This window comes from Artibeus jamaicensis, unplaced genomic scaffold, assembly GCF_021234435.1.
Source record: "Artibeus jamaicensis isolate MK-2021 breed Jamaican fruit bat unplaced genomic scaffold, CSHL_Jam_final contig_718, whole genome shotgun sequence".
Lineage (NCBI taxonomy): Eukaryota > Metazoa > Chordata > Mammalia > Chiroptera > Phyllostomidae > Artibeus > Artibeus jamaicensis.
Genome location: NW_026521936.1, coordinates 3150550 through 3211497, shown reverse-complemented (window position 1 = coordinate 3211497; position 60948 = coordinate 3150550). Strand labels below are relative to the sequence as shown.

Here is a 60948-nt window from a genome sequence, read left to right as displayed (position 1 = left end):
GGTTTGGGTCCGGGGGAGTCTTCGCCACGGCTCAGCCAATGGGAAGGACGGGCGCGCGGGGTGTGTGTAGGGGGGTGGGGAGAGGGCGGCGCTGCGGGCGCGCGGCACCGGGAGGGGGCCGGGAGGCGGGGGCCGGAGCCCGAGGGGCGCGCGCCTCGTTAACCCTTCCGCGGCCGGGCCGAGCCTCAGGCGCAGCCCGAGCCGCGGGCGCCGAGCGGCTGTCGGCGCGGCGGGTGGGAGCCGGGAGCTCCGAGCTCGGGCGAGCGGAGCGCAGCGCGGGGAGGCAGCAGAGCGGGGCCCGCGGCTCCACGGGGGCCGGCAGACAGGTGTGCGGGCGGCCTGAGCTGAGGCGGCTCCAGGCCCGGTCCGCGGTCCGAAGCCCGGAGCCGAGCGGGGACCCCGCGCCCGCAGTCCAGTCCGGGCCCCGCCCGTGCTCTGCTTGGCCGCGGGGTGCGGCGACCACGGCCGGGTAGGGCCACCCAAAGCCTAGTGTTGGGCCGGGCTGGGCCGGGGTGGGTGGGGGCCCGCCCGGCCCGCCCATGGGCTCAGGATGCCGGTGCGGAGGGGCCACGTCGCTCCGCAGAACACCTTTCTGGACACCATCATCCGCAAGTTTGAGGGCCAGAGTGAGTGGGGGAGGGGGCTGCAGGGGAGGGGGGTGGGGGGACGGTGTGGTGAGCTCTCCTGAGTGTGAATGGGGGGTGGGCGTGCCCGGGGCCGTGTGCATCTGCCTAGCGCGAGTCAGTGGGGGCTGGTGTCCTCCAGGCGTCGGCCAGGGGTCGCAGGGGCAAGGCTTGGTGCTGGTGGCTGTGGGCGTGGGGCGTGGGGTGGGAGGCTCGGCTCGGCTCAGTCCCCCGGGACTGGGGAGTGTGTGGGACACTCTGAGTGTGCAGGGCAGGGAGACAGACAGAGTATGCAGGCATCCCCAACTCTGGGTGCCTGGATGTGGAGGGGGCTGTGGGGGTGCAGCCGCAGGAGGAGGGACATGGCCCACAGCGCGGGACCCCAGCAGGACTGGGCAGGTGCCCACCTTGACTGTACCGTGACAGAGTGACACCGAGCACACAGGGTCAGTGCCTCACCTACTCTTGGACACGCGTGTCTGGGGGTGTGTGTATGTGTCACTGAAGAGCTGGACCCTGCATGGGCAGTGTGGAGGTGCCCCAGATGAGGCTACCAATGGTGCGGCCCAGGGTGAGAGGGTGTCACGGGCCGGAGCCCAGCTTTGAGGGCCTGACAGCCTCTGTGCAGTGCCACCCTGTTGTGGATTTTCCCCGTCCCTACGCCCCTTTGCGGGGACTACAGCCCCTCTGTACCGGCCTGGCAGGAGAGGCTTCCAGCAAGGTCCCAGGCCAGGTGAATGCTCTGGGCATGGGCTTTGCACCCACCCAGAGGGCATGTGCCTGTCCCCAATGCTGCATGTGCCACGGTGGGTGTGACTGCCAAGGGCCCCGGGAGTGGGGAGCTGGTGACATTCCTTGCCCATGACCCTGCGAGCAGGGGACAATGTGTACTTATAACAGTGGTGGGTGGAGGGAGGGTCGGTTGGATGGACAGCGCTGTCTGATCGAGGAACAAGATGATCCTCGGGGTACGTGGGGGGAGGGAGGGGGGAGGAGGACCGACTCGGTGGAGGGCCACCCGCAAGGCTTTCCTTCCCACAAGCTCCAGGAGGCTGGCTGTTGGGGGGGGGGGGCTGGCTTCTGGGCCCACTTCTGCCCCTGACTGCCCTGTGACCTTGAGTGACTGACTCTTTTTCCCCAGCCTCAGTTTCCACATCTGGGAAGAAGGATGGGACTGAAGGAGCCTTTCAGATCCCTTTCTGCTCCGTATCCAGGAGCTCCGTGAGGGGGTGGGGGTGGGGGTGGGGCCTGCCTTCGAAGAAACTTGTTCTTCTCTGCGGGCCTGGCAGTGGGGGCCAAGAGGTTTCTTCCTCCTCCAAAGCTGGTGCCTTGGGCTCAGGTGGTTATAGAGGCTGAGTCAGGGGTGTTTAAGTGTGACTGAGAGCTCCGACTCCTAGGGTTGACCGCTGCCTGGCAGTTTTAGGGGGCCTGGGGAACTGACCTAAAGATGACTCAACTTCAGAAAGTAACTTCCTGACGGCCGGGGTAAGGGATGGCTGGGGAAGGCAGAAGGAGCCTGCCTTGCTGCAGTGCACTAGGCCTGGTCCCTGAGATGGCCTAGGGCTGTACCCTGAGGCCAGTGCTCACTGGAGAGGGAGGGGGCAGAGTTCCGACTCTTACCGAAAGCCCCGGCATTAAAGGCCATAGTGGCCGGAAACTTCTGTGTTTATAAAAAGCTCTCATCCCAGGAGCGTCTTCCCTGGCACAAGCTTCTGCTGCCTGTCTGCTGCGCACCGGCCAGCCTGGCTCTCAGGGTAGGCACGGAGCGGGTGAGCGGAGTCTAGCTGGAACGGGTCCTTCAGGCACGTCTTCCTTGATGGGGCAAGCCTGAGGCAGCCCTCACATCCTTGGGGGAGGTCCCCTTCCCGGGTCTGCCTTCTTACAAGTGGGCTACTGTCTCAGGCCTGCCCCTCGATCCAGGTATTTCCAGGATTGGAGCTGTAGGTCCCTTTCTTTGATCCTTGTGACCTTGGGCTTCTGTCTGTAGCCCTTGGGGTATTCCTTTCACCTTGTGCCAGAACTGAGTTCAAAAGCTGGCTCTGTCATTTACATGTTGCAGTCTGTGGGCATGGCTCTGAACTTCTCTGGAGCCCCACTTTCTTCGTCGAGAATACGAGGATGACTACTTTCAGGGGTTGTCAGTATTACATGAGATAAAGCATAGCAGGTGCTCACGTGGTACTTTTCTCATCCTCTTTGGCGCGCCCACTCCCCAGCCTTTGATTGCACTTCTGGGAAGTGCTGATATTTGTGGGGAGTGATTCCCTGGGGATCCTCAGAGTAAAGCGTGGCCAGAGAGCGCCCCCAATCTAGAGGGGGGCGCGTCAGGAAGAGAAGCCGAAGGAGCGGGTGCAAAGGGAAGGCTGGCCGCCATCTCTGGCCCTTCCCAGTCTCTCTCTCCAGGCCCAGTGTTTATCCCTCCGCCGCGGCTGCTGACACGCGTTGCTGACACCCGCCCAGGCTGGCCTCGGCCCCAGGCGCGGAGGGGGCGGCAGGCCTCTGGCCGCCAGCCCGGGGGAAGCCACGCAGTCAGTCCGCCGGCCGGGTGAGGGAGGGGGCTCGAGGTCTTCCAGGCCAGCCGAGGCACCTGTGTCGGCACAGCTGCGTTCGCCCCCTGCTGGGGACCCCAGTCCCCGCTGTGCTCCCTGGGGCGGGGAGTCCCGGGGCGGGCGGCACTGTGTGACAAGAGAATGTGAGGAAGGGCTGGGAGCCCTCGACGCAGGGTTCTGTGCTCACGTGCCCACTTATCCCTGCACCCCCCTCCCCAGGCCGCAAGTTCATCATCGCCAACGCTCGGGTGGAGAACTGTGCCGTCATCTACTGCAACGACGGCTTCTGCGAGCTGTGCGGCTACTCGCGGGCGGAGGTGATGCAGCGGCCCTGCACCTGCGACTTCCTGCACGGGCCGCGTACTCAGCGCCGCGCCGCCGCGCAGATCGCGCAGGCACTGCTGGGCGCGGAAGAGCGCAAAGTGGAGATTGCTTTCTACCGGAAGGATGGTAGGCGGGGCCGTGATGGGGGCGGGGCAACGCGGGGCGGGGCCAACTGTGAGGGCGGGGCCCAGAAGACCCGGAGTGGGGACGGAGAAAGTGGGGTGGGGGTCGGCTGGAGCACTGCTGGAGCCCGGGCGGGTTCTGTAGTGCCATGACCCGAGCTGGGGCCATTGCAATGGGCCAGGTGGGAGGCGAGGGCTGGGCAGTGGAGCTGCAGGCGGTCAGAGTCCCTTCACCTCCTTCATTCTGGTGGGATGGTTTTTCGGGGTAGCCGAGGGGCTGCTTGGCGGTGAGCCTGGCACCTCTGGTTTCTTCCGCCCTGGGCAGATGTGGGCATGTTGAGCTAGGTAGGCTGGAGTTTGGCACGGCTGCGTTGGCAGATGTGTGTGTGCATGGACATAAGTAATGGTCAGGCTGGTGGCTGGGCACTCACCTCTGGTCCCAGGCCTCTCGCTAACCGAGGGCAGACCCCGCCTCGTGACTGACTGTGGTCTGGGGAAGTCACCGAGGTGGGGAGGGCCACAGGACTCTGGCGTGCTCTCCGCTGCCCCTCCCCTGTCCCTTTCTCTTCTGCACTTCAGCTGCACCTGGTATGAGGTGTGTGCCTCTCCCCAACCTCTGTTCCTTTGTCTCATGTGTAGAGGGCCCCGCCTGCTGCCATCCCTTCCTGCGCCAGGTGTCTTGGCTCAGCCGCAGCCGCCCAGCCCAGCTGCTCTGGGCTTCCGGAGATGGAGATCAGAGACCACATAAACAGAGCTCTGGGCGAGGCTGTTCCCCCAACGTGTCTGTCACTGCGGAGTGGGCTTTGCTCTGGATGGAGGTTCAGCATAGCAGGCCTTTGGGAGGTCTGCAGAGGGCCGGGCAGGCAGCCGCCCATGGTGTCTGATCTTGCAGCTCCCCAGGGTGTATCCGATGAGCATTTACCGAACCTAGGGTCTCACAGGTGGACCAGTGAACTGTACGGCGGGGGGGGGGGTTCTGCCCCCAGGGAGCTTACCTGCTGTAGACAACATGTTCTGCCTCCCCCTGGGGTAAGCAAAGGGAGCCAGCAGCCCCATGCCCCTCGCCTTGCCTCTTGGGACCTCCCCTGTATGCTCAGGGTTGCCTGCCACTGCCCAGTTCAAGCTGGTGTCCGCCGATGGCCCTGCTTTTGTAGGGGTGCCTGGCCTGTTGCATCACTGCACAGCATTAGATGGTCACTGTCACTGGAACCCTGTGGAAGAAGATTTGCTCACGGCCTGTGGGAGTTCTGGCCCTGAGGCAGGGGCTGCGGCCTGGATGGAAACTCTGAGAGCAGGCCCTTCTGTCTGCCTTCTCACTGATACCTCCCAGAACCTCACTCAGAGCGGACTTGCTCTGCTATCTGCCTGGCCATCGAGTCCCAGCCGCTGTCGGTGGGCGGCTCCAATGTGCTGGACGCCGTGCTAAGTGTTTCGCTTGCGTTATCTTCTGGGATCTTCACAACAACCCTGGGAGGTAGATACATTTTTTTCCCCTTCCATTTATGGATGAGGAAACAAGGTCAGAGAAATTAAGAAACTTTTCCAAAGCAATACAGCTAGCAAGTGGCCAAGCTGGGAATGGAACCATGCCTGCCGATCGGAGCCCTAACCCATTCTGCACTGTTGCCACCATATATTAAAGTGGCGTCAGCTAGTTGCAGGGGTGCCTACAGATGCGCTTTACGTACGATTTTATTCTGCAAGTTGCAGACTGTTGGTGTAACGAATGGGATGGGAGTACATTAAGTCCTGGGTTCGGGTCTAACACTGGCAGTGGAGGGCGATAGGGTGAGTGGGTTCCTGCCCTGAGACTGCTCCTCCTTCCAGGACAATGTGCCTGCCCGGCTCCGGGGCATCAGGGGCCTGAGTGCTTTATCTGCGCTGTACGGCCTGGGAAACCGGCCTGCCTCCCGCTCCAGGCTGGCTCCTGTGGGGGAGGATGGCCAAGGGACCCCTCCTGCAGAGGCACTATTATGGAATCTTGGTGGCCTTGAGGATCACTTAATCTCACCCACTCGAGTTACAGTTGGAGACACTGAGAAGCAGAGGTCCAGTTACCGGTGGATCAGCGGAGGGAGTGGGACTAGAACCCAGGCCCCTCGTCCAGGTTCAACCTCTTTTGCCCCCTTCAGGTTACGACTCCAAATGGGGCCATGACCCAGAAAGTCCTGTGCCGGCCATCTCTGCCTGCCCCCTTCCCTGCCCTCACATAGTTTCCATGGGATCAGGTATCTCCTGTTGGCCAGCAGGCCAGCCTGGGCCCTCGGGTCCTGTGGGTCCCCTCTTCTCCTGGCGCTGGAGGCCGAGCATGCGGACAGATGTCCTCGGCCTCTGCTCCCCCTGCGCTGAGACACTCAGTCCCACACGTATGCTCCAGGACACACTAGGGAGGTGTAGGATGGCCAGCTTGTTTCTGTCTAGGCCATTCTCAGGGTCTCTGTCTGGGCCAGTCACGAGGGCAGGGGTCCCTGGGCTCCAGCCCCAGGGAGGTGGGCGGCTGGGCAGGAGGCGGGGCCTTTAGCTGGCAGGCGCTGGTGTGGACAGCTGTGCCGTCTCGGTGCCTCCGGCCTAGCTCTGTGCAGTGTCAGGGCCTGGAGCCAGACAGCTCCGTTGCAGACTTGCTGGGACGGCTGGGAGGCAGGGGGGCTCAACTGGGGGGTACCGGGGGCCGCTCGCCGCTGACTCTGAGTCTGTGCCCCTTAGCCGTAGGCCCAGGATTAAGGAGCCTTTGGGAGCAGAGCCTCGGGGCAGTGTGGGGCTGGCAGGCGGTGGCTGGCGGCCGGGGCCTGGGGCTGTGGCTGGGCAGCAGGCTGCTGGTGTGCACCTGCAGCCCCACATGGCCGTGGGGATGGCCTTGGGTCCCTTTGAGCAAGGCTCCTCCTTTGCCAGGCCTGGCGGAGGACCCTGCTCTCTGTCCCTTGCGGTCTCTCTGCTCTTTGTTTCCGACATCTCTCTGCACACCGCCTCCCACAGCGGGGGGCCTGTCTGCCTGTGCCCGCGGTCTCCGCTGGTTCCCTCGTCCCCAGGGCTAGCCCCGCGGCTGACTCCCTGACCCCTCTGTCTTTGTCTCCTTCCTGCCTCTGTCTCTCTCCTTCTTCCACCGGCACCCCCGAGCCTTCCTCCCTCCGGGCTCTGTCTAGCTCCCGGCACCTCCGCTTGCACTGGCCTGATCTCCATTTCCCTCTGTCCCCAGGAGCCCGTGCGTGGGTGGAGATGGGGGTGTCTCTAGAGAAGAGTCTGTCTGCTTCTCTGCTCCAGCTGCAGGCTGGTTGCCATGGTAACAGGGTCAGAGGGCCCCCACTGCCACAGCTGAGCTGCAGGCTGGGGGAGGGGTGGAGACCATCCTGCTGGCCTGCGCCCTGGGGCCCCCGTGCCCACGGGGAGCCTGAGCCCCAGAGGTGGCCCCAGATCCACTGCTTTACGGTCCCCAGACTCAGACCCCAGCCTCCAGGTGCCTGCGGAAGCAGTTCTGGCACCAGTGCCACTTCTATGGGCCTTCTGTGACCCTCCACACACCGGGGCCATTTCCCCAGCTCCTCCCTGTCCCCTAGAATCGGACTCCTGCTTGTGACTCTTCCACACCCCTCCTTCTCCAGCATGGCTGACCCCTCTGCACACTCAGACGCTCGCTGCCCTCCACCCTCTCCAAGCCCTGGCCCTCAGGCCCCAGACCCCCCCCCCCCCCCCCCCCCCCCCAGGCAGTGTACTGCATTGCCGGTGCCAGGTACGGGCACCAGGTTCAGGTGAAGTGGCCCCAGGGTGGATGCTGCTGGGCAGGCCGGGTGGATGGGAGCTGGTGCCTAGGTGTGTCCTTGGCTTGGGAGCAGCCCGGAGGACAAGGTTAGTCAAAGAGATCACTTGTGGAAGCCATCGGGGACTTCCTCCGCCTTGGGCCTTCTGAGTCAGAGCAGGGGAGGGCGCCTGCAGGTGCCCAGGCCTCTCCCACCCAGCACCTTTCCTCGGAGGTTCCAGGAGGAGGCATTCCGAAATGGGAGCACGGTGCCCTGGCCTGCGTGGGGGCTTCCTGTCCCTGGAGGCAGAAGTGAGGCAGGCTCTCCAGGACAGCAGGGTGGGGCTGCTCCTGGCCCCCTCTGGGGTCTGGAGACTGTCAGGAGGGCGGCTCCTCTGTGTTGTGTCTGCTGTGAGTCCCGGAGAGGCGCTATGTAAATATTTGTACGGGCCGCTGTGCTGGGAGCAGAGTTTGACGGTGGCCCTGGACTCTGGGGAGGGGGGCTGTGGGCATCAGCAGGGCCAGCGTAGGGGCAGGGGTGAGACCCTGGGGACCCAGCCTCTTTTCTGCCCACAGGTGGCTTCCAGGGGGGTGTGTCTTGACAGGTTCCAAGAAAGCCCTTTCATGCTTAAACTCCCTCTCCGAGTGTGTCTGACATACCTCTGTTAGAGAACCTTTCGCTTGGGTGGAGAATGATCATTTCTCTTTACAAACACATTTTCTCCCATCACCTCGCCCGCTGTGTGCAGGGAGGAAGAGGAGTTATCTAGCCCCTAATGTGTGTGTGTCGGGGAGTTTAACAGAAACTTTCCCTCCTGCCCTGGAAGGAGAGCCCTGGGGTCAGGGCCAGAGCGTGGGGTGCGGAGGGACACCTGGGACAGGTGACTCATATGGGAGCAGCCCCCCACCTGTCTTGAGTGCAGGGCCCATAAACAAAGATCCCTGTGCTGTGCACTGAGCTTGGCCTCAAATGAGCCTCTCTCTTACTTAGGTGACACCGGGCATGAGGAGGGCTGGGCAGAGACGTCTCCTGGGCCCACCAGGTCCCTTTGCTCACAGTTCTGCCCGAGGTCACCATGTCCGAATTCGCCCACTGGACTGTGAACCCCGTGGGCGCAGACAGCAGTCTGCTGTGTTCTCTGTGAGTCTCTGTCTGGTGCATAGTGGGAGCTCAGCACATGCTTGTGTGCCGAATGAATGAATGAAGGAACTCGGGAGTCAGTGAATGAATGAACGAGGTGGACGCTGTGCTGGCGCAGAAGCCTATGCGGGTGTCAGTGACTCTGTTACTTCTGTCTGTTGGTTGGGAGCGGGTTCTGGCTCCGTGACCCTGCTGCTGTGTGACCTCGAGCAGATCGCTTTCCCCCTCTGGGCCTCTCCATTCCCTCCCTGAAGAGCCTCAGCCTCACAGAACACAGGGGCCGAGGGGGCTGGGGTTTGAGGCTGGCGGGGCTGTCTGGGCCAGAGGGAGGTGGGCTGGGGAAAGGTGGTCAGAGGGGCCTGAAAGTCCTCCAGTCCTGCTGTGTGGGGGGGTGTTTTGGGGTGCAGGGAAGGCATCTGGGATTCGTAGCCCACTGCCCCCTCCCCCACTTGGAGTCAGACCAAGGCGGCTTGGTGGCGGTGGCAGCTATGTGGGCTGTGCTCACAGGCACGGTTCACAGTGGCTGCTTTCCAGTTTGCAGGCTGGGATGCATGCTCTCAGGCAGGTGGGGACACCATTGCTGGGAAAGGCAAGGGGACTTGCCCGTGGTGACCCTGGGTGCCTGAGTGGGAACTCGAACGCAGCTTTCCTATTTCTGCCCTGGAGCCCTGCCCACCTCGGAGAACCGAGACTCGGGCTATCTTGCCCCAGAGGGCCCCGGTGGGGCGTGGTGGGCTCTAGGCCTCCGGTAATGCAGGTTCCAGCTCGGTTCCAGGGCCGCAGTTCCTCACTGGCTGAGTGGGAGCAAACGCCTGCTCTCCCAGGTGCTGCTGGGAGAGGTGCTGAAAATCAGATGGTAGATGCCAGCGAGACCCAGTCCAGTGTGAAGGCTCATTTTGTTTGCCTGCAGGCAGGTGTCCCCCCCGCCCCCCGGGGGCCGCAGGTCCTGGCCAACCCTGGGGAGTGTCTCAGCGTCCCCGGGTCCCATGGCACTCCGCCCTGCCCTGTGTCCTGGGCACGCCCTCCTCCTGCCCCTCCCTGGCGCCCGCTGGCCCCAGCTCCTGCCTCTCCCTGAAATCATGGAAATGACGATATCTGTGTCATTGTTTCTGCTTTCTCTTTCACTTGATTTTTGCCTTCTTTTTCTCTCACTCCACAGTCCCACTACCCTCCCCTTAGGCAACCATTCATACTTAACTTCCTGCGAATACTCTGCTTGCATATGTTCTTGCAAGATTCGTATTTTGTCTGGATGCATAGAGGCTTAATTTATGTAAATGGTATGTGCTGGCTATTGTATTCTGGTGCTCACTTTTCTCTCCCAGGAGAATGCCTTTGAGTCCCTCGAGGCTGCTACTTGGCATCTAGTCTGTAGCTGCATCTTCTGTGGGGCGTACCCACCTCCTGTTCGCCCGAGCAGGGGCGACGCTCCAGACCGAGCGTCTCCCTAAATAATGCTGCAGTCACCACACTCATGCACGGCCCCCTGGGACTCACGGGAGGGTGTGTGTTCGAGCTACATCCCCAGAAGTGGAGTTGCTGGGTCACCGGGTCCGTGGGCACTTCATTCAACTAAGTCCCGCCGGACCATGCCTGAGGATGGCTGCGGCCACTGTCACCCACCTGTGCAGAGCTGGAGACCCCCCTGCCCCAGTCCCCCAGATCTCTGCCACAGCTGGCCTCAGCTACCTGTGTAATCTTTGCCAGTCCAGTCGGTGAAAGTGATATCTTGCTGCTTGAATTGGCATCTCTCTGCCTTCGCCCGCGTCCACCTCTTTGTTGGGGGTGCCTCTCGGGTTTACGTGCCTGTCAGTCACCCGCCCATGTCCTGTGCTCACTCCTCCATGGAAAAAAGCCACCGTCTTTTGTTCCCGTTGGTTTTCTCGAGTCACTGTGCGAGTGGAAACACACACATACACACACACACACACACATACACAGAGTTAAATATTCAACATGTAAGTTCTGGATATCAGTTCCTGCTGAACCAAGATACGGCAAATCTCTTCTCGCGTTCCGTTGCCTGTTAAATTCCTCCGACAAAGAGACTTAGTTTTGACACCGATTTAGTGAGTGTCGGCCTCGTTTGCACCTCTGAAGTTTTGTGGGAGAAATTCTTCACCATACAGAGGCTGCGAAGGTCTACTTTTTCTTCTAGTTACTTCACTGTTTCACCTTTCCCAGCTGGGCCTTCGATCCACCCTGAGCCTACCTCTGTGTGCTATGTCGAGGAGGGATCAGGTTGTATCTTTTTCCGTGTAGTGAGCCAATTTTCCCAGTGCCTCTCGTACACGGTCTGTTCTTTTCCATCGATTTGTGGGGCCACCTGTATCCACTGGCTATTGACCCAGGGATATCTGTGGGTCTCTCTTTGACCTCTCTGTTCTGTTCCAAATATTTATGTATCTTTCCTTGCATCAAAACGGCATTGAAGAAAGAAAAGCCGTGACCTTTAGTGTATCTTAGCGCCTGGGAAAGCAAACCTTTTCTCTTTATTCTTCATTCAAAAGGTTGCCGTAGGTAACTGAGGGCCTCTCTTTTTCTTTACAAACTTCAGAGAAACTTCATGGAGTTCTCGGAAAGAAAAACCCTGTTAGCATCTTGACTGGGACTAGATTGCTTTTATAGATGAATTTGGGGAGAACAGACATTGTTATGATATTTGTCTCACCCAAGAGCCTGGGCTGTCCCTCTAAGTATCACATTTCTGTAACCTTTCTTTATTTAAAGTTTTGTTTGTTTTGTTCCCCCCCTTAAATAAAGGCTGTGTGCATTCTCACTCAATGCCTGGCTGTGTTATGGTTCTGCTGCTGTTACAAAAGAGGTCTTTGCTCTGGCCGCGGCCCTAACGGCTCCGCGCTGGTGGAAGGAAGCGCCATCTCTCATCTGGGCTGGTCCCGCCCCAGGCAGCCTTGCTGAACCCTGTCGCTGGTTCTGCAAGTCGATCTGTTGATTTGGTTGCTTTTTCGGGGAGAGGACCCTGTCACCTGCACACAGTACAGGATTTCTCTCTTTGTGGCTGGGTCCCCATCACGTGTTTTGATGCTTGAATGTTCCCTCGGACTTTTCGGGAGGCTTTCCCGTGTGCCTGTCTCTGGTGGCATGTCCCGGTGTCCCAAAGGCGGGCGCATCCTGGAGGGATGACCAACTGAATGACAGAGGCGCTCTGGCTGACTGAGAGCTGGAGTTAGGGTGGGCTGTCTTTAAGGCACCCCCAGGCTTCCTGGGGCACGCTGCACTCGAAGATGGGGTGCACTTCCAGAAGGTTGTGGAGCCGTGGGGGAGGGCACGGCCCACAGGCTGTCTCCTGCTGGACATGGCCGAGTGGGTGCGGGGGTCATGGGGAAGCAGGCTGGGCGGGGTCCAAGCCTCAGAAATGCCACACCTGTGAGCCTCCTAGGTTCCTGAGCCTCCAGCCTCCATGTGCCAAGCTCTCGGCTGGCCAGCTTTCATGGCACTTCAGCGAAAGACCACCTTAGTTCCCATGGTGGTGCTGAGCCCGGGGTAGGGGGGCAGGTTCTGGTGTGAAAGGACAGCTGGTAGTCTTGCATCTGAAAGGGAGCTCAGAGGGTGGGGAGGTGGCCCTGTTTGCACACACGTGTTAGCCCAGGTCACTGCCCGAGTCCACGGTCAGTCCTCAGACACCTGCTTACCTACCCAGTGCCTCCCCCGAAACTGCCTTGACCCTAGCCTCAGGGCTCTGACTCTGGGGGGCAGGGTGGGGAGCTCACCCCAGAAGCCAGCATGCAAGTATCTCCCGAATTAGGGACATGGCTTTAGAAGCGTTCTCACTGCGAAACCTCCGTGTGGGCTGGATGGAGCCGTGCGGGAGATCTCTCTAGTGGGGTCATGCAGCGCGAGAGAGGAAGAGAGCTGAGGGCTCAGGGATCTCTGTGGGGAGTGGAGCAGAGGCCGGGAGAAGCTGGGGTGCACGGAGGGCTGGCCTCCTCGGGACTCAGCCTGCCAGCCTGTGTGGGGGTGGAGGCCCAGCTGGGAGGGCAGGTGAAGGTGAAGGGCCTGATGTGACCGGGAACGGTGGATCCCAGAGGTGTCTTGGGGGACAGATTCCAGGAAGCCGGGGAGGGAGGTGGAATGTGCAGGCCTCGGGTCGGGAGGAGACGGGGCCACGAGAGCAGCTTTCCCTGCCTGGGCACGGCCTTGCTTCACCTCCCAGGGCTTCTGGGGCTCAGGGCCGGTGACTCCACTTGACAGACCAGAAGGCTGTGTCCCTGAGGAGTTGAGTGGCACCCAGCAGCTGGCACAGGGCAAGGCCAGGCCCCCAGTTTTTCCAGAACAAGCTCTTCTCTGGAGGCCATTGCTGCAGTTGGGGAAGGGGGACGATGCAGGCAGGCCACAGGCAGTGCGTTTGGGGGTCCAGATACCCATGCGCAGGCCCTTGAGACCCTCTGCATGGCCCTCTGGCCCCTGGGAAGGTGTCAGATTGGGAGGGTGGTGGGGGGTCTCTCTGGGGACCTGCTTTTTGTGGTAGTCAGGGTCTGGACGGGGGATTCCAGCTCCTGCCCTGCAGTGTATCCTCCGGGAGTGTCTGCTTCACTCAGTCCCTGAAGCCAGGCCGGGAAGTTGGCCTCTCTGTGTTACACACACACACACACACACACACACACACACACACACACACCCTCTCTCTCTCTCCCCCCCCCCCCCCCCCCCCGGCACATGTACTCATTCACTGACTGGCGTCCCCAGCTCCCCACTCTGTGCCCTGGGCCTGCAATGTCCCTGCCTTTCCTAGGCCCCTGGCTGCCCATGAGAGCCGTGTTAGTGACACGGTGGCCCCCTTCCAGGAGCTGCTCCTGCTGCATCTTCCTGTCACCGCCACAGGGCTAAATATAACCTGACACTGCACAGCCCCAGGCTGCACGGAGACAGCCTCTCTGCCTGGGGGCGGACGGGACGGCTGGGGCCCCAGCCTCCTGCCCTCGGTGTGACTTTGGGCTCAGCTCCTCCTGCGGGGTGCGGGGCAGGGAGGGGACCAGGGCTGCCTCTCCGAGGTCACCTTCCCTGCAGGGCCTCAGCACCCTGTCTCGTTAGGGCTCTGGATGCTTCCACTCAGCCATCTGTCATCTCATCCGGCACTCCGGGCGGGAATCACTACTCAGCCCTGTGGCTCCCCCCCCCCCCCAGGGAGTGTGATGCTCAGAGAGGTGAATGACCTGCTCACGGTCACATAGCAGTTGTCCAGGTTTTCTGGTGGCGGGGCAGATCAGCCCTGCTCCCCAGGGTCTGTCCGTCTGTCTGGGTTCTTCTCTCTTCCTCTCTGTCTTGCCCAGGCTCCAACTTAGGTCCAGCTGACTCCCCTCAGCAGCGAGAGCAGTGCCGGCCTCACGTGGGTGCCCTCAGTGAATGCTCATGGGGGAAGAGGAGCCACCCCTGAGGAGCCGCGATGTCACCTAGCTTGCAGACCGAGATCTGACCTGGGGGCTTGCGGAAGGACGCCCAGCATCCCAGCTGGCCCCCACCCCAGCATCCCAGCTGGCCCCCACCCCAGCATCCCAGCTGGCCCCCACCCCAGCATCCCAGCTGGCCCCCACCCCAGCATCCCAGCTGGCCCCCACCCCAGCATCCCAGCTGGCCCCCACCCCAGCATCCCAGCTGGCCCCCACCCCAGCACACGCTGCCCTGATTAATGAGGCCTGCCCACGATACAGCCGAGGCCAGGGGTTCCAGGGGTGGGAAATCTGGCTTGGGACTGCAGGTGGGGCCCGAGGCTGGGTTGAGATGCTGGGCAGAGATGATGCCCCAGGGTGGGCACCAGATGAAAGTCCTCCAGGGCTGTGTTCCGATGAATGACGGAGCCCTTCCCCAGGGTCAGGAGGAGCTTACACCTGCTGCACCTGGAATGTGTCCAGGCCGGGTTCTCCCCAGGGTCTCTCCCGCTGTCCCCTCACCCTCCCTCCTCAGTGACCTGCATTTAGCTGCATGATTGTGTCTACCTTCCTCATCTCCATCCCTGCAGGGCCCAGGGCATCCTGAGCCCCAGGAGGCAGGCAAAGGTTGGGCACCCGGCCTCCTCACCGGGAGCTGAGGGGTGTGAGGTGTTCTTGGCATCAGCCACGTGAGCCAGGGGTCCCGGGGCCTCTCCATCGCTGATTCCCATCCACCTGTCTCTCCCTCCCCGCTTCTCCCACTGTCAGGACCACCTGCGAGTCCTGTTCCTACTTCACACACAACATGTCATTCATCCTCCAGCCTCGTGGGGTGGGCTCGCCCTCCGGGTGCTGCAGACAGGCTCAGGGATCGGAGGTGACTTGCCCAAGGCCATTCTCATGCAATGAGCAAAGGCCACCTGACTCCACTGCCCCGACCTCTCCACCCCACCCTACCTCCCTGAACGCTGGATCGAGCGCTGGCGCCCCGGGACCGCGCGCCGCGCCTGCCACTGTGTGGCCGCCCGCGGAACTGCAGCCTCACTCTACTCCGCCGGGCGGGCCAGCCTCCGCTCCTAGGGGAGCCTCCTTCGGGGCAGGGCAAAGGCGGAGGCAGAAGAGGCCGGAGTGACGGGCAAGGGGGGCGCTGCTGGGGGGCGAGGCACTGCTGTGTGTGCAAGCGCCGGCGCAGGGCTCCCGGGAGCACCTCAGCTCGGACTAACATCCCCGCTGTGTGCGGGTTAGAGACCCGCAAGCTGGGATTTGCTCCAGCTGTCCCTGTGCCTCACCCTGGCCTGGCTGACTCTCAGGGACCCCCCCATACTTCCAGCCAGAATGGAATGGGGTCCGCCGGCAGGTCTGGCTGGAGGTGGGCGACGCGCAGCTCACAGAGAACCCAACCAACCGGCAGAGCCTCACACAGCCCTGGCTGACTCCGCCAGCCGCTCTCCTTCCTCCCATTTCCCCTTGAAAGTAGCAGCTGGCGCCGCCCCTCCTCCCGCCACTTCCCGCAGCCATCAGGCAGGACTCCAGGCCACATTTTTTTTGGAATAAGCTGGGCTCCGACAGGGTTATTTGAAAAGAAAAATTCCTTGAATGTCACTAAGGGAGAGAGGGGCCGAGGCGGCCCCCGTGTGCCAGTGTGTGGATGGGCAGGGGTGAGCCTGGGCCCCAGCAGGGCTTCCGCTTGGAGTTTCTGCAGCTGCGCAGGGGCTGGGCTGGCAATTTGGGGTGCCAGGGTCCTGGGCTGTCCGGGCTGAAGAATGCAGCTCTGGCCCTTCTTGTTGAGAAGTTTGAATGGAGTGGGCCCCGGTGCCGAGGCCCCAAGGCCAGAACCCCTAGGCCATCCTGAAAGGTTGGCTCCTCCGGGTTCCACACTCTAGACTTTACTGGGCCAAGTTTCCTGGTGAGGAGTGGGGGTCAGGGGCCTGGGTCACTGGGGCTGCGGGGGTCTCCAGGGCTAAGGTTTCCTGTCTCTGGCCTCTCCGAGTCCGGATGAGGGCCAGTCCCTGTCCAGGCCGCTGCTGGCCATCACCATATTAGGGCATAAACCCTAGGCGAGCCATCTGGGTGCCAAGCGGTCTCCAGCTGGGACCGGCCCCCTTCAGTGCAGGGGGGACAGCTGTGCTTCAGTTGGGCCATGTCAGAGGCCAGAGGTCAGGGGACAGGAGAGGCTGCTGGTGGGAGGTCCAGACAGAAACCACGGCTCAGGTTCGGAGGGTGGAGCCATAGGGACCTCAGTGCGGTGCAGAATTCCAGGCCAGCCCCTCCCCTGGCTCAGCCCCCCTCATTTCCATAGCACCATGTTTCAGAGGCTCTCCTCCCGCGAGAGGAATTCCACAGCTGTTAGAATTGCTGGTCTGCAGCAACCAGGCCCTTCACGCCTGGTTTGCTCAGGCCATTGCCCTACACTCCCCAAGGCTCAGCCCACAGGGCCCCCTGGCCTGCACCAAACACTGTGCAGAGCCCCTCCAGCTTGCTGGCCATGCCCTCTCCATCCTCGGCCCCCTCCCTCACCATCAGCACTGCCCCATCACTAAACCCGAGGGGCAGTACCCACTCCCTGCTGCGTTGTTCTAGGCTCCAGGCCCAGCAGAGGGGACGCAGACACTGGCAAGTCAGGTCCCTGCAGTTCAGAGAAGACAGGTGGGCAGGGGGAGCGAGACAAGGAAAGAAGCCTCTGTCCCCCACCCCGAGGAGAAAGGGAGATAAGGGACAAGCCTGGTGGCCACAGAGCCCACGGAGAAGGAGGAACAGCAGGCGTATAGTGTGTCAAGGTCTTCCTCAGAAATCAGCAGAGAGGGGGCAAGGGGCTGTGGGCCAGACTGGGAGCAGAGGTAGGTGGAGCCCATCTGGCCTGGTGGGCTGGCCTCACCTGGTGGCCAGACAGAGAGAGAGAGAGAGAGAGAGAGGAAAGGGAGACAAGGAGAGACAGATCCGAGATCCAGGAGCAGCTCACTTCGAGACTCTGTGGTGAAGGGTCACGTATCGTCATTTGTAACACGTCACAGACCCACACCTTTGTGAAAGGCAATATCCCGCACTTGGACGGTCTCACAATGTCGAATTGCCGTCATGGCTCTGAACCTCTTGCTTTCCACTTCTGAACATATCTTGCTGTGGACCGACACAGCAGCTGGGGGGTAATGTGGAGACAGACAGCCCGGGTGGGGACAGAGAGGAGTCACTGACCAAGGGGTGGGGTCCAGAGCACACCAGGCACGGCCCTAGGGGCTCAGCGTACACTGATGTAATCTTTACAACTCAGGACAAAGGGACTATCGTCGCTCCCATTTTACAGATGAGGAAAATGAGGCACGGGAAGGGACTATCACGTAAGCATGATGCATAGATGACTAAGCAGCAGAGGTGGGATCTGAACCCAGGCACCCTGGCCCTGTGAGTCTGGGGGCTTCACTGCTGCCTTACACTAGCGAGGAAATTGAGGGTAAATTGAGAGGAGAGGGAAATGGAGATGAACAGGTGGGGGCAGGAGGGAGCTGGAGACAGGGTGAGGGACAGGCACACAGGGAGAGGTGGCCTAGAGGGACAGAGAAGCCAGAGAAGCGGAGGGCAGTGAGCTGGGGGGCAGCAGCACCGCCTCGCAGGCGCAGGGCCGGAGGGCGGGGCAGGAGACCCTGGCGCGGGGGCGGTGGGGGGGCGGATGTGGACGGGCCCCTTCGGGTTTCTGCTCTGCCCACCCAGGGGCCTTGGTGCCACAGTGGCCGTGTTCCCCACCCCGCAGGGAGCTGCTTCCTGTGCCTGGTGGACGTGGTGCCTGTGAAGAACGAGGATGGGGCCGTCATCATGTTCATCCTCAACTTCGAGGTGGTGATGGAGAAGGACCTGGTGGGGTCCCCTACCCGAGACACCAATCACCGTGGGCCCCCCACCAGCTGGCTGGCTCCAGGTGAGGGCGGCCGCACTCAGACTGGTGCGGGAATACCAGATCCCCCTTCTCTGGGGCCCTGAGGCCACCAAGGCCATTGCCCTGAGGGAAGGAATGGGTGTGCGGGGTCCCTTCAGAGGTTGCGGAGGATGCGGTCTGGTCCCATCAGGCTCCAGAGGAACGGACAGAGATGGAGTGACAGATTGAGTCCCTATTCAAACAGGTCCTCCGGGAAGGATCGCAGCTGGTGTCCTAGGCACACCTGCTTGGGCTTCCTCCGAAGCACCTCCCCACGGCCCTGGCCACCTCGGAGCAGCCCCCTTTGCTGGTCAGAAGGCCCCATCTGTTAGAAACTCAAATGTCTGTCTGAGGAACTTCTGCCTCTGGTCCTTGTTCCTGGACTGGCCAGCTCCCTGCTGTGGCCTGGGTTAACCGAGAAGAGGATTTTGGGGGAGAGTTCACCATGGCTGCAGACACAGGGGCCTCACCTCTTCCCCCGGGGACTCCAGCCCAGACACCCCTCCTCCCCATGGGTTTAACTCTCATTGGTTTTTCAGAGTCACGGCAAAGGAGTCCACCCCATGGATTCTCACGCTCTAAAACGGCAGTCTGGCCTTTGTGGCTCCCTGGGTTGGGTGGTGTGAGGCAAAGCAAAAGGTTATTGGTTCGATTCCCAGTCAGGGCATCGAACCTGGGTTCAGGTTCATCCTTGGTCAGGGGGCTTTGGGGGGCAGCCAACGGATGTTTCTCTCCCTCTCTTTCTCCCTCCCTTCCCCGCTCCCTAAAAATAAGTAAATAAAATCTGTACAAAAATGAAAATAAAATGTCATTGTTCATACCACTGAGGCCATGTGGCAGGAAGGCCAGCACCGCGCCCCCAGGTACTGTGTGGCTTCCGGCAGCTCACACAGCTCGTTGGTGCCTGTCATTCCCGGCCCCCTGCCTGGAGTGGGGACAGTGTTGTCCACGGGGGCAGTTTGGAGTCACCCATCATTTGCGTACAGCCCACGGTGGTATGTGGCTCAAGAAATAGTTTATTATTTTCAGAGCCTTAGATAAGATTGTATTCTAGAATTCTTTTTTTTTTTTTTCTGAGACTTGAGTTCTGTGCAGTGAAGGTGGGGGGTGGGGGGGCAGGCATCCCCTCTTCCCCACCGTCCTCTTCTGGGTGTCAGGGCGCCCAGGCCCTGGGCCTGCTCACCTGGGGCTGCTGGCCCCCACTCCTCCCCCGCCACACAACTCCCCTCTCCCCGCAGGTCGCGCCAAGACCTTCCGCCTGAAGCTGCCTGCGATGCTGGCTTTGACGGCCCGGGAGTCGTCCGTGCGACCGGGTGGTGCGGGTAGCGCGGGCGACGCAGAAGGTGCTGGTGCCCCGGGTGCCCCAGGTGCCCCGGGTGCCGTGGTGGTGGACGTGGACCTGACCCCTGCGGCTCCCAGTAGCGAGTCGCTGGCCCTGGACGAGGTGGCTGCCATGGACAACCACGTGGAGGGGCTCGGGCCCGCGGAGGAGCGACGCGCGTTGGTGGGCCCCAGCTCCCCGCTTGCCTGCGCGCAGCGTCCGCAACCATCGCCCCAAGCGCCAAGTCTCAACCCTGACGCCTCCGGCTCCAGCTGCAGCCTGGCCCGGACTCGCTCCAGAGAGAGCTGCGCCAGCGTGCGCCGGGCTTCGTCTGCGGACGACATCGAGGCCATGCGCGCAGGGGCGCTGCCGGCGCCACCACGCCACGCCAGCACCGGTGAGGGCGCCCTTCCCCACCCTGCAGGCCCGTCCTGTTCCAGGACCCGCGCTGCTTTCCGGCCCTGTCCTAGGTGCCTGGGAGATGGAAATCCCATTAAGCACTTATTTAATCCCACTAAGTGGCCTTTTACTCCATTAAATGGCCATTCATCCCGTTAGGTGCTTGCACTCCCAGAGCCCTTGCGCCTTGTGGAGCTGGCTCCCTGGGGACGCCCTGGAGCAGGGAGGGCCAGGGGGCGTCTGAGGGGCAGGAAAGGCATTTTGGGCTCTGGCCGGACCTGGCCCTCTCTACCTGGTCTCCCTGCCTTTGAGCAGACCCTTAGGGAGGCTGTTCCTCCTTCCCTGTCTCCTTGTTGCATCCTGGCACGCTTCCTTCAAGCGGGGAGAAGGCTGGCCTCGTTTCTCAGCGGCTCTGCCCCTTTCCCCTGAGCTGGAATCCATGGCACAGCGACCCCAGTGGCCTAGCTGTGCAGGGGGCCTGCTCTCCCCCTCAGCTTTATGTTAACTCCTGCCTGCCACCCTGACCCCACTGCCCCTCTACCAGGGGCCATGCACCCCCTGCCTGCTATCCTGACCCCACTACCCCCCTACCAGGGGCCGTGCACCCCCTGCCTCCTATCCTAACCCCACTTCCCTCCCCACCCCAGGGGCCATGCACCCCCTGCGCAGCGGCCTGCTTAATTCCACATCAGATTCGGACCTCGTGCGCTACCGCACCATTAGCAAGATCCCCCAAATCACCCTCAACTTTGTGGACCTCAAGGGCGACCCCTTCCTGGCTTCGCCCACCAGTGACCGGGAGATCATAGCACCCAAGATAAAGGAGCGGACACACAATGTCACTGAGAAGGTCACCCAGGTAAGTGCCCAGTCCCTGGCTCTCCCCTCGGCTTGGAGGAGCCGGGAAGGGGTGGTTGTGGGTGGGCAGCCCTGCTGGCTGGGGGTAGCAGTGGGGGTTTCAGAGGTGGGGTGAGAGGACAGCCTGGGAGGCCCTGGAGAAGGGGGGACTGGAGAGGAAGCGGCCTGGGGACAGGGCAGACACAGCAAACAGGTTGACGGGGCACAGGGAGGGGAGCGGGGTACGCTGGGGTACAGTGGGGGCCGGGCCCCTGCGAGGGCTGGGGTGGGTGGGAAAGGCAGCCACAGACAGGGGCGTGACAGTGTCTGGCTCTAGGTGTGGTAGGGGCTGCTGGGGGGCAACCCACAGGAGGCCCTGAATTAGAAGGAGCCACAGAGGTTCAGGCTGGGGGTCTTGATTCTTCAACGTGATGAGTCAGGAAGAGGGTGGGGGCCCAGCACTGCACCAGGGTGGCCTGGCAGTGCCCACCCGTGTTCCCCAACCACATTGGGAGGGGAGGGTATGGTGGTGTGTGCACAGATATGGAGGGATCAGGCCCCTGGATCCAGAGAAGACCACTGGCCTCTGGGGCAATGCCCAGCACTGCCTGGTGGCAGGGTGAGCCTGTCTCCTGCCCCTGTGGCGGCAAGATCTCCTACAGGCCCCCACCATACCCCAGTCCAGCCCAGCCCCTTCCTCAAGCCCTGGCAGAGGGTGACATGCCCAGGACAGTGGGGGCTCCTGTCCCTTGCCTGCCACTCCTCAGTCCCTGGTGCTGCCTCTAGCTCCTTCCAAGGCAGCCCCCCCAGTGGTGGGCCCACGGGAGAGGGCCGCCTGCACCGGCCTCCTCAGCCCTCCTCCTGGCCCTGCTCCCACTGCCTCTGGCTCTCTGGGTCCCTGCCAGATGTCCAGCCCCTTGGCCCGGAGTCCACAATGTTCCCCCACAGCCCAGGCCCGGTATCTGGCTGCCTCTCCCCCTCCCGCCTGGCCCTGGCTGTTGATCCCACCTGGAGCCCGGGCGTCTGCCTTGCTGCTGTGCCCACAGCAGTGTGCTTCTGTGTGCTTGTGGCCTGCGTGTGTGTTTGTGTGTGCGGCTCTGTGTCAGTGCAAGGGTGTGTTTGGGCTCTGCCGGTCCCCGGGCAGTCTCTCCATCTCTGGGTGTCTGTCTGACGCTGGCTGGCTGGGCACTGGACCGGCGGGGCGGGGGTGTTGGGGAGACCATTAATCTGTGGTGACAGGCCAGGCTGCCCGGGGACGGGGGAGGGTGTGCGGGCTGCAGGAGCGGCTGCAGCAGGAGCCCGGAGCAGCTGCGGGGGAGGGGGCCTGCTGGCCAGGCTGGCCGGTGGGGGTGGGGACCTGGGAGGAGGAGGGGCGGGCCGGAGAAGCGGAGGTTCCGACCGCGCCGCTGCCGCCGGGCTGGCGAGGGCAAAGCGCAGCACCCTGGCAGCCGGGCGGTACCAGGAGGCCATGGGCAGCCTGAGCCAGGCGGGCCGCTGTCCACGCTCACTGCCAGGGTGACCCCAGCCCTGGGGCTCAGCCCCAGCGACCCTGGCTTCACGCCAGAGGCTGCCCCGGGAGCCAGGCCACCAGTCCCTTGGGCACAGCCTCCGCTGGGACTGCAGCTGGAGCGCAGGTGAGGCACTGGCTGGCCCTCGGGCCCCGGGGCAGGCAGGCTGGGGGGAGCCAAGTCCTCCATGGCGGCCCCCGCCAGGAAGGCAAGCGGAACAGGGGCTCTGCGGCCCAGGGTCCAGAAAGGCCGAGTAAGGCGGGCCGTGCGCATCTCCAGCCTGGTGGCCCAGGAGGTAGGTGACTCCCGGCCCCTCCCTCTCCCTTCCAGGGCTGGGACACTGATTCAGGACTCGGCCCAGAGGTCTCTGGCTGACTCTGGCTCCAGGCCAGAGAGGGCTTCTGAGAGGCTGGATGGTTTGGGGAACCAGAGGGCCCGTAGCCCTGCTCATCCCGCTCCTGGCTCCAAATGGCTCCTCCCCAGGCCACCAGGGCTGGGTGGCCTTTCTGGCCAGGACTTCCCTCTCCCCGGGCTCCGTGGCCCACAGTCTCCCAACTCAGTATGCTGAGGGAGGGGAAGAAGGACAGGAATGAACCAGGTGCCCAGAGAGGATGGCAGGAGACGCGGGAGGAGAGGAACACGCCTCCCCACACCGAATCGCTCCTGGTGGGCATCCGCCAGGCCTGGCCTGGGCCTTGGGCCCCACCACTCGGGTTCTTCACGAGCTGGGTGTGGACCCGAGGTGGCTGCTTCAGAGGGCCAGGTTTAGGGGCTAGAGTGCAAGGAGGGTGGGGTCAGAGGCCACTGGCTGGTGGTGGGGGCAGCCGATCTGGGACACCTGGTTCGCCTCTTCTGGGACAGCCTGAGGTGCTGGTGGCTGCTCCGTGGTCCCCTAGGCTGATGACTCTGTAGGCACCTCCTGGGAGCCACCTCTCCACCCCCAGGTCAGAGAGCCTGCAGCAGGCAGAGCAGGGGGTGCTGGAGGTGGCTCAGGGGTGCGTCTGAGCATCGCGCCGCTGCCGCCAGCACCTGGCACCTGAGTTCTCTGCCTTGGCTCATAATCTTCTCCCAGCGGGGGAACACATATGCGGAAGATCCTTCCCACCCACAAGTGAGGACCCGAGATTTGACTTAAATGAGCTTCAGTATTCTGTGGGTACTAGGTCAAGGGCAGTGAGACACTCGGCCCGAGACCACGCAGTAGTAAGCTGGGGGTGGGAGAGCTGGGGATGGCTGTGGTGGGAGCTGGGCCCAGGTCTGCCCCGCCTGCGGGTGGCGTGTGTGTCTCGGCGGTGCTGGCCTGTTGTGGGCAGAGCCAGGGGCCAGGTCACTGCCACCAGGTATGGTTCAACCTCTCGGGCACTGGAAGAAGACCCACCCAGGGGCAGTTACCTTCCTTGTCCCCTGTCTGCAGGGGCAGGGGGCGGCCACAGGGGACAGACAGAGGCTCCTGGGGCAGTGGGAAGCTGGCCGCGGCTCTTTCTAGTTTGGCTTGGGGAGGAAGAGTAGCGTGCCTGCTGCCACCCGCTCCGGGTGGCGAGCTTGCCTCTGCCTGCCTGTTGAGGGGCAGGATGTGAAGGGGAGCCTGTGCTGGGTGTGTCACTTCCGGACATCTGCCTGTGTGTCTGTCCCTCTGTGTCCAGGGAGGCACGTCTGTGGCTGGGTTGGGTTCTCTGTGTGCCTTGTTAGGAGTGAGGGAGGGCGGCCCTGAGCCAGGCGGCAAAGGGGCTGCAGGAGCAGCGGGAACAGGGGCTTGAGTGTGGATGGCTGGCGGCCTTGGGCCAGTGGCTTGGGCTGAGGCCATGGGGTATATGTGTGGTGGGGGTGGGGACCGTGGGTGATATGCAGCAGGGGAGTCATTCCCTGAGGTTGGGGTCCACCCTGGTGACGGGTGGCAGTGCTGATAACGTCCTGGACTGGGAGCCCACCGGGAAGCCCCTGCGCTGTGTGGGGCACTGCGGCGCCAGGAGTGAGGGGTGGTCATCGGCTGTGGCTGCTTGGCTGAGGGGTGGGCATTCTGAGCAAAACGTTTTGGCCTCCCTGACCCCGTGCTCTGCTCACCCCCTCACCTCCGCGTCCCCTGCCTGTCCAGGTCCTGTCCCTGGGTGCGGATGTGCTGCCGGAGTACAAGCTGCAGGCGCCCCGCATCCACCGCTGGACCATCCTGCACTACAGCCCCTTCAAGGCCGTGTGGGACTGGCTCATCCTGCTGCTGGTCATCTACACAGCCGTCTTCACGCCCTACTCGGCCGCCTTCCTGCTGAAGGAGACGGAGGAGGGCCCCGCGGCCCCCGACTGCGGCTATGCCTGCCAGCCCCTGGCAGTGGTGGACCTCATTGTGGACATCATGTTCATCGTGGACATCCTCATCAACTTCCGTACCACCTACGTCAATGCCAACGAGGAGGTGGTCAGCCACCCTGGCCGCATCGCCGTCCACTACTTCAAGGGCTGGTTCCTCATTGACATGGTGGCCGCCATTCCCTTTGACCTGCTCATCTTTGGCTCCGGCTCCGAGGAGGTAGGTTGGTAGGAGAGGAGGGCAGAGGCCTGGGGGATCCCAGTGGAAGGGTGAGAATTGGTGGGAGGTGGTGGAGCAAAGTGGTGGCTAGAGAGAGAGGGCGGCAGGGGCCTGGAGGCTGCTGCAGCTGACCAGGCCAGTCAGTCCCCTGACCACCTAGCGACTCACCAGGTACAGAGCTACTGAGGGGGCGTGTCTCATTTGTCTCTCCAGAGGCCACTGTCTTCCAGTTGGCGCAAAAGTGCCCCAGAAGCTAGTAGGACCTCTGGCCAGGCAGCTTAGGGTGGGGGGTGCACCTTTCTGAGCTCCAGTTTCCTCATTCTCACCGCGGAGGCCACGTGCCCTTAGTCACAAAGCAAGCGCAAAGAGTGATGGGGCTCTGCGCTGCGATCGGGGCGCGGGAGGCGCTTCCGTGACTAGGAGGTGGTCCTGGGAGGAGTCTTTGGGGACCTTTCCTCCGATGCCCACCCCCTCCCCCCAGGGCTGCAGGACTATAGTGCCTCCACGTTTCATTTGCCCCCCGTGGACTGTCTCCTCCCACCCCAGCTGATTGGGCTGCTGAAGACGGCGCGGCTGCTGCGGCTGGTGCGCGTGGCGCGGAAGCTGGACCGCTACTCGGAGTACGGGGCGGCGGTGCTCTTCCTGCTCATGTGCACCTTCGCGCTCATCGCGCACTGGCTGGCCTGCATCTGGTACGCCATCGGCAACATGGAGCAGCCGCACATGAGCTCCCGCATCGGCTGGCTGCACAATCTGGGCGACCAGATCGGCAAGCCGTATAACAGCAGCGGCTTGGGCGGCCCCTCCATCAAGGACAAGTACGTCACGGCCCTCTACTTCACCTTCAGCAGCCTCACCAGCGTGGGCTTCGGCAACGTCTCCCCCAACACCAACTCAGAGAAGATCTTCTCCATCTGCGTCATGCTGATTGGCTGTGAGTGTGCGCTGGGTGTGGGTGGGGCGGTGGGAGGAGCCCCAGGTGGAGCGTGGGCGGGGTGCATGCTAGAGGGACCAAGTGGGGCCCCGGGACTCCTAGACTCCAGGGCCACCATCACGCTGTGTTTGGGGGCAGGGAGACCAGGGTAGGGGCACAGGCAAGTCCCAAGGGCGTGTGTGCCTGGGCTTCTGTGTCTGAGACTAGTGTGTGTATTCACACGGAGACGTGACTGCGTGTGTTTTTGACTGGTGCAGGGGCGGGCGGGTCCCTCGGACGCTGACGGCCCCACTCACCCCCGCCCCCAGCCCTCATGTACGCCAGCATCTTTGGCAACGTGTCGGCCATCATCCAGCGGCTGTACTCGGGCACAGCCCGCTACCACACGCAGATGCTCCGAGTGCGTGAGTTCATCCGCTTCCACCAGATCCCCAACCCGCTGCGCCAGCGCCTGGAGGAGTACTTTCAGCACGCCTGGTCCTACACCAACGGCATCGACATGAACGCGGTGAGGCCGCCAGGCTTTCTGCCCGCCGGAGGTGGGCTGGAGGGAGCGAGGGGCGGCGGGGACGCCTCTAGCTGCCGTGAGCACCTAGTCTCATACTCTGTAGTTCAGATGGTCACAGGGAGTGCTTACAAGGACCCTGAGAAGTGTGTCGCCCTCTTCTTGCCCTCGGAGCTCATTTACTCGGAGAGCCTTCATTTTGGGGAAGGTGGTGACCAGGCCCTTGTATGTAGGCCATTGTGGTTAGTCCTCTCAGCCACAGCCCCGCCAGGAACTGATCTCTACACCTGACACATAAGCAAATGGTGGCCCAGGGCAAGGAGGTGGCATCCCCAAGGTAGCCCAGCTAGAAGGGGTGGAGTGGAATAGGTCCCCAGGTCCTCCCCACCCCAGTGGGCCTCGCACTGGACTCAGGCTTCTCCCTGGATCTTGGGTGGGGTGGGGCCCAGGGAGTGGTAAGCTGAGCCGGCCCCGCCCCCGCCCCGCCCCCAGGTGCTGAAGGGCTTCCCCGAGTGCCTGCAGGCCGACATCTGCCTGCACCTGAACCGCTCGCTGCTGCAGCACTGCAAGCCCTTCCGAGGGGCCACCAAGGGCTGCCTGCGAGCCCTGGCCATGAAGTTCAAGACGACGCATGCGCCGCCAGGGGACACGCTGGTGCACGCGGGGGACCTGCTCACTGCCCTCTATTTCATCTCCCGGGGCTCCATCGAGATCCTGCGGGGTGACATCGTGGTGGCCATCCTGGGTACGCTGGGACTGGGCCGCAATGCGCACAAAGGCTTGGGGCAGCCCCGGCCCTTGGAGGACACCTTTGTGGAGCCTGCGGGCCAGGAACTGCTTATGGGGACCGTGGGCTCCTTTCATTCACCCCGGCTCAGGGTGGGGCAGCAGAGAGAAGCCCCACGGGGGCCTGGGTTGCTGGACTCTGAGGGTTCCCAGGTTTGGTTTCCCTTGGGGATCGCCCCACAGGCAGGGAGGCAGCGGTGCCTGCCTTGAGCAGCACCGAACCCTGCTCCATGGGGGGCAGTGGAGCAGGGTGGGCTACACGTTTGATTTTACCGAGGGAACTTACTAAAATCCCTGCAGCCTCACACACTACAACCAAGACCAGCAAAGCAAAGGGAGTCCCGCCCCTCTTTCCCTCTGGCCCCTTCCTTTCCACCCTACCTGTACACCTGGGCAGGTGTGCCTGGGCAGGGGACCTGCTTCCCTCTTCCTGTTCTTCCTTTGTCACGGGGGGGGGGGCACTTGAGATTTCTGTTTCTCGGTGCACCAACACCCCCAAACACCGCGAACCCAGCTTCTCAACGTAATGCTCAGCCTTACCAGGTGGTTTCTGTCTGTGCCAAGCTATGCCGGCTTATTTTTTTTTTTCAGTAAACCAAATGTTGGTCTTGAGTCCCTAATGTGTTCTGATCTGTAGTTGGGAAAACACGGTTATGAGGGTGCAGTCATTGGCCAGGGAGGAGGCGTTTGGGACATGGATTCCCAGGGTGGGGAGCGGTGTGAAGTGAAGTTGGAACCTTAGGAATTTCGGGCCACGGGCAGAGCCGGGTGCGTGTGGGGGTCCTGCTGGCTGCCCTTTCCCCCCCAGGCACTGCTGGCCACACTGCACGCCTGCCTTTGGGAGCTGAGTGGGGATGGGCCGGCTGGGGGCCAAGTGTGAAAATTCAGGAAGATGGGTTCTTGCTGCTGCCCCTAGGGGCTGAGCCACCCTCTCTGTGCGTGGCCTCCAGGGAAAAATGACATTTTCGGAGAGCCTCTGAACCTTTATGCGCGGCCTGGCAAGTCCAACGGGGACGTGCGGGCCCTCACCTACTGTGACCTGCACAAGATCCATCGCGACGACCTGCTGGAGGTGCTGGACATGTACCCCGAGTTCTCCGACCACTTCTGGTCCAGCCTGGAGATCACGTTCAACCTGCGAGACGTGAGTGGGCTGCCCCTGCCAGCCGCACCCAGGTTGGCTGCCCTCCGGCTGTGTGACCTTCTGGGCTTGCTCCCCTGCCTGTCAAATGGTATGGAAGCCCAGCCTCAGCCCGAGTCCCGGGACGGGGGCGAGGGGGATGGTGGTGCAGAGCTCACGTCTCCGCGGGGAGCCTTTCCCCAGGGCCGAGCCCCCTGCCTCATCATCTCAGTTAACGAAGGGGGTTGGAGCTTGAGCCCGGCGGGCGGATGGCGCTGAAGGGCCCTGACGGCTCCCTTGGTTGCAGACCAACATGATCCCCGGCTCTCCCGGCAGCGCGGAGCTGGAGGGTGGCTTTAGCCGGCAGCGCAAGCGCAAGCTGTCCTTCCGCAGGCGCACAGACCAGGGTGAGGCGGGGGAGGGGCGGGGGCGGGGTCCGCGGGAGGCCAACCCCGGGAGGAGGGCGGGGTCCAGGTGACCAGGAGGGCGGAGCTCCGGGGTCGGAGACCTTCCTGCTCGTACTTACCTTCAGCGGTCCTCGCTCCTCACCCCACTGTCCAAACGCAGCCCATCTTTTCAGGCCCATTGAACTGGCACCTCCTCCAGGAAGCCTTCTTTTGCCCTCCACGGCAGGGGCGTGCCTGAGCTGCTTTGGCCCTCCCGGGGCCGGCTTCTGGGTGGGCACTGCCTCCAACTGATGAGGGGAGAAGGGACAGGACAGAGGAGAACAAGGGAGGGGGGGGACCACGGCCGAGGGCCCAGGAACCCAGAGAGCCCGCCCCGCAGTGCCACTGCCCGAGGCTGGGCAGCCGGCGGGGTCGCCCTGAGTTCTCAGTCCACTTGGCGGGTGGTGAACAGAAGACACCCCAGGGCACCCTGCCACATTCCGCCTGTTCTGGTCCCCTCCTCTCCCCACCCGCCCCTCTGCCTTGTCCCCTCCGAAAGCCCTGCCCTCTTTGAGGCCCGTTCTCTGTTTCCCACAGACCCGGAACAGCCAGGGGAGGTGTCGGCCTTGGGGTCTGGCCGGGCGGGGGCAGGGCCGAGTGGCCAGGGCCGGCCAGGGGGGCCGTGGGGGGAGACCCCGTCCAGTGGCCCCTCCAGCCCAGAGAGCAGTGACGATGAGGGCACAGGCCGCGGCTCCAGCCCCCTCCGCCTGGTGCCCTTCTCCAGCCCCAGGCCCCCCGGAGAGCCGCCCGGTGGGGAGCCCCTGACGGAGGACTGTGAGAAGAGCAGCGACACTTGTAACCCACTGTCAGGTAGGGTGCAGCCTGGAGGGGAGGGGCTGGGGGGCTGGCGTGGGTCCCAGTCTCCCTCACCCAGCTGTCTGGCTCCAGGTGCCTTCTCAGGGGTGTCCAACATCTTCAGCTTCTGGGGGGACAGCCGGGGCCGCCAGTACCAGGAGCTGCCTCGATGCCCCGCCCCCACCCCAAGCCTCCTCAACATCCCTCTTTCCAGCCCCGGCCGGCGGTCCCGGGGCGACGTGGAGAGCAGGCTGGATGCCCTCCAGAGGCAGCTCAACAGGTGAGGGCAGCCCCTGAGGTCCCGTCTAGCTCCATCGGTGTGGGTAGGAGGGTCTGCGGGTCGTGGTGTACCATGGCATCATCTCTGGGCCCCTGGCAGTGCTGTAGAGAGAATAGAGAGCGTCCTGTGTCTAGGTCTGCCCGAGTGCCGGGCAGTGGACTCCTTCCACTCAGAGTCCACCCACATCTCGGCTGAAGAATGGGCCTGGGGTTGACCAGCTGGCCCATCCGCAGAGTCTCCTACAGTCACTGTTACCAGTGTCTCCACTTCCCTGAGACCCAGAGCGTCCTCCTCCTTGTTGACCCAGGCTGGAGACCCGGCTCAGTGCAGACATGGCCACCATCCTGCAGCTGCTACAGAGGCAGATGACGCTGGTCCCACCTGCCTACAGTGCTGTGACCACCCCGGGGCCCGGCCCCACCTCTACCTGTCCTCTGCTGCCCGTCAGCCCCATCCCCCCCCTCACCCTGGACTCGCTTTCTCAGGTGAGGTCCGAAGCCCCCTTCCCGCCCTGGCCCTGCCCTTTCGGAGCCAGTTCCACCCAATGCTCCTCTGCTGCCCTTTCTGCTCAGCCCTGGGCCCCAGCCACCTCCCCGACTTTGCTGGAGGAGGGCTGCCTCGGGATCTGTGGGCACAGGCAAGGCAGGAGGACCCCCAAACCCAAGCCCCAGACAGCTGGGCAGAGGCACGGGCAGGCTGAGTGGCGTGGGCACCCCTTTGTCACTGGCACAGCCAGGTCTGCTCATGGTGCCTGGGTCCTGACCACGAGTGGTCTGTCTGCAAGGGGGCACTGATGGAGCCCAAGGCCTGGTAGCCAGTGCTGTGCGCTGGTGAGTCCTTGGGACTCGGTCCTAGGTTTCTGGTAGCAATGGCACCACAGATTTGACTGTGGCAGCCAATGGCTGTCATGCTGGCCACCTTACAGGGCTTTGACTAGTTCCTAAGGTGGCACATCCGGTCCACATCATTCCCCTTCTGCTAGACATGGGCCTCTGCTGCCCTTGTCCTCTCCTGAGTGGCCTCCTGGCAGGACAGCTGTGTCTGGGCCCTGAGAAGGGGCTCTTCTGGCGACAGAAGGCGTCCTGGGATCTGTCCTCTGGCCTCTGGCGCCGGCTCCCCCTCCCGCGTGCCGCCTGCTCCTGTTTGCAGACACGGAGCCCACGTCCCCGAATGTGCCAGTCTCCCTTCACAGCCTCCCACGCACAGCTCACAGCAGGCCCGTCAGCCCCGCACACCCTGCCACCTGCCCTGGCACGCTCCCTGGCCTGCCGGAGCCCGGCTGCCAGCCTGCCTCTGCATTTGGTCCCCGAGTTCGTTCTAGGTCGGAGGAAAGAACTTTGTTTCTCTTTCCGTCCCAGCTCAGGGCCCCTAGCTCTGGGTTGGTTTGGATTCAGTTGCTACGGCCCCTGGGGAGGAAGGGGCGTGGCCTTGAGTAAAGCCACGCCCCCTCACCCTGGACAGTGCGCTAATTTACTTTCATTGTCAGCGCCTGCTTTGGTGGTTGGTGTCCTGCTCTGTCTGCCTTGGCCCTTCAGTGTGCCCTCTGCAGCCCCTTCCTGTCCTGTGCTCCGTCACCAGATTCTCTTGACCCTCTCTGAACTCTGACCCTGCTCTCTGGCCACTTGATTGCCCCTCCACCCCCTGCCTTTTCCTCTGAGGGCTCCTTGCCTCTTACACTCTCCGTTCTTCACAGGTTTCCCAGTTCATGGTGTGTGAAGAGCTCCCCCCGGGGACCCCGGAGCTCCCCCAAGACGGCCCTACTCGACGCCTCTCCCTGCCGGGCCAGCTGGGCACCCTCACCTCCCAGCCCCTGCACAGACATGGCTCAGACCCAGGCAGTTAGTGGGACGGCCCCGTGTGGGCACGTGGCCCACGCAGGGTTCAGCGCACCGCCCGGGCCCCTCCCCTCAGAGGCACCGCCCCGGAGGCCCTGGCCACGAAGGGGAGAGGAACTCGAAGGCACAGCCCCAGACCCAGCCCTTGGGACCATCTCCTCCTGCAGTCCCCTGGGCCCCAGCGGGAGGGGCAGGGGCAGGGCTGGGAAGTGGCAGGGGTCTGGGGTCCCCCCACTGCCCTGGGGGCAGTAGCTGGTCTAGCTGCCCGGAGGCACCCGGCCCTGGGCCTTAGGCACCTCAAGGACTTTTCTGCTATTTACTGCTCTTATTGTTAAGGATAATAATTAAGGATCATATGAATAATTAATGAAGATGCTGATGACTATGAATAATAAATAATTATCCTGAGGAGACTCCGGTGGTGCCAGGAGGGTGCAGCCCCAGCTCGCTGCTTCCTGTGTTCCAGTTCACGTGTGTGCGCGTGTGCTCTGGCCTCTGCAGGAATCCACACGAAGGGCCCACGGTCCCTGCCTCCGTGTCTGAGTGTGGGGCACCTGTGGTGGAGGGTGCTCCCTGGGGGCTGGGGCCGGTCATAGCTTCCTGGGCCCAGGACAGCCAAGAGCCACCTGGACGGTTTTGAAGGGGGAGGCATCCAAAGGCAGTGCAGGCCGGGACCCAGCCCCTCAGGGTCGGGTTGCTTTGCTGGCTGGTACTGGCTCCCAGGCCAGCCCTGCCTGGACCACTAACCCAGCCACGCTCTTGTCCACTACACACTTTGTGAGCCCTGCCCGCACCGGCTGCAACTTGCTGCTGTGTGTGGCCTAAATCCAGGCCCAGACCCCCAAACTCCTGACTTGGCCTTATCTTGACCTTCATCCAGACTGGCACGGACCCTGTATAGTTGGGCCCCCACACACTCGGGGCACCCTGGTTCCCTAGATGTGCCCAGAGCTCCCCTGAGGTCTGGCTGCAGGTGGGCCTCACCTCGATCACCCGTGATCCCCTATCACAGAGGAGCTGCCTAAAGAGGGGGGCCATTCCTGTTACTGGGGTAACAAGTCAGAACACATCCTGGGTGGGTGTGTCCAGTGAAGGGTGGTGCCCTCGTTCATGTGCAGGTGTGGGTGGGCACCCTGCCCCCCGAGGAGCACATGCAGTGGCTGACTTTTTGGGTGGGTGAGGCTGCCTCCAAAGGCCTCCAGAGCCTCCCACCTGGAGTCCCACAACCCCTGACCCTGGGAAGTGAGTTTGCTAACCTCGCCGTAAAGCCAAACGTGGCCACTCTCATTGCCCCAGATGGGCAGGTAGGGGAGGAGGGGCCTGGCCCTCTGAGCAGCCTGGAGGGGTCTTCGCTGTGCCCAGGACAGGTAGGAGAGAGGAACAGAGTCTCCCCTGTTCATACAGTTGTGCGCCAGGGCATGGAGGGGGGGGAAGGGTGAGACCCTGGATTGGGGGTCCGGAGGGGCGACAGAAAGAGGCAGGCCAGGCAGAAGGGGCGACAGTGACCTGTGAGCCTGGGACAGGGGATGCCTAAGGGGCACCTCATGCTGGGGCCTCAGGAAGAGAGGACAGAAGGAGGTGTGGGGCCCACCCTGTGAGGCCCACCCTGCAGCCGCTGTGCATCCTGGGACAGTCCCTGAGCAGGCAAATGGGCTGTGTCCTCTACTGGCCTGAAGGCAGTAAGATACAGAGCCATAGAGGCTGGGGCTCGGCGATCCCGCAGGGCCCAGAACAGTGCCTGCTGCTGGAATATGCGCCATGTTGAATGAATGAATGAAGGAATGAATGCAAGCAGAGCCTGCCTCCCCGGGTTGGAGACCCTTGGGCTGGACAGGCAGGGCTGGGGGCCGTAGGGAGCAGAGGGGAGTCTTCCCAGGACTCTGGTCCCTCACCCTGGTGACCACCTTCTTTGTGTCTGTCCTCACGCCTGCACCAGACCTGCTCCCTGCCCACCACTGTGACCTGGGCTCACAGAGGGAGAAGGACTTTGGTGGTGGGCAGGGCAGGGTGGTGCTGTAGGCCCCTCCTCTTCTGCAGGGCCAGGCTGCAAACTGCTGCAGGGTCAACAAACTGGGCTGTTGTCCAGAGCTGCCGAGGCTTCTCCCAGACCAAGGGGGCCAGAGAGGCGGGGTGGGAGCTGGGGGTGCTGTTTTGGTCAAGGAAAGGGCCCCATGGGGTTGCTGGCACCCAGGAAAGACCTGCAGCTGCCCTGTGGGCCGGGGGTGTGGTCTGGAACCAAAGGAGCAAGGCCAGGTGGCCTCCCCCACCTCCACCTGCACACCAAGGGCCCGGGAGCTGGGTTAGGCCCTCGTGGGGTGTTCTGGCCTGGTGACTCAACCGCCACCCAAGTCCAGGTGCAAGCTCGCGTCCGCACCTGCGCTCCCCTGGACTCCCGCCCCCCCTCAGCCCAGGAAGTCCAGCTGCACATTTCACTGGCAAATAGGAGGGACGGATGCTCACCGAACATGTCCTTTGTGCCCAGCCTGGTTCCTACTGCCAGAAACTGGGGCCCGAGGCTGCAGCGCCCTGCCTGAGCCGCAGCTTCTGACAGGCTGGGGTGTCCTGAGCCACCACCTGCTGCTTGATTAACCCTTACTTGCGCACATGGCCTCCCTTGCTCAAGGGACAGTGATTAGGTCTTTGCAAGGGTCTGGTGTTTCTAGAACCTTCTCTCCTCTGCAGATTTTTGTACTGCCTGCTCCTCTGCCTGGAGCCCCCTCTGCTTAGTGAACTCCTGCTGGTCCTCAGGGGCCTCTTCTAGGAAAGGCTTGGAGCTCCCCTCCCTGGGGCTGGGAGCCCTGTTGACTGACAGCCCCACCCTCTGCTGTCCCCATGTTCTCTTAGTACCCTAGACATTGCCTCTGTGCTGCAGTCTGTCCCCCCTCCCACGCCAAGCACAGTGGCTCCTTGACAGCAGGTACTCAGCAACTTACAAAATGTTGCCGAAACCTCGCGAGGTTTCAGTAGTGATTAGTAGTAAGATCCTTAACATCATAAAGGCCTGCGTGCTTGACTTTGTGTGTGTGTGTGTGGAGGGGGGTCTGTGTCTTCCTATGTAGCCAGGGTGGGGTGTAAGAGCTGAGGAAGGGTCTCTGTGGATAGGCAGGCGTGGGGTCTGATACCCCAGGGGGAAGATTCACGCCCCGTCCATCATCCGCCTGGTTCTGCTGCTCGGCTCAGTGTGGGGGCTGGGCCTTGCTCTGAAGTACAATTAGGGACCAGGTCTGGTGCCCTCTGGGGCTGGAATCCTCTCAGGACACAGCTGGACAAGCTGTGGTGGCCAGTGCTCACCTGAGCTCGTCACGCTCTCAGGGGCTGTGTCACTAGCCTATTGTCCCTCCAGGGGCAGCCCCTGCGGCCTGCCCGACTTCGGGGGTCTGTTCTGCCACCAGAGGAAGAGTGTGGGGGAGGAGGTCTGTGTCCGGCCCTGCCTGCCACCGACCTGCTGGTGTTGCACAGCAGATGGACCCAAGTGGCCCAGGCCCTGAAGGGACAGGTGGACTCCTCTTTGCCCACAGGACGAAGCCCTCCGTGGCACAAGAGTGCCCCTCTTCCTTTCCAGTCACCCCTTTCTCCCGCCGCGTGCCAGATCCCCTGCCGCCCGGGGCCACGTCCTGCTAACTGCTCTCTCTGCATCGGCCTTCTCTTCCCTCTTCTTGTCCCACAAACTCTGTCCTTCGTGGTCTAGAGAAGCCCTTCTGGCCTTCGAGTCCCGGCTCAGTGTCCCCGCCTCCAGGAGGGGACTCCTCAGTTGAAGCTGAAACTCTTGGAACACCCAGCTCGGACCCTTGTTAGAGCTCCGCCCACCATCTCCCTGGCCCCTCCCTCCTCCGTCTTCAGATGCCCAGGAGAAGAGAGAAGCGGGCCTGCTGCTGGGACGTCTTCCTCTGTGTCTCCAGTTCCCATCTCCTGCTCCTGGTGACAGGAGCTGGCGGGGACCTCCAGCTCACCGCCCCGTGTGGCTGCTCGTTTGCCAAGGCTGAGAAGTTCCTCCCAGGGCTTTTCTGTTCCACCTTCAGGTCCGAGGGACACACCTTTCCCCCATGGGGTGGACAGTCCCCGGGAACAGGAAGGGGCTGGGCCTGCCGTTCAGGTGGGACCTCACAGTGACAGGCGGGGGAGGCGTTTCCCTGGTAGGCGTCCTGGTGACCTGATGACAGGGGACCCAGGGAAGGACACACGTAACGGGCTGGTCTGCCTCCAGTGCTCGAAAATCTTGAAAGGCATTTGAAGCCCAGGGTCTTCCAAGGCGACTATTTTGAGACATTTTTAGGTAATCGAAGACCACAAAAGTGGGGTTGGTATAAAGATGAGTGAGGATGCCGTTAAACATGGGATCGTAATAGATTTGTTCAACCTGTGTAGGTGCATGATATTAAACCCTGTAAAAACTCCCATTATCTTGATCACCATTTCGATCAGCATTTCCATAAAGTGATTCTTGAGAGTCCAAGTACAGTTCAAATTTTTTTTTAGTTAACACTGGGTTCCAAAAAAAAATGTATTCCAAAGCAGTTGTTTAAATAATCAGCTTTATTATTTCATAATCATACCTTATAAGTGAGTTGGAAGTCTGCAAGAGCCATTGCTAAGGAACCAGAGCAGGAGAATGTAGCAGGATGTTCTACCATTATTTTAAAATTAGCCGTAGCATAAGGTCTGGCTGCAAAAGACTCCGACGCTAACTGGCAGGCGAATCAGTCCTTCGGGAAACGGCCTGTAGAGGCTCCGCGCCAGGCGGTGGCTGTGGGAGTCGGCCATGCTTCTTCTTTGTGCCCCGCCAGGGGACAGCAGCCGGAGACTGGGAGGGAGCTTGGTGATGAGACACACGGGCAGGGTCAGACGAGGCTGTTCTCATGGTCTCCAGTGGCCTCCGTGCAATGAAGCTCTGAGCAGATGGGAAAATGACCAAGAGCTTTATATCATGTCAAGCCGCCCTCCGGGCTCCGGAACTGTGACCTCCCTGCTGGCAGGGTTGGCTCTCTGTGGGGTTCTCTTCCCAGGGCTGGTGACAGGAGCGTGGGGGGACTGGGTTAAAAAGTGACTGGCACGTGGCCCAGACGCCTTCTGCCCTCCAGCCCCGGCTCGGGGGGTTTCCCTTTGGACGCTGGGAATCGGCTGGAGCCCATCCCGTGCGGAGTAAGGCCCAGTGCACACCCCGCCCCCCCTCTGTCTTGGATGATGAGGCTTCTGTTCTGGGTCAGCTCCCCTGTGACTGTGTCTTTGCAGGCCCCTGTCCCCTAAGCATGCTGTGGCTTCTGCCACCTCTCTCCCATGCTACCTGACTCAGGCGGGAGGGACACTCCCCGGCCCCCTTCGTATCCCATGACTCCACTAACCACAGGCTGCGGCCTGTAGCAGTTGACCCATGAAGATTTCGGTGGCTCTCGTGAGCGCTGGGGAAGTGACCTCCCAGCACAGTCCAGAAGAGGGCCATAAAGAGACTCTCAGGCCTCCAGCCTGAAACGCTTGGCCGCCGCCCTGTGCCTTGGGCTCCTTCGTCGTCCTTCCAAGACCTTCCCAGTTGGTTCCTGTCTTTCGAGAAGCCCTTCTCCGTCTGCACCCCTTCCCTTGCCTGCCTGGCCCCCTGACCCTCTGCTCTCCCTCTTGCTGGATGGACAGACCCTCTCAAGTTTCTCCAGGATGCTCTCAGATGACCTTGCCCAGCACTCTACCCTTCTTCTTCTTGGTGGCCCTGCCAGGCTCTGGGGACACTAACCAGACATGCAGTACCTTGGATGGACCCAGCATGCACCGAGCCCCTGGAAGGGAGCAATGCCCCAGGCCAAATTTTCTCCCTCCCTCCCTCTTCTCTTTCTTCTGACTAGTGACCACTTTCCCCAGTATGAGAAGTCGTGATTCCTAATGAGTCAGGAGACGGTGGAGCATGGCGGTGGTCTCAGGATGGCTGGGCTGCGTCCAGCGGCTCTTGTCACTGTCCTTGCGCACAGGTGGTCCTGACGGGTGCGGGAGGGGGTGCTTGATTTTAGGCAGAGCTGCTCAGCCCAGGTCTTAGGCAGAGCCCTTCAGGAGCCGCCAAGCTTCTCTCCTGCAGAGGCAGAGACTGGAGTCCAGCCCGGGCTGCCCTCTTGTGACCTCGGGCGCTCGGCGGAGGAACAGGGTCTGGAAGGCACTGCCAGTGCTTATTAGAGACACAGCCCCCACCGAACAAGGCCCTGGGGACGGAGGGGCTGGGCAGAGCCCTGCTGGCTGAGGACGAACGCCTCATTTCCTGCTCCTTTTTTTTTTTTTTTTTGCCAACGGTCAGACAAGCATTGAATGTTCTGGGTAAATGTCAAATTTGTGGTTTGGATATGAATAAAATGCAGAAGAGCTGCCAGTGACTTTGGGGAGGAGACAGCTCCTTAGACCAGATGCTTGGTGAGCTGCGGGGGCCAATAGGACGAGGTCCGCCCTGTTTAGGGGAAACACCTCGCGGATGTGCCTGAGACGCTCTCCTCGGTGAAGACAAGGCCACTCCCCCCAGACTTCTTGCCCCTCTGCGGGCAGGCAAAGCCTTTCAGCCCTCCTGCATGGAGGGTGTTTGGGGGAGGTCCCTGGAGGGGCGGGGAACCAACCGTGATCGGCCGGTGTCCCCTCATTCGGCCTGTCCACACGTAGCTATTCCCACTCCCCTCAGTTCCCCATTCGCCCTCTGGATGCAGAATGCCTTCTGACTGGTGGGGAAAGGCAGGGCGTGGGTGCTTTCTCTCTCTCTGGCTCCCTGTTGGTCAAGTACAGCTTGCAATTTGGCCTGGGGGGATGTCTGCTTTTTCTTCATTAGCAGAGGCTCGCCCTAGCTGTGATGTCTCTGGTTCCAGCCCTTGGGATCCCTTCTCCCCACCAGAAAGCTGGAAGCTGCCCCCCAGAGGACCAGGGGTGTGTGTGCCAAAAGCAGGGGGCCTCTCCTGTGGCTCATGCTTGCCCACCCAGGTGCTGGGCCCCAGGTGGCCCCTGCAAGGACTGAACCTCCATTTCTCACTGCGGTGGGAGTGGGGAGAGCAAAGGTGTCTGGGACCAAACCCGTATTCTCTTTGTTCCAAAGGAGGGCTTCAGCAGCCACACCAACAGCTCCATGCTTTCATTTAAACAATGGAAACACAGAACCTTTTCAACACCAAGTTGTCCCTCATAGAGGAGGAATGTACAGCCTGGAATTTGAGCCTGGCAGGGTCTCACGTGTCCTCACTCCTCAGACAAGGCCATCTGATGACAACCCAGCTTAAGTCACACACCCCACACATGACGGGAACCTGTGCAGTTGTGAGTGGGGTGTTGTTGCTAGAAAGTGTGGTAGTGGCACGGCTCTGAGGGCCTCTGAAATGAGAGTACAGCCCCAGGGAGTATGAGGTGCCCCAGAGAGGCTTAGCCCCTGTGGGCTGCTATAACAAAACATCACAGACTGGATGTATTATGAACCACAGGTATTTATTTCTCATCATCTGCAGCCCGAGAAGTCCAGGGTCAAGACACCAGCAGATTCAGATGAGATCCCACTTCTTGGTTCATGGATGGCCACATCCCCATGTGGCCGAAACGGTGAGAGAGTTCTGTAGGGTGCTAATCCCATCCATGGGGGCTCCACCCTCGTGACCCAATCACCCAAAAGCCTCACCTCCTAATAATCACTTTGGACATTAGATTTCAACAAATGACTTTGGGGGGCGGAGACACAAATATCCAGTTCACAGCAGGATGGACCAACCACAGCAGGACGGTGACCATTGGACCAACCGACATGCCCTTATTTGGACCCACTGGCCATGTTTTCCTCAGCCAGCCGGAGAAGGAAGAGCACTGGGAAGGAACTATAAATGATGGATTTGTTCTTTTGGTATTTTAAAGTAGAATTTAAAAGCTCGTGTCAAGGGTTATAAATTATGAAACAGACCTGGAATAAACCAAAGTTATTTTGGGGCTACATTTTACTGGCTGCTGTTGTGGCATTTGTTTCACCTTTGGCAAAACAAAACAGAAATGCAAGCTCGTCTCGAATTCTCAACACAGGCGCTAAGTGCTCCAAGGCAGGGCTGAGGCAGGAGTTGAGATGAAGTGAGGGGCCGTTGGAGAAAGTCTCTCACCGAAGGAGCACGAGAAAGGCACGGAGCAACGTTACCTGTCTTGTCCAAGGACAGGCGTGGCTTTCTCTAGCCCACGGTTCTCCAGTCACAGGGCAGCCGCCCATGACCAAGTCAGCCAGCCCCAAATGATCATAGTGCCAACACTGAGAGATGCTGGCCTCGCCTCCCCCCGACCATGTGCTGGGAAGAAGGATCTCACAGCCTTCTCTCTCCCACTCCGTGTGGCTAGTCACCGTTGTGCCTAATTTGACTCCTGCTGCGAGTTTTTCTCATTAAAGGTAGAGACAGCCTTCCTATCCTCCTTATGTAACGGAAAACCTATTTTAAAAAGATGGCTGTAGTTTGAGCTGAACATCCTGGGAGGGAGGCAGAATATTCCTGTTAGGACGAAAATGGCTCCCTCAGTATATAAATACCTCCTTGGGCCCTTTCGGTTCATAGAGATGAGGTCCCTAGGGAGTGACCTGGCTGAGGGAGTGTGAGGCAGTCATGGAATGATGGGGTAACTTACTGGCAGCCAGGGAGGGAGGATCCAGGACCCAGAGGTGAGAAAGAGAAGGATCCAGAAGACAGCCAGGGCCTAGGAAGGCACGGGCAGAAGAAATTATTTTGGAGCAGTCAAAGGCCAATGAATTTTTCAGAAGATCGATGCTTGGCCTACAGTGCTGTAATATTTCTCACTTGTAATACAATTCGTCTCTGTTGCTGCACAGGCCCTCAGTAAAAGTCTGCTACGCACATCACAGCGTGAGAGAGGGGCTTTGGGGAAGGGAGGAAGGGGGCGTTTCCGGTAGGTCCCAGAGGCAGGTGGGCGGGGCAGAGAGAAGGGAGGTGGCTGGGAGCCAGGCCACGCCCCTTCTCCCCTCCAGCGTTCTCCTGTCCTTGGTTCTCAGGGAGGGAACCTAACCAGAAGCCAGCTAGTGAGGAGTCAGAGGGATGTGGTTTCCACACCCCCAGCCCTCACAACACAAAAGCAAGCGTGGGTCTGGGACCAGCAGACAAATAAGTGGCTCATGGCGGAAAGCGATTAAAAAAAAAGATTTTATTTATTTATTTTAGACTGAGGGAGAGAAATAGCAATGTGTGGTTGCCTCTTGCGCGCCCCCTACTGGGGGCCTGACCCGCAACCCGGGCATGCGCCCTAGAGTGGGAATCGAAGTGGCGACCAGGGCAGAAAGTGACGTTTCCAGTGCTTAACTTTCCAGATAGATGACTGTCGCTCCGAGAATCTTTTTTGTTTCTTTTGAAATTAAAGTTTATTTTGAATATAAAAACTTTTAAACGTTACAATATACAAAAAAAGGCTAAGAACATTTATGTATCTACCGTGTAAATTCAACGATTAGTTCATGTCTCATTTATACCATTCACTCCCCTGATGTCACTTTGACACAAATCCCAGAGACCATAGAATTTCATTTGCAAGTATTTCAGTATTTGTAAAAGATAAGGACTCTTAAGAGGAACCTCAAAAGTAAATAACCACAATAACATTACCACACTTAAACTATAATAATTTCTTGCTTTCATCAAATCTCCAGTTGGTGATTAAAGTTCAGTTGGTTTACACATTTTTGAAAACAATTTTTCTTTAAAAAAAAGATTGTATTTATTTATTTTTAGAGAGGGGAAGGGAGGGAGAAAGAGAGGGAGAGAAACGTCAATGTGTGGTTGCCTCTCACGCGCCCCCTACTGGGGACCTGGCCTGTAACCCAGGCATGTGCCCTGGCGGGGAACCGAACCAGTGACCCTTAGGTTTGCAGGCTTGTACCCAATCTACTGAGCCACACCAGCCAGGGCTCACTCTTTCTTTCTTTTTTTTTTTTCACTCTTTCTTTTTTTAAGACTTATTGATTTGACAGAGAGAGAGAGAGAGAGAGAGAGGAAAATGGTGTGTTGTTCCACTTATTTACGTATTTATTGGTTGTTTCTTGTATGTGCTCTGACTGGAGATCAAACCTGCAACCTCTCTGTCTCTGAATGATGCTCTAACCAACTGAACTACCCAACTAGAGCAAAAAACCACATATTTATTTGAATTAGAAACCAAATAAGGCCCATACATTGCAACTGGCAGGTAGAACTCTTACACACCTTTAAATCTGTGGGGTTCTTCTCCATATACTTTCCTTGCTTTTTTGGCTTTCATTGAAGGTTTGAGGCGGTTCCTCTTTTAGGGTTTTCTCCAATTCTGCTGATTTCATCTGGTGATGTAGCCTAACTAATGCTATGGTGACCAACCAACCCAGTTCTTAACCCGGGCAAGTCCTAAACACACCAGGACGGTCCCTCATCCTACATTCGTCTCTGTCACTTATTTTTCTCGTAAGTTGGTAATTAAATCTAGAAACTTTGTCAGGCTCGGGTTTAGTTTTCTGGCAGGATTACTCCCTAGTTGGTGGTGCGTTATTCCAATGGGGGGCACAAAAAATAGCTGGCTGCCTTTCTTTTTTTGTGTGGAATTAGCTGCTATTCATGACCATCACTTACATCCATTCATTGGTTAGGGGTTTTAAAACAGTGGTGTTCTAATTCTCCCTTCCTTTCCTATTTGTTATCTGGACTTCTTTCTAAGATTCCTTTTTATTGGGATATAATTGACGTATAACACTATATTAGCCTCAGGTGTACAACATAATGATTCTACGAGAGTGTACATTGTGAATAACCGCTAAGTTCGGTTTACATTCATCATCACACCGTCACTAAATTTTTTGTCTCGTGGTAAGAACTTTTAAAATCGGCCCTCGGCAACTTTCAAGTACACCATCCGGTACTGTTAACAATAGCCCCCAGGCTGCACTCCCTCACGGGACTTACTTATTTTATAAGTGGAAGTTTATAAGTGGCGAGCCACACCAACCAGGGCAAAACACGTATTCCTTTTACGAGAAGAACATTTCGTGGGTTCCCACTGATACTGCTCATTCAGATTCAGAACTACAGAGTTGTCACTGAACCTCATTGATCTGCCGTTTCCTCTTTCCCGCCCTGAAAATCGGACTCCTAACGAGACCAACACACTCATTGGCTTCATCACACCGCAAACACGCGCACCGCAGTCTCGGAGTAACAATCCCACCCACTACAGCGAACAGTGTGATTACAGGAAACAGCTCGCGACATTTCTGAAGTTCTTTTTTGGCCGAGAGTGAATCTCACTAAAGTCAAATTACTGTGTTGAAGTTGCTGGAAACGATTCCTGTTTGGGCGGTTGGTTATATTACCAACTGGTGGTTCTGTTACATAATTATGGTTTGTTTGTATAATTTCCCTTTTCATTTTTAGGGCTTAGTTTTTTTTTTAATAAAAAGGACTTTATTTATTTTTTAGAGAGAGGAGAAGAGAGGGAGAGAAACATCAATGTGAGAGAGAAACATCAGTGGGTTGCCTCTTGTACATGCCCCGACTGGGGACCATGGATATACTGAGTTACCTTAACTAGTCCCTTAGCCAATGTCCTTTGCTATTATAACAAAGTTGTGGTACAATAAGTAGCCTTGGCTGTACGTCTTTTCATACATTTGCTTGTCTATCTTTGGGATAAATTCTCAGGTTTGCTGGGTCAAAAGTTTATTGCACATATGATTTAAAAAAAAGATTTTATTTATTTATTTTTAGAGAAAGGGGACTGGAGGGAGAGAAACATCAATGTGTGGAAGAATCATTGATCAGTTGCCTCTTGCACACCCCCAGTGAGGGACCTGGCCCACAACCCAGGCTTGTGCCCCAACCAGGAATTGAACCGGTGACCCTTTTGGTTTGCGAGACAATGCCCAGCCCACTGAGCCACACCAGTCAGGGCTGCCTGTGTAATTTTTTAAGATATAACTAACGTTCCCATAACGCAGGAATACTTCCTTCCCTAACCTCGCCTGCAGAGTATGTGCTCATAGGGTTGGCTTCGTGTCCAGTTTGGTAGGTGAGAAATCACATCTCAGTGTATTTTTAGTTTGCATGTTTCTGTCGCAGATTGAAGTCCCTGGACCCAGATTCTGAGACAGGGACTACCACGCAGGGCATGTGTTAAAGAATGGTTTTGGATGGACCCCTGTGGAAGGGATGGGAAGGAGGCAGGGTCAGGCGGCGGAAGAAGTTGAATAATCTCAACAAAGGACCAGCCCATAGGGGGCGCTGGAGAGGGGGAGGCCGCTCTGAGTTGGTTCAACTGCTCCCACTTTAACCTACGCTTGGCAGCGTGGGCCGCTCTGGAATGAGAGCTGGCCTTGGACTAGGCGCTTTTCTTAAGCTGAGGGCCATCTTCTGGGGGCACTTGCTGGAGATGGAGGGTCAATTCTTTCATTTATGAAGGAAAACAGGTGTCACGCCGCCACAGCCACCTGTGTCTCTTAATTTTGTCTTTCTTAGATGTACCCGAATGACTTTGCTTTGCAAGTTTTCTACAGGAAGCCTTGTTCTCATCTCTTTTATCTACTGTTTTTGTCTGTCTGTCTATCCAGTAGATATGTCTTGGCTTGAGATAGATACGCTAAATCAACTTGTTGTTTTAAAAATGTCTTTCTGTGTATTTCTCCTGCCACATCCTCCCATCCCTGCCTCATGAAAGCCGTTGCTAAGTCATTGTGTGCGTAAATAGTGTTACGGTTAATTCTTTATCAGGAGCTGCGGGCTTCAGAACTGCACCGTGTCCTACCTTATCTCGCCCTGTGCTCATTGGCCCGAATTCCACCTCTCTGCTTAGCGAGATGGCAACTCCTGGTTCCTTTTACTGGCATATGCCTGCAGTATCTTTTCATTCCTTTAATTTCTTTCCTATCCTTTAATTTTTTAACCTTTCTGTCTCTCTTTGTATAAGGAGTGTCTCTGATAGATAGCCTAGGATTAGATTTTTGCCTTTAAAGCCCATCTGAATTTTCCCTTTTGTTAGTGGAGTTAAGCCCAGTTACATTTATTGGCATGAAGGATGGGTTGGACCTCACGGTGTCAGTCACTTTGTCTGGTATTTAGGGAGGTTTGAGTGACTGTCCTAATGAGTGCATTTATTCGAATACCTTTCCACGCTGCCTTTCCTTCCTTGCTTTTCCTTATTTTCTATTAGTTCCCTGCTAGGAGCAATATTCAAATGAATTAGTAACCTCTTCTCATTCCTCACTCCCCTCTGTCTCCCCCAGCGTATAGTCCAAAATAACATGCCTTTGTTTCCTGTTTCCACTTACCAGGCAGCCGGCGAGCTGCGTCTGTGCTGCGCATCCTTCCCGCTCTCTCCCTCCACCTGTATTTACACTTGTGTTGTATCTACAGCGTCAGGAAGAGCCAGAACCTCTCTGCGGTCTCTCACGGTTATCATTTAGCCTTGGCACCGAGCCTGCTGCCCGTCCTTCTCCTGATGTCTTCCAAGTCCCTTCTGTTGTCTGGGGCTTGTTCTCTGGAGAGTCTTTAGTAAGAGCTCAGGAGACAGGCAGTCCCCAGGTTCTTGAATGTTCATGACAGCTTGCCCGGGGCCATTCTGCTTCAACATCGGCTGGGCTCACATTTGCTTTCCTTGAGCATCTTAACTATTTTTCTCTGCTGTCTTCTGGCGTGCAGTGTGACACGGAAGAGTCTAATGCAATCTGGTATTCTTTCCTTTATTAGTGACGTGGACTGTGTAAGCCACGTCCAGAGACATTTTTCTTCCATGATGTCCGTTTGTCTAGTGTGTGTCAGCCGTGCGGGGGTGATTTTCCTAAGGGGTACAGTGTGCCCATTAAATACAGTTTTAAGTATTTTTAGTCCAGAAAAACTTTCCAAGTTTTAGTTCTGAGTATTATTCTGTTTTATAAATTTGGTGTTCTTCTGGGAGATTCTATTCTATGAATATTTATTTGATCTTCTTCATCTATCTCCTGTTACTTTCTTTGGAATTCTTTTTATTTTCTAACTTGTTTCTTTTAACTAAAACTTTTTCCTTCATCATCTTTTATTTCACTTAAAGCATTCTCCAGTGTGTTTATTTGCATTTGTGATTCTTCTACCTTGGTCTTCATTTCTTTAAAAATGTTTTCTTTAAAGGTATTTATTTGAGAGAGAGAGAGAGAGAAAGAAACATCAATTTGTTGTTCTACTTATTGATGCATTCATTGGTTGCCTCTTTTTTTTTTAAAAGATTTTTAAAATTTATTTTTAGAGAGGAAGGGAAGGAGAGAAGGAGAGAAACATCAATGTATGGTTGCCTCTCATGAGTCCCCTGCTGGGAACTGGCTTGCAACCCAGGCATATGCCCTGACTGGGAATCGAACCGTATCATGTGGTTTGCAGGCCCGTGCTCAATCCACTGAGCTACACCAGCCAGGGCCCCATTGGTTGCCTCTTGAATGTGCCCCAACAGGGGATGGAACCGGCAACCTTGGCGTATCAGGACAATGCTCCACCCAACTGAGCTACCTGGCCAGGGCTTGGTCTTCATTTCTAAAATAATTTTTATGTCCTATATAATTCTCCCCTCTCTTTTTATACCTTCCTTTTCTTCAGTCACCTCCTTTCCGAGCTGCTCCGATTCCTGGTGTTCTTTCCTAGCTTCCGTCATTTTACTTATTTTAGCTCATTTTGGAATGTTAGGTGACCAGCTCTCCTTTGTGCTGGTCTGCCCTCGCTGGCTGTGGGCATCTCATACCGCCCCTCACCTCTTGTCTCTCCAAGTAACTTAGGGTGATAGTTCAGTGAAAGTCTTCCTGCCGCTCATGTTTAAGTAAAATGCATTTTCTGTTCTTCTAGAGAAGGTCGGGCCAAGAAGGCGCCTTTAACCGTCTTTACGGGAGAGCTGTGGTTTGTTCTTTTCACAGGGTTTATTTATAAAACAAGCACCCCACCCTCCTTGAGTCTTCTCTGACGCTTTCCCACTTTCCCCCCCTCGCCTCTCCCCTCTCCCCACCCCTCCCGAAGTGCCTCTCTGCTGGGGATCTGATCAGTTTTGAGAATTCATAGGGCCTGGGTCACTCTTCACAGTCCTATCGTCTGGATGCCCCTGTGACTCGGAGCTGTGGACACCCCCGCTCGGGTTAGGCTGCTGTCCTCAGCGGTGATCTTTAGACACGACCAGGTGAATTGGGGTTGCAGGATCCCCTGACCATCAGAGAGCCACTTTCCTTATCCGCCTCCCAAAACTTGGGGCACCGGTATCTGTCAGCAGTTTGCCCTCACACCCTCACATTTTGGGTTGGTGCGCTACCTTGTCATCTTTTTCTTTTTCTTTCTTTTTGAAAAGAAGATTTTATTTATTTATTTTTAGAGAGGGGAAGGGAGGGAGGAAGTGAGGGAGAGGAAACATCAATGTGTGGTTGCCTCTCGCTCGCCCCCTACTGGGGACCTGGCCGGCAGCCCAGGCATGTGCCGTGACTGGGAATCGAACCCACGAACTTTTGGTTCACGGGCAGGCACTCATTCCACTGAGCTACACCAGCCAGGGCACCTTTTTTCTTGCAGATGTTGTCCATGAGGTTTCACTCTTCTACTCTGTTCTTCTACTTCTGTTCACTTTATGTTTATGTGTAGATTTGGGTTGTTAAAAAACCCCCAACTGTGGGCCGTTAATATTAATCTTCTGTGTATTTTGTTAATTAAAATTATTAAGGAACTTTGACTGGAAAGGTTACAGGACAGGGACCTGGCCTGAGGTGGGCCTGCCTCAGGCCAGCCTGCAGTATCCTGACTGTTGGAAATGCCGTATCCAGGGCAGAGGGCCCAGAGGCCAGGCCCTGGGCAAGCATTACAGAGGTTTTGGGGTTGCATTCACCTCTAGGGCTGCCATAATGAAGTTCCACACCCCTGGTGACCTCCACACTCTGCTCTGCCCCATCTTACGTGGTGGGCTCCCCGTGAGGGGGGGCAGTGTCCCCCTGTCCCTATGAAGACACCAGTCTCGGGATTAGGTCCAAGTGCAGTGTGACCTTGTCTTAAGTTGATCACGTACGTGAAGACTCTTTCCAAAAAAAGCCACACTCACATGGGTTTTTGGGGATGCTGTTCAACCCAGGATGAGAGTGTTAGGCTAGATTCATGCATAATGGACAGGGGTCCCAGATAAAGAGGAAGAAAAATGTCTCCACAAGAAGAGAGACTGAGGATTTCAGCCCAGTTCTTCCTGTCTTGGTCATCAAGCATGAGGCATGTGCCCTGTGAGTCAGCCAGGGCTGCGGTGACAAGCGCTCTCCAGCCAGCTTCGGGCTCCCCCCGAGGTCCAGGGTGTCCTTGGCTGTGCCCTGTGGGCTAATGTCCACACATACCTTGCCCCAGGCCGGGCGTAGGGGTCGCTTTGGTTCAGAGAGCCCTTAATTGCCTGCCACCCACCCGTCAGGAGGCGCACAGCCTGAGAAGCTGTCAGAGACCGGCGCTCTCTCTCCAGACCCTGTGGGTGGGAGCGGCAAAGGGCCTCCTCTCCGGGCTCCCTCTCCTGACCATTGAATTCAGATAAATGAGCTTCTCTTTGAAGTCCCGAAACCCTCGCAGTGATAGAAGAGGAAACAAGGAGTCAGAATAGGTGCCAAGAGCTATAAATCTTCTCTGTCTGGGGCCATTATTTCCTGGCTGCAGGCGCTCTTGTGGCTGCTCAGAGCAGCTCAGCCGCATCCGCCAGTCCGGGTGGGTGCCCTGATTAGTTAACTAATAGGATGTGCAGAGTTTGGGGTCCCAGCTCTCCGCTACGGGGCCTCCTCAAATTCTCAGTCGTCTAGAACAATCCCAAGGAACTTTTCCGACTTACGAATGGAATCGTTGTGATCATGCCTCTGTTGTTCTTCCTCAAAGCCGGCTTCTCATCGGTCTGTTCTAACAGATGCTGATGCTTCAACAACACCAACAGCACCAAGTGACTTCATTTCAACTTCCCATTCCTGGACGCGGTGTTATATATCTTGGCATTTGTGGCTGCTTTACAATGACGCGTAGCTCAGGGGTAGCCTTGTAGCTCGTTGACGTGGTCTTCTGCCTGATTAATGTGCCTTTCACCTTCCTGTAGCATTATTAAGAGGATTCAAGGAGCCTTTGTGGGAACTTAAACTCCATTGGAAATCAACTATGTGTTATCTTTGCAACCTTTTCTGTACCTCTGAAATCATTCCCAAATAAAAGGTTTATTAAAAAAAAATACGTCTTCGAGAGAGGAAAAAAGCTAAGCCACAGAGGCGCAGAAGATATTTGCAATGCACGGAACCTGCAGAGGACTCTCCTTTCGAGTTTGCAGAGAATCCCTATAAACCACTAAGAAGAGGCAGATGAACCAAGAGGAAAATGGGCCAAAGGAGAGAACAAGCACATTGCAAGACAGGGATGCCGAGGAAGCCACTAAGGAGAAAAAAGTGCTGTATCTCGTTGGGGACAGACAAACGGACCACCTCTGAAATACTTGCTGTTCCTTTGTCTTTCCTTTCTGGCCACTCCAGTCACCTGTGAGCTGGAGCCTTCGCGCCTTCTCTCCCCTTCTCCCTGCGTTTGCCATTTGTTTCGCTTGCCTTTCTGATTTGTGTCCTTGTGTCTTGCTGTACTCAGAGGCGTTTGTCCCCTCTCGTGCTGTTTCCAGTGTTCTCTTCATTTCCGGGACGATTTTATCTCCGATTCGCCTCTTTCCTGAGTTTTGACAACTTGCCTCTTCAGCCCCTTCTGTTTTCTCACCCTCTCTGTCTGGAGCTGTGGCTTCACGGTGTTTCGCAAACTCATGGCAAAATATTTGGATACAATTTTTGAATGCGTGTTGTGCGTCTGCCATTTTTTCTTTTGTTTTTATGCTGCCGTGTTTGCATGGACATTTTGTGTCGAGGTAAGTAATTACCCACAATGCAAAGCAGGCGAGTTTTTCCTGAGCCAGCTCTGCTCAGAAGGGGCACGAGGATTTGGGTCCAGGGCCACTCCAGGCTAGCAAACGCTAACCATCTAAAATCTCAGAATCTCAGTTACTGCCTCTGTGAAATGGGAGTGATGTTACTCCCCCACATGGGGCTATGAAAATTTAAAGGGCGCATGAAAAAGCCAATCATCAGTTAGGTTGAGCCATGCTCTCTGCCAGGGCAGGCGGACTCCTGAATCTCAGAGGCTTGACCCCACCAAGGCTTGTTTCTCGTTAGTGCGAAGTCCAGGCTGCTGTGCCCCATGTGGTGACAGGGCTGGACTTGCTGGCGTCTGTGACTCTGTCCTCTCACCATGCAGTCTGTACAGTTGCTACCAAGCATCACTGAAAGGGGCGCATCTGCTCTTTGTGCCTCGGGTGGGGCTGGCTGCATGGCCCCACCTGGTTGCAAGGGAGGCTGGGAAATCCAGGCAGCACAAGGGGGTTTGGGAGTCCCTAACATTTACTCATACAACTCAGTGCCTTTCCCTTTGGTTTCTCATCTCCCCAACAATCCCTTTGGTGTCTCCCGATGTCCCCTCGCCTATCACAGCAGGAAGGGGATTTTCGGAGGCTTGGGCCAGGACTGGGGACAGACCAGGGGTCGTCCAGGAGATGTGGCAGCCAGGCTGGGGGCAGGAAAAGACATTTCTAAAAAGAAATTGTAAAACTATCTCCGAAAAGCAAAGGAAACAAGAACCAGGCTGTGTTTTTAGGAGAGCAGGAGAAGACCAGAGCTGGTGGTAAATATAAGTTGCTTCCTCTTGGAATGGTCCACTGAATTCACGCAAAACGGACACCTCGTCACCGCGTCCCAGATGCGTGGAGCTCTGAGCAGGAGTGAGCATGCTCTTCTTTGTTGGACTATGTCTGTTTCTTTAAAAAAAATATTTTATTCACTTATTTTTAGAGAGGGGAAGGAAGGAAGAGAGAGAAACATCAATGTGTGGTTCCCTCTTGAGCACCCCCTACTGGGGACCTGGCCCACAACCCAGGCATGTGCCCTGACTGGGAATCAAACCCACGAACTTTTGGTTCACGGGCCAGCGCTCAATCCACTGAGCCACACCAGCCACGGTGGAACAATGTCTGTTTTTACGACAAATCGTTGTAGCTTCCATCCATTTGTCATGTTTCTTCTTTTGGCAGCCCCAGCAGCCCAACCCTGTGACAATGACCTGAGGGGTCAGGCAGGTGTTCTGCTCCCTGAAGCCTTTTCCTCTCCAGGAAGAGCGACCCCCAACATCTCGGCCTCTGCTTGTGGGAAGCGAGGTGGACCTGGCGACCACAAACAACACCTCGGCCCTTGCCGGTGGTGGCCTGAGGGTGCCTGGCTTCATTAGCCAGAGAGCTTCAGCCCTGGCTGCCCCCGTGGCGGGGAAGTACGAGCCCCCCCAGACTATGATAGCTTGATTGATAAAAGCAACGGGGCACCTTGGGCCAAATATGAGCCAAACAGATGTCGTTATCAGAGCTAAAGAAATGATGGGACAGGCCAAAGGGAGATTCCGGGAATCTATGCATCACCAAGTGGGGAGCCAGAGACGGCCTGGTGAGGGCTTCATCGCAGCCTTTTTGTGGCGAGCCCAGGCCCCACAACAGCTGGTCTAGCGTTCACACGTCTTAAGCTCCTACCTCATGCCTTAGGCTGAGCTGTGTCTCCCCTGAAGTTCATGCAGTGACGTCCCAGCCACCCCCGTGCTGCAGAGTGTGACTGTATTTGGACACAGGGCTTTTCAAGACGTAATTAAGACAGAATGAGGTCACAGGGGTGGCCCTGATCCAAAAGGACTGGTGTCCTTATAAGAAGAACTCAGGACACAGACACGCGCAGATGGGGGACCACGTGAGGACACAGGGAACAGCTGGCTTCGTCTCTCTAAGCTGGGGAGAGAAGCGTCAGAAGAAATCAACCTTGCTGACACCTTGAACTCAGACTCGGAGGTGCCAGGACGTGAGAGAATAAAAACATGCTGTACGAGGACCCAGTCTGGAACTGCGTTGTAGAAGCTTGAGGAAGGCAATAGAGACGTCCCCCACCCTCACTTCTGGAACCACACTGAGGGGACAGTCCCTCCTCTGCAGACCCAAATCAGGCTTGATTTGGTTGCTGGGTTTATAAGGTGGTGTAAAACCTTCAGCTCTCAGGGAAACAACAGAATAGACTTCCTTAGCAAAGCCCCTTTATTTTCCAATGAAGAGGACATTGAGAAAAGCTTTTGCTGGTACTGGAGTAGGTTCTCAGGAGCGAACGGGCTGCGGGGGAGCTCAGGGGTCCCAATTGTGGCTCTTTCATCGGCTTTCATCACAAACTCAGGAGGAGTCGCCAAGCCCAACCGCCCCAATTTCCTTTAGTCAACGAAGACAACATTGTTACCCTTCTATCCTACAGGGGATTTTAAAAGACTGGGATAAAATAAATGAATAAATAGAAAGGAGAACTCTTGAAAAAAATCCAAACAAGCCAGTATCCTTGTTTATAAGCAACATGTACTTCAAAATAGGGCATGACAACTGTTCCCCTCTTTTGGGATTTCTAGGTGCGTTGTATCGGTTAAGTGGGTAGTTCCTCCATCTTGAAAAGTTAAAAAAAAAAGTGTGTTGAGTAGCGATCGGGTACCACCCACCCTCTGCAGTGTGTAAGCCTCCGTCTCAAAGAGGTCTCTCTCTCTGCACTGTTACGTAGTCTACCTCCCTCATGCCCCCTCTGAGGACAGATGGGCCAGAAGGGGTTCATCTGCAGGCCCCCCCAGGGCTTCTCTCCAGTGAGACTTGCTTTGCTCTGTCCAAGTTGATGGGCAGTGAGGACAATGGGTTTCAGTGCTTTGTGCTCACCAGGAGGCTGGAGAAGAGGGTTTCCTTTCCTCTCGCACACAGGGGTTGCAAAGTGCCAGTGGGCTGAGTTTTCTTTTCTTTTCTTTCCTTTTTTCTTTTCTTTTCTCTTCAAGGTTTTATTTATTTATTTTTAGAGAGAGGGGAAGGGAGGGAGAAAGAGAGGAAGAGAACATCAATGTGTGGTTGTTTCTTGCGCCCCCTACTGGAGACCTGGCCTGCAACCCAGGCATGTGCCCCGACTGGGAATCGAACTGGCAATCCTGTGGTTCTCAGGCCGGCACTCAGTCCACCAAGCCACACCAGCCAGGCCCAAGTTTTCTAATCAAATGACGTAAGACAAGGGGACTAAACACCGGGGCCCTGCTCTATTTATCCACTTGTTGTCGTCCAACTTGTGTGTCTCATGGAGCCAGGATGTCCAGTCTCTCCTAGCGACGGTTTTCAAATTCAAACATGCACAGGTGAAGGTAACAGTGTGGTTGACAAACAGCCAAGGGCCATCCCCTGACCGATCTGTCACTTGCGGAGGTTCGTCCTCCTGTCCCCAGCACATCCACTCTCCTGTCTCCTCCTGGGTAAGAAGAAAGGGAGATTTTTCTTTGCTTTTTTTTTTCTGTTTATTTAAAAACGGTAGTAAAATACACAGGACATAAAATCGACCACCACACCTGTTCCTGAGTGCACAGTTTAATAGAATTAACTACAGTCACACTGCTGTGTAACCGTCACCTCCGTCCATGTGTCCATGTTCACGACTCTTCATTTCCTGAAAACGGAAACTCGACACCATTAAATAATAACTCCCTGTTCCCCTCTTCTGTAGCCCCTGGCAACTGCCTTTCCGCCTTCTGTGTTTATGATTTGGACTACTGTGGTACCTCCTATGAATGGATCCTACAGTGCATGTCCTTTTGGATCTGACGTATGTCCCTTAGCGGACTGTCTGCAAGGGTCACCCACGCTGTAGCCTGCGCCAGAATTTCCTTCCTTTTTAAGGCTCGATGGTGTCCCAGTTCATGTGTTTGACACATTGTTGCTTACCTTTCCCCCCCACTAATGGACACGTGGGGTGCTGGCCGGCTCGTAGCAATAATGTTGCTAGGAACACGGGTGCACAAGTATCTCTTCCAGACGTTTTTTCCAGTTCTTCTGGGTGGGATCGCTCCATCACATGGTGAGTCTATTTTTAACTTTTTAAAGAAACACTGTGTCATTTTTCATAGCGGCTGTACTTTTTACAGCCCCACCAACACCGTGCAGGTTTCCAGTCTCTCCGTGTCCTCGCTCACACTTTTTTTCTCTTTTATTTCCAGGCGGAAGGTTGTGGTGTCTCGTCGTTTTGCTTTTCATTTCCCCAGTGATTATGGATCTCGACCACCTTTTCATGTACTAATTCGTGCATCTTCTTTGGAGAAGCTTCTATTCAAACCTGTGGCTCACTTTTGAAGTGGGTTGTTATTTGTTTTTTGGTTGTTGAGATTTAGGAATTCTGGATATTGATTGCTTATCAGATATATGATTTACAGATATTTTTCTCCCATTATTTGGGTTGCCTTTTTAGCCTGTTGATAGTGTCTTTTGATGCCCCCAAATTACAAAAAAAATTCCCACCCTGGCTGGTGTAGCTCAGTGGATTGAGTGTGGGCCTGCAAACCAAAGGATTGTGGTTCAATTCCCAGTCAGGACACATGCCTGGGTTGCAGGCCAGTTCCCAGCAGGGGACACACGAGAGACAACCACACATTGATATTTCTCCCCCTCTCTCCTTTCCTTCCCCTCTGAAGATAAATAAATAAAATCTTTAAAAAAATTCTCAAGTCCCATTTGTCTATTTTTCCTTTGTTACCTGTGCCTTAGTTGTCCAAGAAGTCATTGCCAAAGCCAATGTTGTGAAGTGTTCGCATTTCGTTCCCCTGTGGCTTTCTGGACTTTCTCCACACCCTCCCGTGGTTCTTTGAGCAGCTCTCAGATGATTGCTTTAAAGACTTTGCCTAGTATATTGGCAACTAGGTCTTTTTCAGGGACAGTTTATGTTGAATTCTTTTCACCCTTTGAATAGATTATACTTTCCTCTTTCCTTGCATGCCCTGTGATTATTTTGTTGCTGCTGAACACTGGACATTTGAATTTAATAATGTAACTTTGGCCATTTCCCCCTTCCCCAGGGTTTGCTGTTTTCCATGATGTTATTGTTGGTTTTTTTTTATTGCTGTAGGTGGCCTGTGTACCAAGGGTCAGCTTGAGGTGCAAACCTAGTGTCCCCTCAGGCCTTTTCTGAGCCTTTTTCCTGGGGCACACGTGGCTGCTTTCTAGGTCTCTGCATTTGCAATTGCTTTTTCTGTCCTAGTCTTTTGCGCTGGGCTCCTGAAGGGGGAGAAAGTCTTACCTATGAAATCGTCCCTGAGTTCAACCTCACGTACCACACATATTATTGTATATTTTTTTCTCTCAGTTTTATAGTTACATCTTCTCTGTCTTAATCTTTAATTCACCTGGAACCCACCTTTGCCTATGGTATACAGTAGGAATCCAGCTCTCCCTCATATAAAGAAGTAGTTTGCTCAACAATTATTTGCTAACCAAGTTCTTTCTACAGTGACTTACGGTAGCTTCTCTCTCATGAACCAAGTTCTTGTACATACAGGGGTCTATATCTCAGTTCTCCATCTTGGCTGATGGTGCCAGAACTCTACTGTTTTATTACTATGGCCTTGGGGTGTGTCTTTATATCAGATAAGATCAATTTCTGTTTTCCCTGAAGTTCTAAAATTACCTTAGTAATTTGAGAATTTTTATTCTGTCTTAGGAATTTTAGAATAAGTTTAAGTTCCTAAAAAAGTTGGAGTTGATTAATATTATGGTTATGATAATACTTGGGTGGCAGTGACATTTTTCTATGAAGTTGTCCCACCCAATAATATAGATTATTCCATTTACTTAGATCTTCTTTTGTCTCATTTAAGAAATGTAAAAATTTTCTCCATTGACGATGATGTTCTTTTGCCATAACTTTAGATATTTTTTGGGTTTTGTTGCTATTGTGAATGGTATCCTATTTTTTTGTTATATATCCTGGGGGGTTATAGTGGTCTAGAGAAAGTGCTATTGATTTTTGTAAGTTGATCTTACATCCATCCAACAATTCTTCCATTCGTTCTTAAAATTTGTCTGTTCAAATTTCTACACAGATCATCATATTGTCTGCAAATAATGTCATTTTTATCTCTTTCCTCCCAGTTCCTATGCCTCTGATTTCTTTTTCTTGTTTTATAGCATTGGCCAGGATTGCCGGTTCTTTGTTACATAATAGCAGTGCTAATAGGCCTTTTTATGTTGTTGCTTATCTTAATCGTTTCTTAAGTTTCTTCATTAGTTATATTTGCTGTGGGTTTTGATACAGAACCTTCAAAAGTTGAGGTGGTTCCATTCAAATTCTCGTTTTTAGAATTTCTAAGTGACTCTGTGCTGTGAAGGGCTGTCTGTCCCTATGTCCCCAGCCCCGACGGCATGGCCTCACTTTCGCCTTTGGCTCCACTCTGCAACTTCATGACTTAAGGGCTTTTTAGAGTAAAATGGTGTCTTACCTATAGGATGTCCCTACTCATGAGAAGCATCCTCCATCATTGTCCTGGAGGGACATAGCTCAGCCCAGGTGGAGAGTGGTGACATCTTCCTGTTATGCACACATGTCACCTGGGCCACTCCTGGTGTGCAGATGAGAAGGTATCATGGAGAGAACACTGGCCATGAATCAGGTTGTCTTGGGTTTAAAACTGGGACCTGCCACTGATTACTGGTGTGACAATCACAAGCTAGAGCTTTAACCTCTCTAACCCTGGGCTTCCTCATTTGCAAAATTGGGGAAATAATTGTACCTATTTCCCTGGGGAAGCCACACAGAGGCTGTCAAATAAAACCATCCAGAAGAGCATGTAGCCAAGAGTTGTATTAGTAACTCATCCAAGGCATATCACTGAGACATGAAAAGTCTCACAGAACTTTTAATGACACACAAAATGCCTTTGATAGATGATTAAGTGAGAGCTATAAACAGACTTAGTTGACACTTGTTTAAAAATCTTTTAAAATCTGCGTAAAGAAAAGATGGAAGAGAAATACATTGGAATGAGGGATTACAGGTGATTTTTAAGTGATCTTTCTATTTTTTCCTGTGTGTTCCAATTTCTCTCTCACAGGCGTGACTGCTGTAATCTGGAAGACGTGTTTTATGGAAACAAAGTACTCAGTGACTCAGGTCAGACAAGGCTGCCGAGAAAGCCAGTGCCATCTCCGGCCCCCTCGGGGAATCGGAATGCCCGGGATGGGAGGGAGTAGCCCACACTGCTTGGCATCAGCCCAGTCATGCCTGGATCAGCGTTTTGTTTAGCTCTGAGCCTAGGTAACCATGGGGACCTTGAATGTCACGGAGGAACAAACATGTGGCCAGCGTGTGAAGGCCTCGGAATCTATGGGGGAAACAGGGAGAGAGTGAGACCCGATGGGGAGGAGCCGAGGAGTCCCCAGCTGGGGTGTGGGGGCCAAGATGCCACATGGGGGTGGGGTCAGGGGGGAGAGAGGGATAGAGACAGGCAGAGACAGAGGGAGAGGGGGACGAAGGGGAGAGAGAGAGAAATATCATTGTGGGGAGAGGAGCCCGTCTGACCCAGGGCCCGCCCACTGCTTTGCTCCTACCCGGTGCCTGGACATTCTTCAGAGCACTGACCTGCCCGGTCCCAACCAAGTGTTTCCAGACCCTGTCCACTGCCCGGTGGTCCATGGGTCCTGGCCACAGGATGGTCTCCCCACTCTGGGGCGAGGATGAACTCACCCTGGAGGACTCGAGCACCAGGCTGGACACTGACCCCTGGCGGTGGACCATCTCCTTCCTGGGCCTGGTCCCTTAACCCGCCTGTGTGGGGTTCTCAGGGCAGGTTTCTTTTCCCTACACCTTGTTCAGGTTGGGTTTTGTCACTTGAAACCAGAAAGGTCTCGAGGAGCACAACGTGACAGATGTCAGTGGCACAGAGGAGCTAAAAGGAGAGGCTCTGAGGAGAAGGTGGCAAGTGAGAGACTCGGTGAAAGACACGTCACCTGCTGGCTCCAGGGCCTGCGCTCTCCCTGTCTCTCTGTCCCTGCCTCTCCCTGTCTCTCTGTCCCTCTCTGTCCCTGTCTCTCTGTCTACGACAGGCTCCCCCGCACCCCTTGTCCGTCTCTGGGTGCTGGAGCCGTCCCCACACCCAGCCGTGACCCCCCGCAAGCTCCTGCCTCTCCTTCCTTCTCTCCCCTCCCCGCCCGCCCTGTGCACCCCGGTGCCTGGCCTCCTGGATTGTCCCGGAATCTCCCTCTGTGCTCTAACCCTCCCCCCTTCTTGCCCTGATTAAGTGCCTTATCGTCTCTCTCGTTACTGTTTCCAGGGTTTTAAATGGTCTCTCTGCCTGCACTCTTGTTCCTCCCAAATCCACCCTCCTGGCAGTCACCAGGGCAAGCTCACGCAGTCACAGATGGCGCAGCGCCCCACTCCGCCCCGCGGAGGCCCCATCCCGGGGAGTACATCTCAAGGTCACCGCTCCAGCCCAGCCTGCACCAGCAACTCCCTGCCCTCTGCGTCCTGCTTCGGTCCCGGCCCCACTGCGGGGCTGGGGCTCCCTACTCTGAGCAAGACGCCTCTCTTTGCATCTCTGCTCAACAGGCCACCCTCGTCTGAGCCCTTCCTTCCCTGCCTGGACCCCTTTTTAGGCTCAGGTTTCTGTCCACTGGTGGTAACCGGACACCATCATACAGGTGCGCCCAGGGCGCGGAATTTCCAGCGATGCCTTCGGAGGTCTGTGTTTCCTGCCGAGCGGGCGCACCGAGGGCCTGGCCTCTCACCACGCCTCGCTGGAGTGTGGTCCAGAGCCAAATGTCAAAGGAACCCATGGGGTCGGGCCCTGTGGGTGAGGCTGTCCACATCAATGCCATTAACACTGCGCGGGCTGCGCTGCCCCAGACCTGGCCTGAAGGGCTTGACAAATCAGGTTTGAGGAAGTCAGATTCCCCTCCAGAGGCCAGTGGGCAGCTGCTGAGGTGGTTGGGAGGACGGAAGACTAGGGGGCACCTCGGGCCTGCAGTGACCAGCAGGAAGTCACTGTGGGAAAGGGGAGGTGGGACACATCCAGGAAATGTCGAGAAGGGGGATAGACGGGGTAAAGAGGCTTGTGGAGGGGCAGCGGGTACCCAGGTTGGCTTCCGGTTCTTGGCATAGGTGGCAGGGACACGATGGTGGGATCCTCCAACTGAGGGCTGGGTGAGGGGGAGCTGGCTCAGAGGTGTGGGCTGTGAGTCCCCTCAGGCACTCAGGCCTCGGCTGGAGTTCAGGAGAATCTGGACATGGACGCACACTGGGAAGCCACGCCAACTAGAGGGGGTGCAGCAGCGAGGGTGGCCTCTGTCAGCCCTGTTTCCAGGGGTCGGACAATACGCTGAGTGGGTGCAAAGGAGTTTCTGGTGGCGTGTAGTGACATGTGGCTGACATTGCTAATTGCTTTTCACTTTTTTCTTCACATTCTTCTTCCAAATGAAACCCTGAAATTATCTGGGGTAGCAATGCACCAGTAAAAGTCTCTGGTCCCCAGCCTCCCTATCTGGCCAATGACTTGTGAGTAGAAGTGATTCTCCGAGTTCTGGGAAAGTTCTTCAGAGTGAGGTGCCAGTTCTCTACCTTCCTCTAGCCTACCTACAGCCTGGCACTCAGATGTGATGGCTGGAGCTCCGGCAGTCACTTTGGACCAGGAAGCTGAGGGCCACATCCTAGGTGGCTCTGGTGAAGAGGGAGTGGCTTGGACACCTTCACGGAGCTCCTATACCACCGGCCCCAGGCTGCTGTTCACATAAAACAAAGCTGTTTTGCTGAAGCTACTGTCTTTCTTTTTCTGTTAAATTCAGCTTAATTTGGTCCAAACGAAACATCACAATTCTGCAATATTTGGTCAAGCTACAGCCTGTCTCCTGGGGGCATTTTTAGGCTCTGTTGTGTTTTATCTCTGGGGTGGGTACCAGGGAAAGGCCAGCCAGCTGCCCCAGCAAGCCGACCTCTATCTAGCATGTGCTGCGCCACCTGGTGGACACATGACTGATAGCATGTCTTTCAAGGAAGACGCGACCCAGAGCTGGAAGCTGGGATGCTCTCCTGGGCTGCCAGGCTTTGACGTGAGATCTGCACCTCAGTTTGCCAACTTGACCTCAGCCCCAAGTCACCTTTACCCAGCTACGAAATGAGCGCTCCAGAGTCCGGAATGTTCGTGGACCTCTGAGAGTTCCAGGAATTCCCCACTGTCCAGAGAGGCTCAGAACCAACACAGGGAAGGGGGGGTGTTCCTCTAGCTAGCTCTGGGCTGTGCTCCCCTTCCCTGGTTGAGGTCTGGGGGAGGGGGAGGAGGATGGAGAGCACCCCAGCCCAGAAGCTGTGGACCTAGGGCTGCAAGGAAGGACCTTAGAGTCAGTCGGTTGTTTAATGGCGGAACAAACCGGGTCCCGGAGGTTATGTGACCTGCGGGTTGGTGGCAGAGCTGGGGTCAGGCCAGGCCCTCCATGTGCCCTGGCTGTTGAAGTTCAAGTCCGCTTGCTTGGAATCAGTACCCAGGCAATGGGGAAGCCTCAAAATCCTTCACCCTTTTTATACTTAAAATGGCAAAAAAGGGTGCCCATATGTTGGCCAGGTGAGATGGTCCCTCTGCTTCCCTTTCCTGCTTTCCCAGAGCCCCCCTGAATCTGAAACTCCCAGAAAAGGGCTCTAGAAGCAACAGGTTCTTGGTTCCCTCGGTTGTCTGGCGCCCCCCTCCTTATGTGAAGCAGTGGTGTTCCTGCTCAGCTCCCTGTGTTTGCATATCCGCCTGGAAGCCGGGAGCCACAGACAAGGCAACATCCGGTTCTGTGCGCACCTGTGTGGTGGTGGTGGTGGGGGGTTTGCTGTGGAGGGAGGGGTGGGGAGAGGGTGTGAGTCCTGTTGTCTCTCTTCTCTCCCCTCTCTTGGGTCTTCGTGGTCCTCTGCATAGAAGGTTCTGGAAGGCTGGGGTGTCCATTCCCACTCAGAGCCCAGTCCTCTGCTTCTCCTTCTGCCACTTCCCTGTATGCTCGGTAAGACCCCCAAGTCCTTCCCGGGGTTGGACCCTCTGCAGAGATGAGCAAGCAGAGATATGTATAACGGGGGTCTCTCTCCTGTACGTCCTCAGCCTGCTGGCAAAGCACCCAGAGATGCCCCGGCTGCCCAAGAGTGTCCCTGTTGCTGCCCCTGTGTTCCCAGACCTGTGAGCTGACAGAGGGGCGGGCCAGCTTGGCCACATGGAGGCACAAGTGACCCAAAGGGAGTGGGCGGGTCCCCTCAGGGGGTTAACCTCATGCCTTCGGGTCCAGACCACTCCAGCATCGTCTGAGCACTGTCTTATTTCCTGGGGCCGACAGGCTAGTGGGGTGCCAAGTACAAATGAAGGTTCCTCCTTCCCCATTCTCTGCCGTTTGACCTGACCCACCGCTCCGGCTGAGGACAACCAGGGCCACAGATGCAGGTGGGGCCACCGATGAGGCTGGGGGCCAGCCCTCCTCCCTCCGCCCCTGCCCCTGGGCTGGCCGTGGCCCCTGCCATCTCTGTCCCCAAATGCCTGGCCCTGCTTGCTTCTCAGTCCCTCTGTCCCCTGAGCCGTCGGGTGCCTGACTTCATGGGTCTCTGTGCTCAGCGCCCCGCCCAGGTCTGGTTCCTGACACCCACGTCCGCTCAGCTCTTCCATCCTGGATCACAGCTGGGGGCAGAGCCTACCATCAGTGTGTGGTTATGTTCGGGGGCGAAACAGCCCGTTGAGTTCATTTAAATCCAATTCAAAGTTTTCCTTCCCAGTTCAGCCTGACCCCTGTCCAAGGGTCCTGCCTGGGACGGGCAGGGTCTGCTTTCTGCTCCTTGCTCAGGGTCCGGGGGGGGGTCAGGTGGGGTGGCAGGGGTCTGAGGAGACGGGCTCTGCTGGCACAGAGGAGGAGAAACCTGCAAGGCTGAGGACCAGGCGGAGTGCAGCCCCAGGGGGGGGGCCCCCTCTGGAGAGAACGGGGACCCCTTGGGTGCCTTCAGGCCAGTGTTGCTCCGAGGTGTCCCTGCAGCACGGGACCTTCGTGCTCACATGAA

General features: G+C 57.4%; 1 protein-coding gene across 5 annotated transcripts; it reads left to right on the top strand.

Moving 5' to 3' along the window:
• Window positions 1-245: 245 nt before the first annotated feature.
• On the top strand, window positions 246-31483 carry KCNH2 (potassium voltage-gated channel subfamily H member 2). Of its 5 annotated transcripts, none has more exons than XM_053671940.1 (15): window positions 246-326; window positions 3392-3622; window positions 17622-17786; window positions 19022-19501; window positions 20151-20362; window positions 23941-24369; window positions 24916-25303; window positions 25612-25811; window positions 26301-26553; window positions 27545-27738; window positions 28022-28121; window positions 28698-28970; window positions 29049-29235; window positions 29543-29720; window positions 30929-31483. In XM_053671940.1, exons 2-15 carry the CDS (start codon window positions 3493-3495, stop codon window positions 31076-31078), a joined length of 3339 nt encoding a protein of 1112 aa, XP_053527915.1. In that variant the 5' UTR covers window positions 246-326; window positions 3392-3492; the 3' UTR covers window positions 31079-31483. The 5 variants fall into 5 exon arrangements, with proteins under 5 accessions (XP_053527915.1, XP_036987873.2, XP_036987872.2 ...); XM_037131978.2 differs by lacking the exon at window positions 246-326 and adding an exon at window positions 351-626 and having other exon boundaries at window positions 25678-25811; XM_037131977.2 differs by lacking the exon at window positions 246-326 and adding an exon at window positions 351-626.
• The last annotated feature ends 29465 nt before the right edge of the window (window positions 31484-60948 follow it).

Excerpts from the sequence above, each read along its gene's own strand:
- KCNH2 (XM_037131977.2), top strand. The coding sequence starts at position 551 with ATGCCGGTGCGGAGGGGCCACGTCGCTCCGCAGAACACCTTTCTGGAC. Across the intron at positions 19,502-20,150 it reads ACCACGCCACGCCAGCACCG|GGGCCATGCACCCCCTGCGC; the intron begins GTGAGGGCGCCC and ends TCCCCACCCCAG. Across the intron at positions 24,370-24,915 it reads TTGGCTCCGGCTCCGAGGAG|CTGATTGGGCTGCTGAAGAC; the intron begins GTAGGTTGGTAG and ends CTCCCACCCCAG.